This window comes from Schistocerca americana, chromosome 3 (assembly GCF_021461395.2).
Source record: "Schistocerca americana isolate TAMUIC-IGC-003095 chromosome 3, iqSchAmer2.1, whole genome shotgun sequence".
Lineage (NCBI taxonomy): Eukaryota > Metazoa > Arthropoda > Insecta > Orthoptera > Acrididae > Schistocerca > Schistocerca americana.
In genome coordinates this window covers 540,245,346-540,317,434 of record NC_060121.1, presented here as the reverse complement: position 1 = coordinate 540,317,434, position 72,089 = coordinate 540,245,346, and the positions used below count along the sequence as shown (strand labels likewise).

The following is a 72,089-nucleotide window of genomic DNA, read 5'->3' as shown; positions in this document are numbered from 1 at the left end:
CACTGGTAGCATGCCGCGACAGCGTGGACGTGAACCGTATGTGCAGTTGACGGACTTTGAGCGAGGGCGTATAGTGGGCATGCGGGAGGCCGGGTGGACGTACATCCGAATTGCTCAACACGTGGGGCGTGAGGTCTCCACAGTACATCGATGTTGTCGCCAGTGGTCGGCGGAAGGTGCACGTGCCCGTCGACCTGGGACCGGACCGCAGCGACGCACGGATGCACGCCAAGACCGTAGGATCCTACGCAGTGCCGTAGGGGACCGCACCGCCACTTCCCAGCAAATTAGGGACACTGTTGCTCCTGGGGTATCGGCGAGGACCATTCGCAACCGTCTCCATGAAGCTGGGCTACGGTCCCGCACACCGTTAGGCCGTCTTCCACTCACGCCCCAACATCGTGCAGCCCGCCTCCAGTGGTGTCGCGACAGGCGTGAATGGAGGGATGAATGGAGACGTGTCGTCTTCAGCGATGAGAGTCGCTTCTGCCTTGGTGCCAATGATGGTCGTATGCGTGTTTGGCGCCGTGCAGGTGAGCGCCACAATCAGGACTGCATACGACCGAGGCACACAGGGCCAACACCCGGCATCATGGTGTGGGGAGCGATCTCCTACACTGGCCGTACACCACTGGTGATCGTCGAGGGGACACTGAATAGTGCACGGTACATCCAAACCGTCATCGAGCCCATCGTTCTACCATTCCTAGACCGGCAAGGGAACTTGCTGTTCCAACAGGACAATGCACGTCCGCATGTATCCCGTGCCACCCAACGTGCTCTAGAAGGTGTAAGTCAACTACCCTGGCCAGCAAGATCTCCGGATCTGTCCCCCATTGAGCATGTTTGGGACTGGATGAAGCGTCGTCTCACGCGGTCTGCACGTCCAGCACGAACGCTGGTCCAACTGAGGCGCCAGGTGGAAATGGCATGGCAAGCCGTTCCACAGGACTACATCCAGCATCTCTACGATCGTCTCCATGGGAGAATAGCAGCCTGCATTGCTGCGAAAGGTGGATATACACTGTACTAGTGCCGACATTGTGCATGCTGTGTTGCCTGTGTCTATGTGCCTGTGGTTCTGTCAGTGTGATCATGTGATGTATCTGACCCCAGGAATGTGTCAATGAAGTTTCCCCTTCCTGGGACAATGAATTCACGGTGTTCTTATTTCAATTTCCAGGAGTGTATAAAGCATGTCGCAACAACGGTCGCTCTGCTGCCAGTGGTGTTCCTAGAATCGCGGCACAGTCACTGCCCATATCCCATTACAGTTATGTGACGAGGTTGTACGATCCTACATTGCACAGCTATCAATATGCCTGTCCTCTCAGGCGTTAGTTGCTTGCGGTCGCTGAGATCATGTTGTCGCTGAGTATGGCCCTCATTAACTCATCACTTTCAGCCATGAGCGCCGACTAACGCGAGCAGCAATATTACGGAATGATAAACCGCAATCTCGTGGTGGGTAGTGCTTAACGTCCCGTCGACATCGAGGTCATTAGAGACGGAGCGCAAGCTCGGGTTAGGGAAGGATTGGGAAGGAAATCGGCCGTGCCCTTTCAAGGGACCCATCCCGGCATTTGCCTGAAACGATTTAGGGAAATCACGGAAAACCTAAATCAGGATGGTTGGAGACGGGATTGAACCGTCGTCCTCCCGAATGCGAGTCCAGAGTGCTAACAACTGCGCCACCTCGCTCGGTACCGCAATCTCGACAGTCGACGATCCTGCTGCTGTTCAGTTCCGAGACGTGCTGGTCAACGCTTCTCCTTTTTACACAACGTAACGTGATCATCTCACAAACAAACCAACATGCAGATGCTTTTTGTGAATGAGAAATGTGATGTTTAACGAAGTTGTTGTATAATCTCTTCATGGTGTTACACTTTATGATCACGAGTGCATATAGCGATAGAGTGTATGCGCTATTGACATTTTCAGTACGACATCAGAAGGGAGTCGCAATCATAATTGGTTTGAGGTGTTGTCGGTAATCGGCCTCCAAAAATGTTCAGATGTGTGTGAAATCTTATGGGACTTAACTGCTAAGGTCATCAGTCCCTAAGCTAACACACTACTTAACGTAAATTATCCTAAGGACAAACACTCACACCCATGACCGAGGGAGGACTCGAACCTCCGCCGGGACCAGCCACACAGTCCATGACTGCAGCGCCCCAGACCGCTCGGCTAATCCAGCGCGGCAATCGGCCTCCTCTTCTGGTTGCGTGCTGTCTGCTACCAGGAGATACTGGAGTCTCTTTGGCACGGCGTTAGATGCCATTATATACCTTTCTCAGGCATTGCTTAAGTTGCCTGGCGTAGCTTTTATAACAGTTTTCTTTCAACTTTCATTTCCTAATATACATGTTGCAAGCATTTCAATACTGTTTACTTCAGGCTACAACTTCGTAAGAGACTGTGATCCCGATTTTTATGCCCTGAAATGTTACCTTTTTACATAAAAAATATCTGACATGTATGTGAATAAACGCAATATGACCGTGTTTTAAGTTTCATAGTAACGAGAAGTTTCACAAAGCGCAGCGGAGCAATTTAAGGGGGAACTTAACAAGACTTAACCAAGACAAAACTGAGCCAGCCTGGGTGGCCGAGCGGTTCTAGGCGCTACAGTCTGGAACCGCGCACCGTAGCGCCTAGAACCGCACGGCCACTCCGGCCGCCTTTTTGAACAAAACTGAAACTATAACTCGTGTACACAAGTGTATGTATTGCATCATATAGATGCAATTCATGCGATGCCAGTATTTTTGCTCTTCGTATTCTACAACACAGAGTAAACTGGAAAGACTTGACGCAGTGTGGTACTGGAAATTATCTCGATATCTCCATCTTCGTCGGCTTGTGTCTCGAAGTGCAACATGGTCACAAACTTATCTGCGTAACTAAAAAACTTTGTTCAATAAATCACTCATTTTCGCTTAAGGCAGCATATTTTTTTTTCTTTATTGTTATTTCGACACCTTTGCAATAAAGGTAGACCGGTAGCGGCCTATCTATGCCGCTCTTCGGCCATAGATAACACTGACAGTAAAAAGAAAGGCAGAAAAACAAACAAACATGGTGGATAAAAACGGGAGACAGACATATTAAAATACATGAAGCAGTTCACAGGCGCACTGTCTGGATAAAAAACGTTCATCACTGGACACAAACGGAGAAGACAGAATTTACATACGTGAACGGAGGAGCACAAACGGAGAGACACTGAAGCACTGACGCGAAGATACACACGAGCACTGGCCACGATCTCTGGCGCACGAAGATGTACTGTTCACGCACAAAGCTGGGGACCAGCCAAAGGGAAGAGGTGCGGGTAGGAGGGAGAGGGGGAGGGTGTGGATCCCAGTTGGAGAGGAGGATGGAGGGGGAGGGGAGAGGGTAGGAGGGGTGTGGAAGCCCAGGGGGAGAGGAGAGAGGGAGAAAGAGAGGAGAGAGAGAAGGGAGAGAGGGTGCCCAGGAGGAAGAATACAGGAGAAGGGGAGGACTGAAGTTGGTAGGAGGGGTAGATGGAGGGATGAGGGCGCCATCAGGGAGGGGGAGTTGGCGGAGGCCACCTTGGGCAAGGGTATGGAGTGTGGAGAGATGGAGAGCAGGTGGGATACGGTAGTACAGATGCGACAGCGGACGGGGGTGGGAAAGGATTGGAGAGACGAGCGGGTGAGGGGGATCAAGTTTGCGGGAGGTCTAAAGAATCAATATCCGTTCGAGGAAAAGTATGAGGTGTGGGAATGTGGTTAAGTGATACAGGATCCACGTGGGGGAGGGAAGACAGATACAACAGGCGAGGCAGAGCACATGGCGTTCCAGGATTTGAAGGGATTTGTAGAAGGTAGGAGGGGCGGCGATCCAGGTGGGATGGGTGTAGCAGAGGGTAGGGTGGATGAGGGATTTATAGGTGTGGAGGATGGTGGAGGGGGTCCAGACCCCATGTGCAGCCAGAGAGGAGCTTGAGGAGGCAGAGTTGGGAGAGTTCCTTGGCTTGGATAGTCCAGAGATGGGGGGGGGGGTCCAGGAGAGGCGACGGTCAAGGGTGACGCCATGGTACTTGAGGGTGGGGATGAGGGTGATAAGACAGCCGTAGATAGTGAGGTAGAAGGAAGTGGTGATTTTGCCTACAAGATCGCCTGGGTCTTCGAAGGATTGACCTTGAGTAGCCACTGGTTGCACCAAGTGGTGAACTGGTCAAAACGTGATTGGAGAAGGAGCTGGGAGCATTGCAGGGTGGGGGCGAGGGCAAGGAAGGCAGTGCCATCGGCGTATTGGAGAAGGTGTAAGGGAGGTGCAGGCGGCGGCATGTCCGCCATGTAAAGAAGGTAGAGAAGGAGAGAGAGGATGGAACCTTGGGACACACTGATGGAGGGGTAGAAGGAATCCGTGTTATGGATGGTGACATAGGAAGGACGGTGGGAAAGAAAGGAGGCGATCAGACGTACATAGTTAATAGGGAGGGCGAAGGTTCGGAGCTGAAGAGGAGACCAAAATGCCATACATGGTTGTAGGCACGTTCAAGGTCAAGGGAGAGGAAGATGGGAGGGTGACGGGAGTTGAGTTGTTCGGAGAGGAGGTGAGTGAGGTGAAGGAGAAGGTCATCGGTAGAGAAGGACATTCGAAAGCCACATTGGGCAGCGGGAAGAAGGCAGTGCTGGTGGAGATGCTGGTGGATGTGTTGGGTGAGGATGGATTCCAGGGCCTTGCTGAAGACTGAGGAAAGACTGATGGGATAGTAGGAGGAGACAGCCAATGGCGATTTGCTGGGTTTGAGGAACATCAGGATCTGGGAGGTTTTCCACAGGTTGGGGTTGAAGCCGGTGGACAAGACTACATTATACAGTCTGGCCAGGGTGGAGAGGAAGGAGGCAGGAGTTTAATGGAGGTGACGATAGGTAACACGGTCGTGACCAGAAGCAGTGTTGCGTTTCATTCGGAGCGTAGATACGATATCTTGAGTAGTGATCAGGGCATTGAGTTTGGTGTGTGTAATGTTGTCCAAGTACTGGAAGCCAGGGGTGAGTGGAGGGGCAGAGATGTCAGTTCGATCGCGGAGATCAGGGAAGAGGGAGTAATCGAACTCGGGATCATTAGGGAGGGTAAAGATATTGGAGAGGTAAGAAGCAAAATGGTTAGCCTTACTGGGTTATCAGGAAAGGGCTGGTCATCATGAAGGAGAGGGTAGTAGGGGGAGGGGGGGGGGTTTAGATCCGGTATGGCGGCGGAAGGCTGACCAGTAGTACTTAGACGAGTTGACAGGTAGGATAGCATTAAGACAGGTGCATGTCTGTCGCCAGTCCCGGCGTTTCTTGATAGTGAGCAAGTTTCAGGCATGTCGTTGGAGTTGTCAGTGGCGTTGTAGTGTGTCCCAATCACGCATGTGAAGGAAGGCACGGTATAGACGGCGGGATTCACGGAGGAGGACAGCCTGTGTGGGTAAAGTGGGACGGTGCGGGTGGATGGCAACGGTAGGGATGTGGGCCTCCACGGCCTCAGACCAGGTCTGCTGGAGAAAGGAGGCGGCATGGGTAGCGTCATCAGGGTGGTGGTAGGCGACGGGGTGGCTATCGATCTGGGTAGTGAGGGTATCCCGGTAGGCATTCCAGTTGACACAGGAATAATCTTGGACATATTTCGGGGGAGGGTCGATACAAGGTTCGGGACGGGGGTGACGACCGTCTGATACGTTGAGGAAGACAGGGAGATGGCCACTGCCAATAGGGTCGAAGACGTCCATCGCTATGCGGCCAAGGAGGTTAGAGGAGGCCAATATGATGTCGAGAGTGGTATTGGATTCAGGGCGGGTGTGTTGGGGCATGGGAACGAGGTCACCTTGGAGGGTGGAGAGGAACCGATGCCACCACCGTAGCTGGGTGGTGGAATGACTATGGATGTTGAGGCCAGTGGCAATCACGTAGGAGAAGAAGGTATGGTCGATGTGGGAAAGGAAGTTGAAAGGAGTAGGGGCGGAGGGGCGGACATAGATGGTGACGCAGGTGATGGTAAGGCCAGGGAAGAAGAGACTGAGGATCAGGTGTTCCGTGGGAGAGGCAACATATTAGCTCATCATTTTAAATTCAGTTACAATGCATGTAGCACATTCGAAAAAACATAGTTCCCACGTGATGATATGTAGCAGTTGATTGCCAGACTGGTGTGTCTCATGCACTATTCATAGTGTGATTCAACGTCATTCCTATATGAACTTTATTCATGCCACTTAGGAAAACAGTTAACAATTCTAATGAGTAACTTCAGTGATTGTTAGGAATAAGCGGTCCACATCTACAGAGTGAACATTAATCAAAATGACCAACTGCAGGGACAGAGTCCTGATTGGAAAGAGGGGAAAAAAGGTCCTATGAACATGTGTCCAGAAATGTATCGTTGCCACGGTAGATGGCGCCGACAAATAAAAGTTCCTCTGACCACGTGTACCGAGCGAGGTGGCGCAGTGGTTAGACACTGGACTCGCATTCGGGAGGACGACGGTTCAATCCCGCGTCCGGCCATCCTGATTTAGGTTTTCCGTGATTTCCCTAAATCTTTCCAGGCAAATGCCGGGATGGTTCCTCTGAAAGGGCACGGCCGACTTCCTTCCCCATCCTTCCCTAATCCGATGAGACCGATGACCACGCTGTCTGGTCTCCTTCCCCAAAACAACCAACCAACCAACCAATCTGACCACGTGCCGTGTGTTCCTTGTGTGTGGCAGGATGTGTGACTGACGCAGCGTACTGTAAACAGAAGAATGGTTCGGTATTTATCTCAGGAACAATCCGAGATGATGTTTGTGTACGGCCAAGCAGATGGAAACGGTCGAGAGGCAGCACGGCTACACCAAAACAGGTACCCTCACACACACACCAACCACTTCACACAACATTTCAAGCCCTTTTTGGCCGTTTGAGTGACCGTGGGTTCTTTCAGACAGACGAACCTACAGGGAGACGGCGGACTGTGTGAACACTAGATTTTTGGGATCGTGTTCTGCCTCTCGACAGTTTCCATCTGTTTGGCCGTACACAAACACCTCTCAGCTTGTTCCTGACATGAATACCGGACCATTCCCCCGCTTAAAGTACGCTGCGTCAGTCACACAGCCTGAAATACACAAGAAACACACGACACGTGGTCAGAGGAACTTTCATTCGTCAGTGCCTTCTACCGCGGCAACGATGCACTTCCGGACACAAAGTCATAGCAACTGTTTACCTCCATTTCCAGTCATGACCCCGTCCCTGCAGTTTATTGATTTTATCAATGTTCGCCCTGTATATTAACCCCTTCATCTGCCTGGTGGCAGCTTGCACGTAATTTTCTCTGTAATGCAATTGGGTGCATTATGAGCTAATCCGTAGGCACCGGGTTGAAAATGATTTACAAGTTCGTGACGCCCTCGATCGTTATTGCTGGAATTCAGTACGGTGTTGGCCCACCCTTATCCTTCCACTCTCGCAGGCATACTTTCAATCAGGTGTGATCGTGCAATGACTGCCTGGCAACCCAGTCACTTAGATTTACGCACACAAGGGAATAGCGACTACAATCAATCAGTCAATAGAGCCTCCAACCCGGAGAAGCGAGTCAATGAACCGCCTCCCCCCACGTGCAACGTAATGGTCAACATGGGCGAGCAGGAAAGCCGTCTATAAAAAAAATCACACTACAGCAGATGCCTTGGGCTGTAGGAGAGCCGCCTCCAGTCGCAACAGCCATCATCCTTCAATAATTTATTAGTCGTGTATGTCAAGAGGGAACTTTATAATAAAGCCATTTATAATAAACATGACTCAAACAGACAGTCTTTGTCTGAGAAAAACATCGCAGTTTACTCTGCTTGAAGTAACACCTCCTTGGCAGATGTCTCTGTCTTGGAAGAAGTCCACAGGACTAAATTCTAGCAATTACCTGGTAGATATTGTCTCAAGCTACAGATATTTTTGATACCTTTTCGCTCTCACACAACCAAATGGGCTGTTTGTCTGTCACCTCAGGTCAGAGGCTCTTCTCTGGTTGGATGTGACAGGCAAATATTGTAACAGCTTCCTACAGTTATGTCAAGAACTGGTGGCTCAGTGTTGGACTCGAGCTCAGAAACAGTGAGTGACGAGAACTCACGACAGACCTTGTTATGACTCCAGCGGAGCCACATTGAGTGTATTTTTCTTTCAGCAGTTATTCAGTGTTCGTCACATAGAACTCCCAGAGGCAATAGAAGAGTTAATCCCTCTTATATACCATAGAATGCCTGAATGGGCTAGGAGACAATTGCTTATGGTGCCCATTTCCACTATCGAGAACTCTCCCAAAGCTTTGTTTGTTTGCCCTGGGCGAGTTCCAAGCAGGAAGGGAGAGAAGGCATTCGTCGTTAGTTGCGTCGCGTTATCACAGAAACAAGTTCTGGAAACAATCAGCAAAATAATAACCACTCATCTCGACCTAACAATCGACCTATCCAAAACTATTAGCAACCTGAGAGTTATTAACAGGATCGGCAGAGTAACTAGATTATGATAATGCAGGTCAAACTGAGGAGAAGGAAGCAGAGGTGGTCTTGGAATGCTAATAATGACAGCCCACCTCAGCAATCATAAAACTTACCGCATAGGTAGAGCAGAGTGCTACTGGCAGAACACTGCATTGGCGGAATTCTGGTACCGGCTGCTTCGGGATTAGCTTTATGTGGCAATGTGGCATTCTATTCCACAGGATAAGTCACTATTATACTGCAGGGGACACTACAGAATGTTTCTGCGAGTTGGGCAAATTAGGTGGGCTACACTGTAATGAATGACATTGAAGTGGGTGCAGTACATGCCACAGTTTTAGACTATAATCAGCTAGTTGGCCCTTGATTCGACAGGGCACCAGCCCTCCCCCAACGTTTGACACTGAAAGTACAGTGTCAACTGGTTAGATCAGAGGTTTGACACAGCTGTCTGATATGGCTTGGGAGCAAAAGATTGCCACAGCTGTTACCTGAATCCGAATGAGAGGAAGAGACTCGGGAAGACTAGCATGACAACGAAGTAGGGGATTTCGTTCTTGTCCAGAACCACCCACAGTCCGATTAAATTGAGAGAAATGTAGATAAGTTCTGTCCACTGTTAGGTGGTCCATACAAAATGATGAAAGAAGGGAGATTATTCGTACCTACTGGAGGATCCAATGAAAGATTTTCAGGATATAAACAACGTTGAGAATTATTTTTTAAATAGACACAAACAGTCTCGACCGCAACACCTTTCATTTTGATGGTAACTTATTTCGGTCAGTTTTTGAAAATGGTCAAAAACTGACAAAAACCGGTTACCATCAAAATAAAAGGTTCCGCAATCTAGACTGTTCGTCTCCTTTTTTTAAAGTACTTTTTGCCAGACCATTGTTCTCCACGAGAAGTGTTCTCAAACATTACTTAAGAAACTAGTCAGTTGAGCAAAGAGAAACTTGACCATTTAAAGACTCCTATCTTGTCCTTTAATTGTGTTGTGCCACATCTTACTCTGAAGCACTGAACTGCCTCGCGCCAATGCAGCCAAACGGTGGGATAGGGAGAGAGGTGCCGTCAATGCAGTAACGACGCACTATGAAGTAGAAAGACGTTCCCAAAGTGCAAAAGTACTTATTAAGGAAGTTGACAAAGAGGAAGAAGCCAACCTATACCTCTGAAGGGTGAAGTTGGACAATACTATAGCTCTGGGTAGGCTCCTTCAGAAGCTGGGTGGCTAAACAAAAAGAGCAGAACGAATGAAGTCATCGGCACCCATTGGCGACATCCAGCTGCTACGGCCTACTGTCTCTTCTGTGGTGGAGGTGCTGCTGTTTGAGAAGCAATGGCCAGCAGACGCTCATAAATACCGCCCACCCCCTCCCCAAATCAGACCCTCAGTCTCAAATGTTCTCTGACGTTCTCTCCACACAATAGTTTCGAGGTGTATACATGATACCAACCACTACTGTCTCCATCAGATGCTGGCTTCGAGGTAGGAACTACTGCAGAGTCAAATAAAGTATCCAGCTGTCTACTAAGGGCTTCGTCTCCAGTAGCGGCAGGCAACCACCTGTGCTGGGGACCATATGCAGACGACTTAGAGCCTATGCACCGCTGGGTCTCCCTCTTGGTGACTGCCTCCTGCTGGTGCCCACCTCTCTAGTGGGACACTTGTTTGAGCTTGGGTTGCATCATCAGGTCTCTCTGTCGTTGTTGACCGTTTCCTGGAGCTGGCACACGCTTTTGATGTCAATCATGCTGAGGTCTACGGTCTGAATATCACCCTACCCTGTGTTGCATTCTGCAACTCAAGATGGGCCAGTGGCCTGGACAGGGCTGTCTTTCATCAGCCACAGCCCACACAGTCTCTGCCAGCTACGGACGTCCTGTTAACTCCAGCTGGTGATGCTGCTTTTGCACGCCACTGCCCAGGTTTCCCTGCTGATGTTGGCTCACTGAGCTCTGTAGCTCACTGCGTCATTCTGAGGTCAACGGCTTCTGCTCCAATGACAGCCACACCTCCCTACCAAACATGAATAAAAGTCTTGTTCAGACACGAATGTCTTACTAGCCGTCTGCCACTAGCTTTCAGTCGAAAGTGGCGGCGTTACTATCTGAACTTCGCATAAATGGTTCAAATGGCTCTGAGCACTATGGGACTTAACATCTTAGGTCATCAGTCCCTTTGAACTTAGAACGACTTAAACCTAACTAACCTAAGGACATCACACACCTCCATGCCCGAGGCAGGATTCGAACCTGTGACCGTTGCAGTCCCGCGGTTCCGGACTGCAGCGCCTAGAACCGCACGGCCACCGTGAACTTCGCCTAGGTCTTTCCTCCACCACTGTAGATGTCATGCACCCGGCTTTTACTGTTATGCCTTGCAGAAGTTACAGATTAACAATGATTTTTAATTAAGTGTCCCGTTTTCCCAATTGTCGTCACAACGACAGTATTAAAATTAAGTGCTTGTATTCCGAATGTCATTTTCGTTCCATTTTTTCCTGCGATTAACTTCAGTAAAATGTGAAGTTATTAGACCATGCAGATTCCTGGGAGACTGAGTTCTTAATTTCAGCCATAATGCAGACCAACACCATTAGTTCATGGAATATATGCACGGTAACGAATATGAACAACCATCAGCTGTGTAATGGAATGACGACAATGAAAATTTGTGCTGGACCGGGACTCGAACCTGGTGTGCAACATTGTAATGCCTGTGTTGTTCAGAAGTACGATTCAATGTTCCTTCGGGCGTGCATGCAAGTCGGAAGGAATAGGCACTTTGGCGACCACAGCTTTTATAAAGTGCACGAAATGTATTAGCGGTTGCAAATATGGACAACCATCCGCTGTACAGTGGAAATTTGTGCTGCTATCCGAGCACGACTCAGAACAGCGTCCAAACTTCCGTACCTTGTCACCCATGCATCTACAACCTGCACTAGTACATTGATTATGTATACATCCCATACAGGAGAGACACCGGGCAAGCGACTTTCAATTAAAATGTCTACCCTGTGCGGAATGGAAATGGAAATGTCGTGTGATAAGGGCCTCCCGTCGGGTAGACCGCTCACCTGGTGCAAGTCTTGCGATTTGACGCCACTTCGGCGACTTGCGCGTCGATGGGGATGAAATGATGATGATGATGACAACACAACACCCAGTCCCTGAGCGGAGAAAATCTCCGACCCAGCCGGGAATCGAACCCGGGCCCTTAGGCTTGACACTCTGTCGCGCTGACCACTCAGCTACCGGGGGCGGACACCCTGTGCGGAAATATGCATAAGGAATGAATGAGCGCAGGTCGTACACACATCGCGGACGACATATGGAAGTTTGGGTCTGCTCGTGAGTCGTGATCGGACAGCCAAATGGTAAGGCAACCGCTCGCGATAAGTGGGAGATCTGAGTTCGAGTCCCGGTCGGGCACAAATTTTCAGTGTCCTCATTCCACTATACAGCGGATGGTTATCCATATTCGCAACTGCGAAGACATTTCATGTATTTCATAACTTCTGTAGTCGTCACAGTGCCTATTCCTTCCGACATGCATGCATAGTCAAAGGATCATTGCATCGTATTCTGAAAAGCACAGACACTGCAGTATCGCACACCATTAATGGTCCAGCAGATTAGAACTAGGCTTTGATCAATTCCAGCCTTGTAAGGTCTGATGCCCAAAGGAAAAGCATTTGTTTACGGGCATTAAGTCGGCCAAATACCGAGCAACTAGCACGGCCGACCTTTCGGGTGCTGTGCTCGTGCACGAGTGGTTAATTCCGGTGCACACCCCTCTAGAATTGCATGACTGTAGGTTGTGCTTTCCCTTATGAGAATACTGTGCCATTTCGGATTTGATCTACCGAATGAGCACGACTGTTATAGCAACAAATATAGGACTTCTGACACTAGCATCCAGATAAATTATTCGTGAGTGGATAGGCTCCATACTCCCTTTACAGATTCCAGATAACATTAGTAGCCATAGAAAACTTTCATTACCACAATAACACAGTCTGTGTCACTTCCCAATAGCCTAAACCAAACCCACTGCCACGCCACATGTCCTAGTTTCGGACGCCGAGAGAGCGATTTAGTATTTCTTGTCAAAAATAGGGGTCACACTTGTCTCTTGAAGAATAATTTACATTTTATCTTATCTGTTGATGAATAAAATAGTAAATCGCTTCACTATTTCCTGTGTAAGAGTGAGAATGCCCTTGTAAACTTACAGCTAATTTGAAGATAAATGGTGGAACTCCTGCCATACGCACTGTCCAGACAGCTGAGAGTGTACCTATAGTTAGGTGCCTAAGGCAGCTTATTTTCTTTATACGTTATGAGATAGGGAGATATATTGTAGAACTCCACATGTTACGCAAGGTTCCGGAGCTAAGTTCTATTTTTAAGTGTTATTCTTTATAACGTATTTTAAAATTGTCCAGGCGAATATACTTGTAAGCCAATGAATGTGACCGAAAGCCCAAAACACTAGAACCCCAATGAAATTCGATCGAAGTGTGTAGTATTGTTATTGGTTTATTTTCATATGATAAATTGAAAGTAGTTATGCGTATGTAATTGTGGAAGATGTCTTTCCTTGAAGTAAAGTTGCCAAGTCAGCTGGCAAGTCACCATTAGATAAAGGTTTGATGGACAACGCTAAAAATAGACATTTGCACTCTTCTGATGTGACTGATGAATTTCGCCACTGTGGAAATTCGAGCTGGTATAGGTCTGTTGAGCGAAACTTTATCCAAGGCGAGATGAGAGAGAAGAATACTTTGTGTCTGCTCTGCATTGTCTACAGCAACGTAACTGGCAACCTGGGCAGCCTCCCGCCAGTAGAAGTATCGACACGATTGTAGACGGTCAGTGTGGGTCACAGCAGGTGCCTCCCAGCTCCTCATTCCGCTTTTCTTATGTTACATATGCTTGACTACTTTCAATGTATGATATGATATGAAAATACACTCATAACAGTACTAAACACTTCGATCTAATTTCATTGGGGTTCTAGTGTCGTGGGCTTTCGTTCACATTCATTGGCTTACAAATACTTTCGCCTGGACAGTTTTAAAATACGTTATAAAGAATAAAACTTAAAAATAGAACCTACCTCCAGAACCTTGTATAACATGTGGAGTTCTACAATCTCGCTTCCTATCTCATAACGTATACATAAAATAAGCTCCCTTAGGAGTCTGAAAGACAACAGGGGACCCTCTCATGTAAATGTGCTCAGCTGACCTCAGACTGTATGCTCCACGAATTCATTGCCGCCAAGCACATTTCTGACTGTGAGTGTAGCGCAGGTCCAACAGTGCAACAGTAGGCCACAGTACATCCTAATCTTCTATTCCTGCCCGTCCCTCCTCCCACTACTCCAGTGATGTTTCAGAACGGCATTTTTTTTTCTTTTGTTTAGTCAAAAGATGTATTTTGAAGAACTCATCGTCTTCGACTGGTATTCGATACTCGTATCTCACTGTCATCACTTCTCGAATTAAATGAAATGGTGATAGCTTTACTTGGTTATGCTGTGTATTAATTTGTTTTGTATATTTTGTAGAAACAAAAATTTTTTGTCGTTCTCACACCGAGGAAGCCTTGACAGTTATTTACTTTGATGTTGCTGTATTATTTTGGTTCGCGTTTGTTGTTACAGTTTGCGAGCTCGAAGGGAAAGGACCTGAATTGTGTTTTACATGTTTTGTTGATTTCTTGCTGCGTATGCACGTTAGGTGATAGTTTTCATTTCTCTTATTGATTATACGAGTGTACTGCGTTAAATTTTGAGAGAACAGAATGAACTTCTACTAGCAGAAGCGATGACTGAACCATGGTTACCATACCTGCGTCCATGTCTAAGATCTTGAAGGGGGAAATTGTAACGCCATATTGTGGGATCCGTATGTGTGCACTCGCCCTAGCGCTCAGACAAAGAAATAAAATAGCAACAATCAAAAATCATACAATCTGATTACAGATTCAGGTCCCTTTCATAACGAACGGCCCACGGGTGTACTCATTTCTTTGATATCAATTGTATTTCGAGTAATTTTCAGTTGCTGTTTAACCTGATAATAAAAATTAAGGGTAAAAAGATTATTATATCCGGTCATTTTGAGAAAATTTGTTAATTTACTCAAAATGGTAGCAACCGTTAAAAATTATTCAAGTTTTAAACGATTCCTTCTTCTTACATGTGGAGGTGTAGGAACACTGTGAAAAGACCGCTTTTCCAACAGTTGATTTTGAGACAGAATGTGAAATCTTCTGTCGGAAAAAGTTGTGGCCAGTTCCATATGACACAGTGGCTCCTGTTCCTTCTCAAAAGTTAGCAGTGGCATTATTGGAGTCGGGAGCTCACTAGAGGGTTGTGCCTCTGGAGTCATTACTGGTTCGATCGCTGCCTCCCCAATCCCATTCTTTCTCAGCTTCCATGTAGACCAGCAGACGCCGCTTCTTCTCCGTCGTGGATGTGACTAACCATGTGCACTTGCTTCCTAGTATTTAGTAACAGCTTAACTTGAACAGAATTCGACAATATCGCTCGTGTACGCACATCGATTCGTTTTCATGACGACAGCGACCGTCTTGGGCCACGGCCACAGACTGACGAAATCGGCCACGTGGTGAAGCTCCACCGTCACCTCCCCTTATCACCTGAGTCGATATCTTAAGGTTCGCTTCTCTCTCTTAACCTTAATCGAATCCCGTCAAACATTCTCCATGTGGCACGGTAGTGGCGTTTGCAGAGCGCGAGTAATTTTGCATCAATTTGTGTAGCTTCTGTGCACTTTAGCTGAGGTCTATGGTGATGTACACTTATTTACTATTTCTTGACAGTAGTGAAAGCTGCCCCCGGCTGAATATTTTGAACCTATAATCTTCGAGTTTTTATGTTTTGAAGGTGCTATTTTTTCAATTGTTACCTTTTCCCTCAATCTCCCTTCGTCTCCATACAAATCAAGAGCCCCTCCCCCACCTCCCCCCAAGTAGAAACATTTCCAACCACTTACACGGTCGGAGACTGAATAGATAACCATTTTTAGAATACAGGCAGCCTGTTGATCTTCGCCGCCTCCCAAATCTAGGGTAAGCCGCTTCTGGGGTGGAAGAGCTGTTAAAGGGCAGTGGGGAAAATCATCTCATGATGTCTCCCTTGAGGAGACAGGGTACTTTTTCGGCTCTGTTTTTTGTGAAAACCGATAACTATTTTATTCATGCACTATTTCTTTTGTATATATGTTATAGTTTTGCAGTTTATCAGAGTTGGTGCAGATTACTTTCTGGACAATTTGCAAGTATTTTGAACAATTTAGGATGTATTGCCATTTAAAAAAGATAATTAAAAAAGTGATGCACATTCCTAAAATTCTTCTTCAAATTCAGGCACCATTTAATCCATTAATACACATGTGAAGGAAACCAAATATTTACCAGATACGTATCATATGTTGTCTGAGGTACTATACCCATTTAACTCAGCACCTTGAGTATATTAACCAACATAAATATTATTATATCATATATTTTAATTTTTACTATATTTTCCCAGTTAAAATTTTTATTTATCTACAATTTAACTTAACCTGCAATAAAGTTTACGTCTACTAGATAGCTATAGACGATTGTAGGTTAAAAAAAAATAGTGCAATGCCTTATAAACTTATGGAAATAAGTGGACCTAAATTCTGAAAAATACAACTTCAAGGAAATTGCGAATTAAGATTTGAGTCATATTAAAATGTGCCTCAGAACATTACTGAATCATAATCTTCATCCTGCTGCATTTCTTCATGTTCAAGTTTCCTCTTGGCATTCTTTTTAGATGTTATTGCTTCATTGGTGAATGAGGCATTCTTTTTAAATGTTATTGGTTCATTGGTGAATGAACATTAGCTGTATTTATATCCACATACTTCAGAAAAATAACCATTAAATTCTTGATGTTGCTTGAGGTTATTTGGGAGATAAGTACATTTTATATTAAAGAATATATAATTGCTCAAAAGAAATTATATGTACCTAGCAATAGAATTCTACATTTATTCCACAATTATGTGTAAAGCTTTGAGGGTCTTTTATAATCAACTATTGATTGTTGAAGCATCCCCTTTGATAAACGAAGTGGTCAAATGTATACAGTGGGGCAGTGTAGATCACCTGAATGTTACTGAATAACAAACTAGTATGAAGAGTTTAGGGTCCACTAGAAATAACAGCACTGTTAACACAAAAATTTGAATCATCTCTGAGGAACTGATATGTTGGTTCCTCTCAATAGCATGGACTGCTTTGTTTGTAAACTAACTATCCTTCTACTTTCTTCTATCGAATTTCTTGATGTGTGGCATTGCTAGTATTTACTACACACTAACGAACATTTAGACTCACAAAAATCTGTAGCACTTGAGCAACAAACTTTCAGTATGACATAAACAAAACACGTTACCAAAGCAACAATAAACAGGAGAAAAAATGGTCAACTACAGATGCTAGCATGCAGCCGTGTTACCAACGAATACAATATATCCCAAACAGATTCACTGGAAGCAGAACTTTTCCAGTTGTTCTGCGAAATACTAATGGTTTCTTGTAATTTAAATAATGGGGACTTGACAGTGTATACGACCGTGACTCCAAGACATATTATATGGCGGTCATTTTTCATTTAAAACCCAATAACGTGTATGTCAGTGCAAGCAGAAAAGATTACAGTGATAAAAAATTCAATTTTGCCATCATTCAAAAGAATCCTGTGTCCTTGATTCACTAAATGTCAGACGCCTCGCATTGTTGACTACCACCGTATATGGCACACGAAGGAAAGTACTACACAAGTTTACAGTGGTAAAGGAAACATAGGACCACGAATAGAGAGATGATGAATAAAATACGCATTTTGCTGTCATACGTGCAGTCCACGTAGCCTTCAATGACTGCCGTAGCCGAATTTTATTGAATAATTAATTCTAGTCGTATGTAAAGTTTGTTAGCGACACTATAATTAGTGTTCAGACACTTGTGAGCAAACGCAGAAATACGAAACCCCGTTTTCAAATGTTTCTTTTGTAAAGAAAATACAGACGTACTGCCTCTATTTACTCTTCGCAGCACCATAAAGATGAGTGATATAGATATTAGCGTCATCAGCATTGAGAAACCGCTAAAATTACTAACATTAAACAACGTTACAGGACTCAATGGGATCCCTGTAATTCTACATATAATTTGCAAATAAATTAGCTCCCATTTTAACATTATGTACCGTAGATCCCTGGAACAACAAACCGTGTAGGAAAAAAAAATAGATCACATTTCACCGAAAGAAGCGTAACAGACACGATTCACAATGACGTCCATATGTTGTAGAATCCTAGAGCATTTTCTGAGCTCTATTCCAATTAGCATAGATTCCATGCCAGTCAGCATTAATTATGCGAACCCAAATTGCACTTTCCTCGTGCGACATCCTGAAAGCCGTGGACCAGGCAGTCAGGTAGAAGCAGCACATAATGACTTCTGAAAATCATTTAACTAGTATCTCATCTATGACTGTTACCGAAAGTACGATCGCAAGAGGTATCAAGAGAAATTTGTGACTGGATTGCAAATTTTCTGGTAGAGAGGACACAGCATGTCACCTTAGCTGAAGAGTCATCGACTGATGTTGTAGTAACTTAACGTATGCAGCAGGGAAGTGTGTTGGTACCCTTGCTATTCGTGTTATACATTAATTACGTTGTACACAATATTAAACGTGACCGTAGATTTTCCGCAGACAATGCACTTACCTGTACCGAAGTTCTGTCTGATAAAAGCTATAAATTTTCTGTTAGATCTTCATAAGACTTAAAAGTGTTGCAAATACTGGAAACTTACTTTAAACGTTTCGGAATGAAAAACTGTGCAGTTCACTAAACGAAAAGACGTAGTATCAAATAAGTACGATATCAAGTCACGCAAATACCTACGTTAATAATCTGTAGGAATATGAATTCGAGTAATCATATAGGCTCAGTCGTAGTTTCATTGGCAAGATACTGAGAAAATGGAGTCAGTCTTCAAAGAAGACTGCTTACAAATCAGTTGCGCCCCATCCTAGAAGATTGCTCAAGTGTGCAGACAGGACTAACAATGGACATTGTACTTGTACAGAAGGGGAGCAACGCGAATGGTCACAGGTTGAATTCAAGGGAGGGAAACACGGATATGTCGAAGCACTTGAACTGGCACCCATGAAGGTAGACACAAATTATCTCGCGAAAGAATACAAGATTTCAAGAACCAGTGTTAAGAGAAGGACATTCTTCAGCCCACTGCATTTCGCTCCCGCGTGGATCGCAAGGACTACAATAATGACAACACGCACGGCATCGTTTAAGTAGTCATTCTTCCCGCTCTAGATTAGTGATTGGAACCGACAGAAATCGTAACATGAGGTACAAAGCTAAGATCCTTCTAATACACACCTCACAGTGAGTAGGCACGTAGATGTAGACATAGGTGTAGATGTTGTACCAAAGGTGCTAGCTGTTGCGAACGCAAGTAAGTAACTGTGCGTGCACAATTGCTAATACTCGAATCCTGCCTCATCTCTGAATTTTCAACAAAGTCTTACTCAGTCACCAGCCATCACTAAGTTCCCTGCTATTTCGGACGACTTCGTAGTTTTCATCGTATGCTGCATTCCAAATAATGCATGGGTGTCTGATGACAATATATGCACAAAAACATATCTTTCATGGTACACATACCAGTCACATTAATGTGACCACCGGCTACGTTCGACTTCAGTAAGCGATAACCACTCAAAGACAGGAGGTGGCAGCAGCAGCAGTGGAAGGCATATAAAGCATGTCGGGTTGGCGCGAAGAACAGTTCAATCGTTTTCATAATGCAGAAACAGAGCGATTTATCCGACTTCAAAAGGGCATTATCATTGGCTATCGGGCCAAGGCTGAAAGCTAAGTTTGTGTACTATTCATGTGCGTGTCAAAATGCCACTATCCAAAACCAGCGCCTAGGTAACTGTGGTACACCGCAGTCCATAGATGACAGAGGTGAGCTATGGTTACGGAGACATGTATGGGCGAAGAGAAGTGCAACTGAGCTATCAACAGTATCCTCTCAACGACCGTTCAGCGAACTTGGCCGCGTGTAGGCAGGTGCATGGTTCATGCATCCATGCTGACTGCTGTTCAACGGTGACGAAGGCTGGAATTTGCACGCTAGTACCGTAATAGACGTCCATTGTATGGCGACAGGTAACCTTTACAAATGACTCACGTTTTAAGCCACATTGGACAGACGGGTCACAGCTCGAAGTGTGTGTGCGTGATTCGAAGAGCGCTAGGATGACCTTACCGTACTCCCCTGGCCACAAATTTCCCCGGGTTTAAACCCAACCCGGAATCTGTGGGACCACCTCGATTGGGATGTACGCGCCATGGAGTCGGTGTGGCTCCACATCCCGACTGGTCTCTGTCAGAACATCATTGACTCTCTTCCTGCACGTCTCGCAGTGGTTCGCACTGCAAAAGGTGAGCTTTTGACAAGTGGCCACGTAAATATGACTACATAGTGTCTAACAATTATAATTAAATTTTACCACTTTGTAACTGTTATTGAAGTCATATGGGGTGTTCAAAAAGTCTCTCCGCAGTGCCGTATGAATGCTAGCCGCACGTGCCGTATGCCGCAGTGCATATACCGAAATGAAACTCAGCGAAATACAAGTTATTCATTTATTGAATATTCATTTTTACTTACGAATTTTCACATTAAATGTTGAAAGTGTCCCACCTGTTGTTGAATACACAATTCAGTTCGTTTAATCATGTTTCCAAACACACGCTGTAATATTTCTTCTGTAACAGAAGCAGTGAAAGTGGATATTGCAGTTTTCTATTCATCGATGGATTTTGGACGGTTTTAGTTGCTATCGTTGTACCCCGGAAGAAAAAGTCAGGTGGCGTTAGGTCAGACGATCGTGGAGACCAAAGTCCCTGTGCAATTATGCGACCACCAAAAACAACAGGAAGAAGTGACATTGAAACGCGAGCTTTATGCACGGTTGCACCATTTTCTTGAAAACAACCGTTCAGTATTTCGCTTAACACAAGTTCTCCTATGAATGGGTACAGAGTATCACTGCAGTATCGTTGTGTGTTTATTGTTTCACTGAAAAATATTGGACACACAATCCGACGTCTAGATATCGCAATCCAAACTCCTATTTTCACAGAAGGAAGTGGTTCCTCAAGAATACGCAATAGATTTGCAGTACTCCACATACGAGAATTTTGTGAGTTTATGTACCCGGATAAATGAAACCACGCCTCTTCAGTGAAAAACGTTTCATTAAGAATATCCCTTCCATTTTGTTAAAGGAAATTTTTGAGCCATTGACAATAGTGCAGTCTCTTTCCATGATCACTATTTTTCAGTTATTGCACGGCTGTCACTTTGTATGGGAAAAGTTCTAATTTTTTCCTTACAGCTGTGTTGGCCGTATCGACACTAACATCGATTTCCTGGGCGAGGTTTCTTTCTGACTTGTTCGGGCTCATGGACATTTTATCGGAAATATCGAGTAGTCTATCCTCCGACAAAACGCTAGGACGACCACTTCTCGGTTCATCTGTCACTGAACTCGTACTTTGAAATTTGTTAATCAAACCTCGCACAGTATCGTGATGTGGGCGTGTTGTCTCCGGTAAAACTGAAATAAACGTTTGACGAACTGAAACTGTGTATTTACGGCCAGCTTTGAACATTTGTTCAACTAAAAACACACGTTCTTCAATGGTTGCATTTTAACAGTGACAAAAACGAAACAAACGAACAAAGGAAGTAAAACGTTCACGTCGGCACGTAACGACACACACCAACGACCTACTGACACTAGCTGAGATAAACAGTGGAACGCTGGGAGAGTCTACTTGAAGGGAAGTAACCCAGGCAGGCGAACAATCGTATGGCACGTGCGGCTGACAATCATACGGCACTGCAGAGAGACTTTTTGAACATCCTGTATAAAGGCACAATTAATTTTTATTTCATTTAATTCAGGCAATGTTTACGCCGTACAGACGAACCAAAGCAAATGCAGTTTGCTATAAACTTTATCCTGATGTTGCTCTGGAAACGTATTCATTCGTCTAATTGGGTGCCATAATGTGGCCCATCGATAATCCTCGTCCACTACACCCCAATACCATCCGACATAGCGTAGAGAGAGAAGGAAACTGATTTGTACCATTTCATCACCTAATAAAGGAGGGACAGAAGAAAGTTTATGGACTACACTGTGATGTCCACGGAAAATTTCGCGTTAGTAAGCCACAACACAAAACATGCATTGCTGAAACGTTGCATCACGCTGGCAGTAGCTGAATTCTGAATAAAAAGACTTAACAATTGAATGAGATTCATTTGTTCTCCATTCAGGGTTCCTTGTAAAATATTCAATACATATCTGTTCTGACTGTTGATAGCTTCATCTAAGATAAGTACACAGCTTCATCAGATATTAGTCGTTTCAGGGTGGCTTTGTTGATATAGAGACAGAAGTACAACTTTCTTAAAGTAATTGCATCGGGAAAAGACTTTCCACAAGACTTTGTTGTTTCACTGGTTTTTTGCGCTTGATTTATTCCCAGTTTTTATTAGCGTTTCATCAGTTTTCTCTTACATACCTTGTTTTGTTTTGTTTTAGATGACGATGTGACACTAGCATCATGCATTGCCAATTTATTTTTTTCTTTACCGTGCGCTAAGTTTCAAAATGGTTCTGCACTAATTGTGGTACTTTTTCTACGCCTTTTGGACCAACAACCCCTCCTGCTGTGTAAACAAGAAATTGCATGATTTAAGAAATACCTTGTAGCGAACAAAGATGGATTAACTGCCAGTTACTGCACTTCACAATTAATTTCAAAAAGTGATAACAAGTAAAATATTGGAGAAACTGTAATAATGCGCCCTATGAAAGAATTATCTCCACAGTAATGCATCAGGATATACGTGAAATTTTCAGAACGTTGCCTCTAAGCGATTGCCCAGTAAAATGACAGGCAAGAAAGGACACGTAATGACGGAAAAGAAACCTTGTATTTTTAAGTTCTCTTCATTTTCCATGCAACTGTACTAGACTACAATTGCATATAATAAATCTTTATTGTGGCATATGTACGTCATTGTATCAATACTGAACACTGTGAAATCATACTTTACAAAAAATAATACTTCCCTGAATAATATTCTCGAATGCGCTACTCAAAGACCACCATCAATAGTAGGTCGCTACCATGGATTTATTGTTTATCTGAAGAAAGAATTATTAAATGTTTCATGTATTCATAGGGTGGTGCACAGACAGCATCTTACACGAAAACATCCAAGTACAGGTCTTCATTCATTATTAACTATAGTAATCCGATTCATAAAAATAACGAAACCAATTCAAAAAACGATATCGATAGCTTTGTCAGGACAGTGATTAATATATCACTGTGTTACTTTTGTCCACAGATGTTCGATGGCTGTCAAATGGCACCTCTTTGACTTTTTTCTAGCATTATATGATAGTGTCATAATATTTTTCATTGTAGTAGTGAAAACAGTCTGTATCAACAGTTAAAAACAGTAAAGAAAGACGCTTTTTATTTGGTAGATATTTTCAAGACATTTAATTATATTAGTTTGCATCTTCAGGAAGCTAATAAAACACAGAGGTTGCCAAAGTACTGTTTCATTATTTATTTACAAACTTGAACTACTTCGCTATAAGTTACTGAAGAGAGAATTTTATCACTTCTCTGAATTTTCATCTATAAAAGATGACTTAGCTCTAGAGGATATGGATAGATTTAGTAGTCAACGCAACAAACTTAAATTGGACGTGGAAAAATGATTTGAAACTTTTTTAAATTGAAATGAAATATCTGGATGAAAAACCCTTTTGCTGAAAGTGTTGAAGAGGCTGATACAGTTTACCAAGAAGAACTGTTATAAATTAAATAAGCTGAAGAAAGTAAGCATAAATTCAATAGTAGTGGATATGAAAACCTATGGCAAAATTAAAAAAAAATATCTCTCTTATATCCAAATACATGGAAAAAGACTCTCAGCTTATTGGTATCTTTCCCTGCATATCTTGTGGAATCAGGCGCAAGTGCTGTTAATGATATTATGACGAGTGAAAGAAACCGCCTTTGAGCTTCTCCGAAAGAGGAGCCCTTCGTTTCTTCATTACAAAAACTGAACCAGATATCTAGTATTTAGTTTCTCAGAATCAGCCTCAGAGAGGTCATTAGCAATTTAATTTCCTAAATTTAATTTCATCAGGCTTCATGCGTCAATGTATACAAAGTGAAAATAAAAAGATTGCTTTAACTACGGTACTCGTAAGTTGATTTATTCAGTTTTATTCTGCCAAATTTAGCGAAAGATCCAGATAAAGTATTTGGTACGTAATTATTACTATGTGTTTTAAATTGCTGTAACTCTACTTTATAAACTTTATAAAGATACGTTCCTACTTTATCAATCACCATTATCGTGGGACCAGTGGGCGGTTAGAAAGTTTTACTGCTAACGGAGACACGAAAGTGGGCGGTAGGTATAAAATGATTGACTACCCCTTGTCTGCACAAGTAACTAGAAATGTCGTGTTAAGCAATATCAATTTCTCGTGACCTCTTAACCACTGAAAATATGGCAGTTCCAAAATGGTTGTGCAATTATATAAAAGCCGTTACCTGACATTGAGATTTTGTTTCTACGTACGGTCGGAAACTGTGGTTCAACATGATCACGAATGTAAACACCAATTACATATCTGATACGATATTTATCTTCCCCAACTTCAATGCATGAACTAAAAGCTCGCTTCTTTATTGTAACTATATAATTTAAGTAGCGGAGTGTTACATGTCACGGTCACCTCTTAGCTTTGCTTCTTAACTTTTGTCATGTACAGCTACAAAGATATAACACCGTAAACAGTTTACAGCATCGCGAAGCCGAAATAACAACTACTAACTGAATTTTGCGAAACGCTGTTCACTCTTTTGATCACGACGTTCATATCAAATAAGGTAGAAAAAATCTTAAAATAAACTCAATATTATCTTTACTTTCCTGGCATGTAGTGTTCAATACTGTTTATTTTTGTAGTCACGATATTCATAAAAGGACAGCGAATTAACTCCTATAAGAAATTCAGTTTCATCTTGGTTTTCCAATACCTAGTTTTAGCTAACAGAAGCATTTTCCAACTACTATGGTTTATTTGAATCAGCGTTAGTATCATATGTTAAAGGAACAAATCTTTTAACACATGCAAGAAAACAATACTTTTTAAATTTGCTGACACTTCAATGAATATTCTGTATTGTATATGACAAATTTCAGTATCATAGATCTGCGAATGATCACGTAAAATGCACAAATGTTACAGAACATTACACATTTCTGTGGTGATTACATATTAGCTGGAATAATTTTCATTACTGAAAGAATTCGTGTAATAACAGTATTTTCTTCTTGTTTCACTAATTTTTCTCATTAAATTCGCTTACTACTAGACCAAACATTCTTAGGTGCTGCAACTAAAATTCTTTTGGTATTTGAATGCTTTGAAATGATTTAATCATTTATAGCGCCAAGAATTTATTAAATAAAGAATCATAGCTCTAATGTTATTGCACCTTTTAACATGAGCACCTTTTTCAGCGTTACCTCCTATTTTTGAGAACCATCGCCTACTTAGTGTCCGAGATTGTTTCCAGGTGAATACCTTTCTTGATTGTATCCCCAGAGTAAGACACGTCATATCTCAAGGCACTTTGAACAACTTCTCATGCCGTTGAGCCTAAGCATATTTTCAACCCTTTGGTCTCAAATGTTCATACATCTTTACAGGGGTTCTTCAGCCTCATACGACGCCTTGTTTGCTACTCGTACGCCTAATTAGTCGTCTCCTGTCTTCTTATCGCCCTTTTCCCCTTCTATATCATGTTCATTCCTGGCAAGAGGAGAAAGGTATTTGGTTACACTCTTATCTTCCTAGTGATTTATTTCCGTTGGAAAATTTCTTGTTTACACATCAGGAGGGGTTGTTGGTCCAAAAGGCGTAGAAAAGGTACCACAATTAGTGCAGAACCATTTTGAAACTTAGCGCACGGTAAAGGAAAAAATAAATTGGCAATGCATGATGCTAGTGTCACATCGTCATCTAAAACAAAACAAAACAAGGTATGTAAGAGAAAACTGATGAAACGCTAATAAAAACTGGGAATAAATCAAGCGCAAAAAACCAGTGAAACAACAAAGTCTTGTGGAAAGTCTTTTCCCGATGCAATTACTTTAAGAAAGTTGTACTTCTGTCTCTATATCAACAAAGCCACCCTGAAACGACTAATATCTGATGAAGCTGTGTACTTATCTTAGATGAAGCTATCAACAGTCAGAACAGATACGTATTGAATATTTTACAAGGAACCCTGAATGGAGAACAAATGAATCTCATTCAATTGTTAAGTCTTTTTATTCAGAATTCAGCTACTGCCAGCGTGATGCAACGTTTCAGCAATGCATGTTTTGTGTTGTGGCTTAGTGGGAAATATGATAGAGTATCTTTAGCACTCACTGTTCAAGCTCGCATTTTTCACCATTTTACGTTCTGAGGTCTATGTTTTGTAGCTCAAAAAAAGTTACCTGCATTTGCATGTTACTTCTCGAGTTTTTGAGGCCATAAAATATAACGATTTTGTATCTTGCATTAAGAAAAAAGCTTGTGCCAGAAGAGGAACTTGCATAGAAATTACAGGAATTCCCTTACCACCTTCACTAATTGTGAGTAGATGGAATCCTTGCTTGAAAACAGCAATGTTAATCTGCAATGTGTTTCAGGCTGTATGTAGTTATTGTGCTTAGCCAGATGATTCTTCTGCTGTAAGAAAGGCTAAAGAACAACCTGGTAAACAAGAACTGGTAGATGAACTTTTAGTCGCACACAGACAGTCCTTCATGACGACAGACATACCAATATCTTGAGGGACAGCAGTTTGAAAATTAAGCAAAATGAACCATTTATATTCAGTGATATGTTTCATTAGTTTTTTAATGATTGACAATGAGTGTATTTTTCTGGAAGTTCCTTGATTTAGTGAGTTACACACGTATTCCGTAATTCATTTTCGAATTTGGAATTGGTACCTTCTTAGCACGTTTGTCAACTTAAAGGATGCAGTTTTTTTTGCACATTTTTCTTCACATTTGTGCCCCTAAATATCCTAGGTATAAAGTGCTCTGTACTGAACTTGTTCGTGCTGTATCATGGAAGGATTGTCGTCTGAAGAGAAGTCCACATCCAACTGAAAATCGAAACAAAATCTCAAAATAAATCAACTGCTTCTGATGATGTGATATTATTTTAATTACGTTTATAATTCACATTTTAACAGTCTTCAATTCGTCTTTAATTAACTGTGAAATGAATAGGTCCGGTTCGTTCGTTGGAAATGGAGGTACTGGAAGGCGTCGACCATCTGCACCACTAGCAGACGAGACCCAGCAGACGTTGCTCATCTGTGAATAAAAAGATGAATATAAGAGACGATTATTTTACGCATTCCAAAGAGGAATGTCAGGATATGTAATGATTTGAGAGTAAATGAACAATAAAAATATGCTATACGCCGCCGTCTATAAAAAACTTATAAGAAAGCAAACGCTGTGAGTATGTGATGGCCCATTTGAAAAAAACCAACACTTGTTCCTCTGAGCGAGGCGTCTTCAGGCGTTCGTCTTCATCAGATGTTAAGTGATTCCTTTCCCTACTGGCCACAAGTAATCTCAAGGGTTTAAAGGAAAGCAGAGACTCAGGTGCGGGTACTACAAAACAGTTAGACGAACTGCTAAATGTACAGCTTGGGTAGCATTTGTTTTGCACTTTCCTAATATTTTCCTTTCCCTGTCTGTTTTCTTAGGAGAGAATGATAACGCACGTTAGTGCGACAGCGCTTGATCCGGAGGCTGTCACTTTGAATTCTGGTCACAGGAATCATTTTCATCGCCAGCATTTGGCTAGCAAGGAGAGGATATGAATGGTAAACGATTTCTGATCTCAGACCCTGCTTCCTGAGTACAAAGCCCTGAGCACTTGGGACACAGTTGATGATGACGCATCTGTAGACTTGGGGTGTTTATTTCACCCTCTGCCGCGTCTCATAAGACCACGAAGGGAACTAAAATGATACTTCACTCTCTGTCCATTTATTACACTCGCCAGCAGTAAATTTGCCAAAGGACGCTCGTCATGCAAACTGCCGAAACGGACACAATACTGAAGGTTTGCTCCGTACCGTTATTCATTTCTCCGTAAACGGTCGCAGTGACTTTTTGCACGAAAGAGTTAAGGTAATCTTCAACAGAAAGTGAAAGGTGAAAACTAGGAGACGCGACAAAATATCAGAAATGTGCTACAATGTTTAGACATGCCCGTGATCACATCGTGGGTGAATTTTTCCGTTTTGTTGATGCATCAGTGCGGACTGCCTAACGTATCTATAATGAATGGTGTACCACTCGCAAATATGTCACACGCTTTATGATCAGTGTTCGTAAAAAAGATCCTAACCAACATAGACCAGATACGTCACGCCTTTTCAATGACAGATCTGATAGGAATTGCTGCTGTCAGTGAAAGCAGGCCAGTCTGAAGAAGTTCCGGAACAAGCGTTGTGAAGGGAACCACATGCAGTGGACGTTAGTGTCAGGTACCTCGCCAAAGGCTACTGCTCACAGTGGAATATAAATTTGTGCGTCTTCAAAGGCCTAAAAACAACGCAGAAAGTCTTCTGTAGCTGACTGTAGTCGTGTGGTTTGATCCGACGAGTCGAGATTTTGCCTCTTTACAAATGACGCGACGCCTCGACGAATGAGCCGGCGGCGCAATGTGACGTTTAATTTGCAGTGTGCGGAGGATGCACTTCAGACAGTGGTGGTTCTGTGGTGTTTCAGGGGGTTTTTCGTATCTTGACTTAACCTCTCTTATTAAGATGACCGCGCCACTGAACCAGGATATTCTAAGGGTGAAAACATGGTCCATGAAGGCTGTATTCTTTTTATTATCTGTGCAGTTGGCCAATTTCAAGCGTCACATTTCATTTCACATTATAAATAGAATGTGAAATGAATGTGGAGCTTGAAATGTATGCTTGAAAATGACGCAAGCCCGCATTCTAATCAGAATGCGAAATGAAGTTTGAAGCTTAAAATATGTCCTTGAAAATGGCCTATAATTGAAATTGGCCGGTTGCTGGATAATAAAAAGCCTGCTCGGACGATGTTTTCATTCTCAAAACGCTTTGAAGCTGTGAACTCCCACATAAAACAAACTTTGAACCAGGATACTTATTTCAACATGTCTCTTCTACATCTTTATGACGAGTGTGCTGTGAACTCTCTCGTCTTCCAAGATGGCAATATAGCCGTATTAGCGAGGCTGCTCGATTAAGTTCCGGATTTAGCGAAATTTCAGGCGCTCTGTCGCAACTTGAGTGACCCCTTCAAAAAAATGTCGTGTGGCTAGGGCCTCCCGTCGGGTAGACCGTTCGCCGGGTAGCAAGTCTTTCGATTTGACGCCACTTCGGCGACTTGCGCCTCGATGGGTATGAAATGATGATGATTAGGACAACACAACACCCAGTCCCTGAGCGGAGAGAATCTCCGACCCAGCCGGGAATCGAACCCGGGCCCTTAGGATTGACATCCTATCGCGCTGAGCACTCAGCTACCGAAGGCGGACAATCGCCCCTAAATCACCCGGTCTTAACATCGTAGAAAATATTCATCATTTGGTTTTGCTAGTCTTACACTTGTCTGCAGATAAAATTTCTACGTATGAAGTCTGTCTCTGGTGCGGACAACTGCTTTTTATATAGACCCGAACATGTCTCAGCACCTTTGTGCCACCGTCAGTGGGTTTTCTTTATTCAAATCTGTAAACTGAGCAAACGTTAAAGTGATCATTAATCTGCGAAAATTAGGCCTAAAAACATTGTTTGTTTGTTGTTGTCATTACCTCAGTTTTACGCTATATGGTTATGCAGGACCCTCCGTTAATTTTCGAGAAGTGGTAGCCTGTCATCTGCAACAAATTGCGTTAATGTGAAATTTCTAGTTCAGTTATCACATCATTTTTTATCCAGACGTACTTTTGTTGTGCGAACATATTTCCCGTCTATATTTTCGATTACTCACTCTAAGCTTTTGTAAATGTTTTTATCTTCGTTCCCATGAACTATTGAGAATCACACAGAAACACTACACATATTTTGCAGAGCTTCGTTCGTAAATAACACTTTTCAACTTTGACAAAACATGTCAGTATTGCTGTTGTGTGTTCATGTTCCAGTTGACGATCACTGTCCTCGGGTGACTCATTCGCCAAATTTGAATTTTGTCCACTGTCTCCCCAACTCTCTGTTGGCCAGCCTCGGTAGCTACGTGGTAAGCGCGTCGGATTGCCGAGTGAAGCGGCCTGGGTTCGATTTCAGGCCGTGTTGTAGATTACATTCGCTCGGTGACTGGGTATTGTGTTGTCCTTACGTTCCTAATGTCCTTAATAACATTCCACTGCTAAGCTGGCTGAATGGACATCTCCCGTAAGCCAATAAAAAAAGCTCTCTGTCTCTGTCTCTCTCTCTCTGCTGTTTGTGTTCCTTTAATGTGTTAAATAGTGTGCCATCGCACAGTGAAGTGTTACCGCTAAAAATATGTTTCTTCCTGTATGCTGAACTTTTCTTCTATTATAAGTTTCTGGTAAGACTATGGCCGGATATTAGGAGCTTTAAATCCGGTTTTACTTTAGCTGAACGGTGATTGTGGACTTTTCGGTAGTCAGCTCTGAGGTGCTCCGAAAGTTCGTGCATATTTGCGCTGTGTATAGGCCTACTGACTGAGTTGCATGCTAAGGGATAGTCAAAACAAAAAGAGACAGATGGAAAAAAGTAAATAAACTGTTTATTATTTCAAAAGTAATCGCCATAGCCGTTAATTCATTTACCCCATCGTGAGACAAGACGGTCAGTGTCTTCAGGAAAAATGTTTGCGGTTACCAACGGAACCGTGATTGTACCCAGGTGCGCACCTCTTTACCCGACTATTGAAGTGAAATGTGGCAATCAATATCCATACAATTCTGCAGCTCTATGGGAACTAATAATCAATGGTGGCTTCAGCTGTATATGTCATACCTGAAGAAACTCCCCGCCCCCCTCCTCTACATCTACACCTACATCTACATGATTACTGTGCAATTCACATTTAAGTGCTTGGCAGGGGGTTCATCGAACCACAATCATAATATCTCTCTACCATTCCACTCCCGAACAGCGTGCGGGAAAAACGAACACCTGAACCTTTCTGTTCGAGCTCTGATTTCTCTTATTTTATTTTGATGATCATTCCTACCTATGTAGGTTGGGCTCAACAAAATATTTTCGCATTCGGAAGAGATAGTTGGTGACTGAAATTTCGTAAATAGATCTCGCCGCGACGAAAAACGTCTTTGCTTTAATGACTTCCATCCCAACTCGCGTATCATATCTGCCACACTCTCTCCCCTATTTCACGATAATACAAAACGAGCTGTCCTTTTTTGCACCCTTTCGATGTACTCCGTCAATTCCACCTGGTAAGGATCCCACGCCGCGCAGCAATATTCTAACAGAGGACGAACGAGTGTAGTGTAAGCTGTCTCTTTAGTGGACTTGTTGCATCTTTTAAGTGTCCTGCCAATGAAACGCTACCTTTGGCTCGCCTTCCCCACAATATCATCTATGTGGTCTTTCGAACTGAAGTTGTTCGTAATTTTAACACCCAGGTACTTAGTTGAATTGACAGCCTTGAGAATTGTACTATTTATCGAGTAATCGAATTCCAACGCATTTCTTTTGGAACTCATGTGGATCACCTCACACTTTCGTTATTTAGCGTCAACTGCCACCTGCCATACCATACAGCAATCTTTTCTAAATCGCTTTGCAACTGATACTGGTCTTCGGATGACCTTACTAGACGGTAAATTACAGCATCATCTGCGAACAACCTAAGAGAACTGCTCAGATTGTCACCCAGGTCATTTATATAGATCAGGAACAGCAGACGTCCCAATCCGAATTTAGGTCATTATCAAGGGAAAGACCAGTGTCACATGGTATTAGCGTGAAGTCTCCTGGAGATGCCTATTTTTTTCATTGTGTGCTTATAAATGAGTGTGGAGACAGCAAGAGCGGCAGTGATCACCTTGGACTGGTACGGTAGTTCAGACTCACCCAACTCGCATATTTGTACCATCAGAGCAGAACCTCCAGCAGTCAGTGGTGCGTCCGGTGGTGAGCGCCAGACCTGCCGCACGAGCAGCCGGCGCGGTGCGGGTAGTCACAGACCTGCAAGGCGGCGTTGAACTCGAGGCCGGCAGGGCAGCGCGCCGCCACCGGCACGCCGTGGTCGCACTGGCAGAAGAGGCTGCAGTCCGTCCGGTGCGGCAGCAGCTTCGCCGCGCCGCGTGGGCACTCGCCGACCGCGTCACAAGGCTGCCTGGTGCTGAGGTGCGTCGGGTCTGAGGTGCGGTGCCCTCTCTCAGCGGAATGACCGGCAGTGGGGTGCGCCCAGTCTCGGAAGTGGTGTTCGCTCACAACGGGTCGTTCAGCGGTGGGGTGTGCCCAGTCCCGGCCATTGTGTTCATTGACGGTGGAATGATGAGAAGTGGGGTGTGCCCTGTCTGGGACGTGGTGTTCATTGACAGTGGAATGACCAGCAGCGGGCCGCATCCAGTGAGACGCTTCGTGCCCTCTCACAATGGGATACTCAACGTTGGCCCGAAGCCAGTCTTGCACACGGTGCCCACTCTCAGTCGAATGGTGAGAAAGCGGTTCACACAGACTTAGAACTTCATTGAACTCTTCCCCGGGAGGACAGCTCTCCGTTACGGCGACCCCTCCGTCGCAGCGGCAGTACAGATGGGGATTGGTTCGATGTGGCAGGCGATCCAGCCCACTGGAACACGACCCCCTCGCGTCGCAAGGCACGCTACCGAGGGGCCAGTGAGTGCCTGTACTGCAGCCCGCTCTGTGCTTCAAGTCGCACACTTTCAAGTGAGGGTTGAACTCCAACCCTTGAGGACACTTCTGCGTGATTGGGACGCCGTTGACACAGCGGCAGAAAAGGCTACAGTTTGTCAAATGAGGCAAGTGTGCGTCCTCTGGTTTAGTTATATAGTGAGGACATTCTCCCTTGGCATCGCAGCGAACTGGAGGGGCGACTGTAGTTGGGTCGGTACTGTCTGCTGGGCACTCGCGCGAACACCCGGCTTTGTCCGGCCAGTCGCATACAGACAGGGCTGCATTGAATTCTAAGCCTGGTGGGCACTTGGAAGTAATGGGAACGCCGTTAACACACGTACAAAAGAGGCTGCAGTTTCTCTTATGAGGGAGGAGCGTTAGTTTCTGCTCAGAGTTGTGTTTCGGACAGACTCCCTTGGCGTCACAGACGTTTGTCCGTTCATGTTGTGCAGCAGTAGCACTCGTCGGTGCAAGAGAGTGGTCGCCTCTGTGAGGCCAGTCACAAATTTGCAGTTTAGGATCAAACAGTTGCCCGTGTGGACATCTCTCTGTTACGGGGACTCCGCGATCGCAGCGGCAAAATAGACTGCTGTTCCATCGGTGTGGCAAAAATTTGGGTTCTGAGATGTGGGGGTAAACAGGACATTGGCCAAAAGCATCACACGGCGTGGGAGGCGTGTGTTGTGTTACTGCTGTGTTAGTGGGAGTGAAAGCGGTCAGGACCTTGGCCTGTGACGGCCACACACACCCTTTCAGATTAGGGTGGAATACCATCCCATTGGGACAGCTGTCAGTATATGCAACTCCATTTTCGCACCTGCAGTACAGCGTGCAATTTGTACGGTGTGGCAAGTACTCTGTGTGTACTCCTGAATAGATTGGGTTACAGGTACCTACTGAATCACATCCACCTGCTGAATGGGGCTCAGTCGAAAAGACCCAAGAAATTTGAGTTGTTGGATGCTGCTTAGCAGAACAGCCTGATTTCGTGGGCCAATCACAGACCTGCAGATGAGGATTGAACTCCAGCCCAGTGGGGCAACTTTGTGTAATAAGCCGGCCTCGTTCACAAACGCAAAACAAATTACAGTTTGTGCGGTGAGGTAGCAGCACAGTCTTTGGACTGTGAGTTTCAGCAGAACAAGACCCAACAGCATCACAGGATAACATTGGCAAAACGTTTTTGTTTACTGGTGTGTGAGCCCACGCTGAACCAGTCTGTTTGCTCAGGCATCCAGCGCGGTGTGGATAGTCGCATACTTCCAAAACAGGATTGAACTCAAGACCTGCAGGGCACTCCATCTGTAAGGGGATCCCCTTATCACAAGCACAAAACAAGCTACAGTTCGTTCGGTGTGGCAGATGTCTAGCTGGAACATGATGATGCGATTTAGGGCACTCTCCAATTGCATCACAGATGAGGCGTTTAGAAGGAGATTCTTTAGGCATCCATGAATTGTCACCCTGTTCCACAGAAATCGCAGAAAAGAGAGAATTAACACACTGCTTCGTCGCTGCATCAAAGTATTTATCATGAGGGCACTCCCGTACCACAGGATGCTCATTGAGGCAATCACAGTACAAAGAACAGTTTTTTGGGTGGGGTAATAAAGTAGCAGCATAGTTAAAACGACAAACTGAATAACAACTATAGTCTGTGCTGGGACCTACTGTATTCCGTAACAGATCCCCAGGAGTTGACAGACTGTGCACTTGTGTAACTGGCCACCTTTGCTCCGTAACTGGTCTTGTAGTTTCCCAGACAGGCAATGGGGACTTCGTCGATGAACGATGGGTAATGTGCACTGCAGGCTGTAGACTAGATACGGTATTTTGGTAGTCTGTGGTCGTACTAGATTCATGGTTCGCTTTGATATGTTCTGTCGTCTTCTTCCATGGCAAAGATAACTTTGTCGTTATTGTTGAGTGGTGACTTACATGTGTTGAAGGTCGCATTCTTGATGTTAAGCTGTCGAACACTGTAGTTTCAATAGATCGCTGATACTCCGTAAAAGGTTTAGGTGAATGCATAACTTGAGTTGTACGCCATGGGGTATTTGTTGTACTTCCATCAACTGTGGCTTCACCAGATCCCTCTTGCTCTGAAGAAGGATCTGATGCTTTCAGCCCAGATGAAGTATATTTGCCTGTCACTACTGGCTGATCTGTTACACCTGTTGTTGGTCGTGGTCTGTATGTGCTACTTTCATTTGCTACAGATTTCACAGATTCATGCTCTGTGGAAGGCTCTGTTGTCTTTGATGTTGATTTTGCTGTTTCTGCTGACGAGTGTGTATCGTCTGATTTTGACCAATCAGGTGTGCTACCTTCATCAGCTGTAGTTTGAGCAGACCCCTCATTCTCTGCGGAAGGTTCTGTTGTTTTCTGCCAAGCTCCTTCGTATCCTGTGGAAGGGTTTGCAGTTTTCTGCCGTGCTGAAGTTGATTTGATCGTTACCTTGGGCCAATGAGTTCCATCTGATGGCAACGATTTAGCTGTTGTACTTTCGTTTTCTGTAGTTCGCGCTGATTCTTCATTTCCTTTGGTAGGATCAGCTGTTTGCTGCCACACTGATGTTGATTTTGATGTTACTTCTGTCAAATGGGTATTATCTGCTGTCGGCCAAGGCCTTGGTGTTGTGCTATCATCAGCTGTAGGATCCGTCAATTCGTCATGTTCTGTGGTAGTCTTCGTTGTATGCTCCCACACTGGTACGTCTGTAGGCGAATGGGTACTTTTTGAGGTTGACTGTGGCCTATGTGTCTTACTTTCCTCAGTCGCTGTTTGTGTAGGTTCTTTGTGTACAGTGGAAGGCTCTGTCATTTGCTGCCACACCGAAGTTGACGATGATGCTACTTCTGGCCACTTGGTACTATGGATTGTTGTCCATGGCTTAGTGCTTTCGTCAGATCCGTCTTGTCCTGTGGAAGCCTCTGGTGTTTGCTGCCACACCGATGTTGATGATGATGCTACTTCTGGCCAATGGGTACTATGGGTTGTTGGCCATGGCTTAGTGCTTTCGTCAGATCCGTCTTGTCCTGTGGAAGCCTCTGGTGTCTGCTGCCACACCGATGTTGACGATGATGTTACTTCTGGCCAATGGGTACTATGGGTTGTTGCCCATGGCTTAGTGCTTTCGTCAGATCCGTCTTGTCCTGTGGAAGCATCTGGTGTTTGCTGCCACACTGATGTTGACGATAATGCTACTTCTGCCCAATGGGTATTGTTTGTTGTTGGCCATGGCTTAGTGCTCTTGTCAGGTACAGTTTCAGCACAACCATCTTCTTCAGTGGAAGCCTCTGTTGTTTGCTGCCACACTGATGTTGCCACTGATGTCACTTCTGACCAGTGGGTACTGTGTGTTGATGTCCATGGCTTATTGCTTTCATCAGGAACAGTTTCTGCAGAGCCGTCTTGTATTGTGGAAGATTCTGTTGTTTGCTGCCACACAGATGTTGATGCTGATGTTACTTCTGGCCAATGGGTACTGAATGTTGTTGGCCATGGCTTAGTGCTTTCGTCTGGTATAGTTTCTGTAGATCTGTCTTGTCCTGTAGGAGCCACTGTTGTGTGCTGTGACACTGACGTTGATCCTGTCATTACTGTTGACAAGTGGGTACCATATGTTGTTGATGATGCCCTGTATGTTGTACTTTCATCAGCTGTAGTTTCTGTAGATCCATCATGTCCTATGGGGGCTTCTGTAGAGTGCTGACACACTGTTGATTCTGGCGTTACTGTTGGTGGATGGGTACCATCTGTTGTTGACATTGGCCTGCTTCCGTCAGATGTAGTCTCTGTTGATCCGTCAAGTTCTGTGGAAGCCTCTGTTGAGTGCTGCCACACTGATGTTGGTTCTGTCGTTACTGTTGACGTATGTTTACTGCCTGTTGTTGACCAAGGGCTGTGTGATGTGCTTTTATCAGTTACAGTTTCCTTAGATCCTTCATCTCCTGTGGTAGACTCTGCAGTTTGTTGCCATACTGTTGTTGATTTTGATGTTATTTCTGCCCAATGGGTAACGTCAGTTGCCGGCCAAGAGCTAGATCTGTTATCCTCAGAAGTAGTATCTGTAGATCCGTCATGTCCTGTGGAAGCTTCTGATGATGGTAGTGTCACTGATGTTGATTTTGTTTCTGGCCAATGGGTACTGTCTGTTGTTGTCATTGTCTTATGTGTCGTACTTTCGTCAGATGTAGTTTCCTTAGATTCTTCATGTATAGTGGTAGCCTCTGGTGTTTCCTGTGTCGATACTGATACTGATTTTGATGTGGACCATGGTTCATATGAAGTGCTTTTGTCGGTTAATTGTAGTGACACTGATGTCGATTTTGTTTCTGGCCGGTGGGTACTGTCTGTTGTTGTCATTGTCTTATGTGTTGTACTTGCGTCGGCTGCAGTTTCCGTAGATTCTTCATGTATAGTGGTAGCCTCCGGTGTTTGCTGTGTTGATACTGATACCGATTTTGATGTGGACCATGGTTCATATGAAGTGCTTTTGTCGGTTGATGGTAGTGACACTGATGTCGATTTTGTTTCTGGCCAGTGGGTACTGTCTGTTGTTGTCATAGTCTTACGTGTTGTACTTGCGTCAGCTGCAGTTTGCGTAGATTCTTCATGTATAGTGGTAGCTTCCGGTGTTTGCTGTGTTGATACTGATACTGATTTTGATGTGGACCATGGTTCATACGAAGTGCTTTTGTCGGTTGTTGTTGAACTTGTTTCACCATATGTTGTCTTGCACCATGCTGGCGGCGATTCTGTTGTTGTTGTTGTTGTTCGTTGTGTAGTACTGCTAGATCCCACATGATCTGTAGAAGAGGCGGTTGTTTTCCACCATTCAGATGATAATTCTGAGGTAGTTGTTGGCTGGTGGGTGGTGCGTCTTGTTGACCAATTCGCTGATGTACTACTGGAACCTGTAGTACTTACAGGTTTACTGTGTTCTGTGGGAGTTACACTTGTTTTCCACCAGACAGATTGCCATTCTGGTATTATTGTTGGCCACCTACTGACATGTGCAGCAGGCCACAGGGGTGGGTTACTAATATGATGTCCAGATACGATGTGCTTTGGGTCTGGTGTACGCCCATTAGCGCTAGTGGCGTGCAGTGTGAGGTGGTCGATGCACTCCTTAAATGTAAAGTTTTTGGTCGGTGTGACTGCGCTAGATGGCCATTGTTTTGCTAAATATCCAGTCAGTGGAGTTGGCCACTTTGGAATTGTTACCGCCGATTCAGCTCGACCCTTGCTGTGAGGACAGGCAACATTCCATGGCCAATCGCACGTCAGAGTGCGAGAGTTGAAGAGCAGGCCGTGAGGACAGTGATATAGTACAGGTTCCCAGTAGTTGCACTTATAAAACACTGTACAATTGGCATGGTCTGGCAGTATTATAGTTCTTGAATTGGCAGTTCCTCTGGGGCATTCTCCCTTTGGCCAACACTGGGATGTGCTGACCAACATCAGCGCCAGAAGGACGTCCGTGATCCGAAAATCTGGAACAATAATATAATATTTATTTTTATTTTTTATTATGCTATTAATGCGAAGGTCATTCAATAATTAAAGAGACAAATTGGTCGTGAAGAAAAAGCGTTTATTTTTACAAAATAATACTTTTTCTACTTTTCAACATAATCCTCTTGACCATTTCTGCACTTGTTCCAACGGGCTATAAGCTTTTTTTATTCTGGCTGCAAAGAACTCTTTATCTTGATGTTTGAACGAATTTCCCACAAACTGTTTCACGTCCTCGTTGTCCTGGCACCTCTTCCCACTTAATGCCTCCCTCAATGCACCAAACAAATGGAAATCACTAGGCACTAAATCAGGACTGTAACGGGGATGAGGCAATACTTATCCAGCCTGTTTTGTAGATGGTTTCACAGGTTAGTTGAGCAATATGAGGACGCACGTTGTCTTGCTGGAGAAACACACCTGAGATCCATGACGTCTCTCTCTCTTGGCTGGCTTCACCTGGTTTAAAAGCAAATCCGAGTAGTATTGGCTGATCGTTGTACGCTGCTCTTCGAGATAATCACAAAAAACTGGACCTTCAGCATCCCAAAACACCGTCAACAAGACTTTTCCTGCTGAAGCTTGGGTTTTGAATTTTTTTCTTGACAGGTGAGTTGATGTGCTTCCACTCCGTGTTTTGGCTCATAATAGTGAAACCAATTTTCATCACAAGCAAAAATTTTGTTGGGGTAGTGCTCACCTTCTCTTTCATAAAGTTCATTTAGCTCTGTGCGCACTCTGAACCTTGCTTCCTTGTGTAACCGCGTCAACTCCTTTGGGACCCATCTTGCGCATGTTCTGGGGTACTTCAGCTTGTTACAGATAATGTTATCAACTGTACCAATACCAACTTGAACCTAATCAACTATCACTTCCACAGTCACACGGCGGTCGGCACGAATAATGTCACCAATTTGGCTTTCAAGTGAGGGAGTTGAAACCGCAACTGGTCGACCAGAACGGTGTTCGTCAGTCACTGAGTCGCGATCATTTTTGAAATGCTCTACCCGCTTGTAAAGATTTGCACGATTCACACAACCTTTACCATAAACTTTAGACATTCTACAGTATATATTCACTGCTTTCTCGTCTTCAGCAAGTAAAAAACGAATAACAGAACGTTGTTCAACTGATGAGGACGTTTCAAGGGGACTCACCATCTTGACAATTATTTTTGATCTCATAAACAAAACAATGTTGTTACATCAGCTGATCAGGGCTCAGCCCTGTGATGCCAACTTAAAGCCATGAAAGTACCAACCTTGCCCTACTAACAGTTTTTTCCCCAGACCAATTTATCTCTTTAATTATTGAATGACCCTCGTATCAATCTAATGCTAATAGAATAGTGCTGCATCAGAATTTGTAATCGCCAGAAGGCTTGTAGAAAATTTTTGAAGGTATAAATTCGTCATTTCAGTCTCTCGGGAAATATTTGAATATCAACAAGTCGTGAGATATTGTCAGTGGCCAAATGCAGTTGTCAAAGTTTAAGAAGAAAAGATGACTTCCTTATTTCACATTGTAGTGTGACATCAAAAGAGTAAAACATTCGAGAAACTCATTTGAACAAAATTTAGGGACACTTTTGATCCTTTGTTTAAAGTGAAATATGCTAGTTTTCTTAGCTAGTAACAGTAACAAATGCTAAAATCCGCATAACAATCTTTTATATGTTTCTGAAAAGAGAGAAAAGCAGAAACTGGAATAGTTACTCGTTAGGTACGGAACTATTTTGCAGTGATTTTCATGGAGATGTAACTAGTGTCAACTTACAGTTATTAATTTTTATCAAGATAGCGGTAGCTGTCAGACACATTCCACTAAGTGAAGAAAGATGTTACGAACAGAAGGATAGCTCTACTGGAACGTAGTTGATGTTAGGATCAGCCTGGTGTGCTATCTAACCGATTTATATACTTACATCAAAACTCGCTCGTAAAAGAGAATTAGTATTTTTGGTAGCGTCCGTTTGCGTTGAGTGTAGAAAATAGTGTTAACGATGACCGCATGCTAGTTTCTTTCTGGAGCTGAGTCTGCAAACAGCAGGGTCACTCAGTCCACTTTTGAAAGTTTCCTGGAGCACTCAGCACGTGCCGTCGGCGTAAGAGTTGTCAGTGACCACCAGAATGGGCGTTGTGCTAGGCGCCTTGATGGTGGACGTATCGCAGTCAGGGCTCATGAACTCAGAGGAGTGGTAAGAGCCTCTAGTACATATCGCGTTCGCGGGGTGTAAACTATCTTCCTAGTTCAGCAATCGAAAGATAGACCGCCGGTTCGCAATCTGCAGCTCCACTCCGAACCACTATCACGTACAGGCTAGGAAACTTGCAGTCACATTCCACTGTCACTCCTCACTGCTCGCAGTTGTTTCTTGTCCTGGACGCAGCCTTAAAGAGCCTTGCTAAATGCCATAACTTTTTCTAGGTTAAAAACTCAATGATCAATGCTAATGTACTCATTTTCCTTGATCACAGTGCAAAATACGCTGCCTCACAAAAAAGAGAAACAGTCAGAAAGGGAGGAGAGAACGCAATGAAAATTCTCGTGTTGAGAAGGCGTGTGATGTTATTTCAGTGATCACACAATCGAGTCAAATTTAAAAAAAGCTTGGCAATATGAGTCCACTTGTCGTCTTGTGGAATCGAGTGTACTGCCGGTGGTCTGCGTCTTCGCAACACAATATTTCGAAGCCGTAACTCGGGATCTTCATCAGGTGTTTACTGCGCAGGAAACATCTGATAAAGACGCCGAGTTACGACGTCGAAATATTTTGTTGGGAGTACATCCGATTCAACGACATGACACCGAATCGCCGAAAAAGTCTAAGAAATTCCATGAGCCAACGTATCAGTACGATGTTGCACCCCCTCTGGTCTGGATGCATGCACTGATTCCGTTGGGAAGGGTGCCAAAGTCGTTGGAACCTCTCTTAAATCAATACGACGCAACACTATTGTATGTTCTTGACTCCGGCACAAGGATGGAGTTGACGTCCAATCTGGTCCCACACACTTTCTATCGACGATAGACCTGGGCATCTTTCTCGCCACTGCCATAACACAACACCATGCAGACAGATCATAAAAATGTACCCTGCGCGGACAAGCATTCATCTTCATCTACATCTACACGGATACTCCGCAAATCACATTTAAGTACTTGGCAGAGGGTTCATCTAAGCACCTTCACAACACACGAACATCGAGGTCCCTGCGCTTCAGAGACTAGAGGCCCCGGCCGTCAGGGTCATCTTCAACGGAGTCAACATCGCGCTGATATCGCTGTACAACCCTTGTAAAAACATAGTAACACTCCATATCAGCACAGTTTTCATAGCACCGTGGGTAATCGTCGCTGGAGGTCTAAACGCTAAACACCCCGACTGCAATTCACGAATACGTACCTCCAACGGCAAGAAACTATACGAACATGCACTAGGCCAAAACTACATTTTACTTGGGCCGAACGTTCCCACGTACGTGCCAGCACACGCCCGAGTCAGGTCAGACGTGTTAGACATAGCCCTCATCAACAGCATCAAATGCACACTCAACCTTATGGTTGAAAACTGTCTGGACTCAGACCACATGCCTGTAATATCACACACGGAAGAGACACTGCGGGACACAGAACCACGCAGAATACTGAACTACTCGTACAAGCGCGCCAATTGGACCCTGTTCAAGGAAACGCTTGACAATCATATTACGGACACTCACGAACAAATTGACGAGGCGGTGAAGGCTCCTACTGTTACAACACTCGACGACCCTGCCCCAGGAAGTCCTGGGCCGTACCTCAATGAGGAACCGCCTCAGGAGATACTGGCAGCGTACGAGGCGCCCGTTGTATAAACTGCACGTCATAGACTCCAGGGTATAATACGGGAGAAAATACAAACAGTTCGAAACGAGCAACGGGGGAAGAAATTCTCAATATTAGATATCACACATCCTGGCGTGTGGAAACTAGCCAGATATTTCACCAGAGAGAAACATTACATTCCCACTCTACGAGAACCAGACGGCCCAGCTTATTCCGCTAAGGAGAAGACAGAGCTTGTGGCCACAACACTTGCAGCCCTTTCATGCCGAATCTGGCTCCTTCAGATTCGGTAATCACACTTGAAACTCACCAGAAGGTTACACGACTTGTAGCCCTGCCCACGCGCGAGGAAATCAGACGTACTAGTACAAACGAAATTACTTGGGCTATCAAGCATACCAATGCTAGGAAAGTCCCGGGACCCGGTGGCAGTCAAAACCGTGTCCTCCAGGAGTTCACGGATGGAGCCGTAGAATACCTCGCACACATAACAAATGCCATCTTAAAACACCAACCCTTCCCTGACTTTTGGAAGGCAGCCAAGGTCCTGATGTCCAGGAAGCCAGGATAAGACAACTCCCTCCCACAAAATTACCGAGCTATTCGTCCGCTGTGCTCGCTGAGGAAGATTGTTGAGAAGGTAAAACTAAAACGCATCACTGGGCACTGCATCGACAATGCCACTCTAAGACCGGCTTTAGGAATCACCACTCAACAACACAAGAACTACTCCGCGTAGTCGAACGTATCACACACGCCTACAACACAAATAAAGCACAGGAGCCGTGTTCCTGAACATGGCAAAAGTTTTGTGCCGTGTCTGGCACAATGGCCATATACGTAAACTAAGCGATGCTGGTGTCCCAGACGGAATCGTACGTCTCCTACACTCATATCTCGCGAACAGATGTTTTAACACTGACGTGCAGGGTAAACAATCGACACAACGCAGTATCCAAGCTGGAGTACCCCAGGGAAGAAACTGGTGGCCCACCTTTTTTAACCTCTACGTTAATGACTTTCCAGAAACACAAAAGACGACGTTAGCCATCTACGGGGATGACACAGCCATCTTTGCGCAAGATTGGAAGCCGTCGAACATGAATTCACGAATACAGACGGCACTCAGAACTGCCGAGCCTTGTTTGGAACGATGGCTTATTAAAGTAAACATCGACAAGCGCGAAGCATTTCTGTTCACACGCACACCGAAACTACTGCGCAAACATCAACACTGTAGACAGGTAACACTACAAACACGCCCAAAACGTTTCCGAGAGAAAGTCAGATATCTCGGTGTCTGGCTGGATCGGAAATTTACATGAGGGCACCACAGTGAAAACGTTGCCAACAGAGCGCAAGCGAGGCTCGAACAACTCTACCCAATGCTCAAAAGGGAAAGTACACTGAATAGGAGGGTGTCAAGGTCCATATACTTGACACTGATTATACCTTTGATGACGTATGCAGCTCCCGTCTGGGGATACGCAGCTCCTACACGCCTGCAGATCATACAGAACAAAGTGCTACGCATTATTAGCAACACTCCACGCTACAAACGCACCGTGGATCTTCACAATGAATACCCTCTTGAAACCCTCAGGAAGTATTCAAAAAACATGCCACACGACTATAAAAGAACTCGAGGCACTCGAACAATCCTTTCATCCTTACTCTGGGAAACGATGATCACAACCATAGGTGGAAGCATAAGCGGCCAAAGACACTTCTAGCTAGGGCATAACCACCTATGGCAAGCTAACATACACCCACAAGCGGAAAAAGTCGGCCAACAGGCTACAGCAGGGAGACCGACAAGCGCACACACTGACGCACAAACAAATCGCCAACATCACCCTACACCGTGAATCTGATAGAGGTATGCTGAGCTGACCGAGAAATCAACACCGGCGCCCAGCGGCAGCCGCCGAATAACAGCACCACACAATCTCAAAGGTATCGACCAGCATGATACCCACTAATTAGAAAGCCTACCCTTGCATGACCTGTCGCAGGCAGCAAGAAAACCGCTACTGCTCTTACAACCCGACCCAGCGATCGCAGAGGTTTTTTTTTACGCAGTATCCAAGCTGGAGTACCCCAGGGAAGAAACTTGGGGCCCACCTTTTTTAACCTCTACGTTAATGACTTTCCAAAAACACAAAAGACGACGTTAGCCATCTACGGCGATGACACAGCCATCTTTGCGCAAGATTGGAAGCCGTCGAACATGAATTCACGAATACAGACGGCACTCAGAACTGCCGAGCCTTGTTTGGAACGATGGCTTATTAAAGTAAACATCGACAAGCGCGAAGCATTTCTGTTCACACGCAGACCGAAACTACTGCGCAAACATCAACACTGTAGACAGGTAACACTACAAACACGCCCAAAACGTTTCCGAGAGAAAGTCAGATTTCTCGGTGTCTGGCTGGATCGGAAATTTACACACAACAGTGAAAACGTTGCCAACAGAGCGCAAGCGAGGCTCGAACAACTCTACCCAATGTTCAACAGTGGAAGTACACTGAATAGGAGGGTGTCGAGGTCCATATACTTGACACTGATTATACCTTTGATGACGCACGCAGCTCCCGTCTGGAGATACGCAGCTCCTACACGCCTGCGCCGTCTACAGATCATACAGAACAAAATGCTATGCATCATTAGCAACGCTCGACGCTACACACGCACATTGGATCTTCACAATGAAAACCACCTTGAAACCCTCAAGGAAGTTTTTTTAAAAAAACACGCCACACCAATATACAGGAACTCGAGACACTCGAACAATCGTTTCATCCTTACTCTGGGAAACCATGATCACAACCATAGGTGGAAGCGTAAGCGGCCAAAGACTCTATGGCAAGCTAACATACACCCACAAGCGACAACATCGGTAAGCCCCTGCATATCAGCAACGTTGACTGGATATGCCAGCTGTTATTAAAGGCGACCAACAGGCTACAGCAAGGAAACCGACAAGCTCGCACATTAACGCACAAACAAACCGCTAACACTACCCTATACTGTGAATCCCATATATGACCTATCGGACGCAAAACGACGATGAGCCTATTTGTTACAGATATTCTGTCGCTGACCGAGAAACCAACATCGGCACCCAGTAGCAGCCGCCGAGTAACACCACCGCACAACATCAAAGGTATCGACCTGCATGATACCCACTTCTAACAAAGCCTACCCTCGCATGACCTGTCGGAGGCAGCAAAAAAACCGCTACTGCTTTTACAGCCCTACCCAACTATCGCAGAGATTTTTTCCTTGGCTCTTTTCTTGGCACTTTTTTCCCCTCTGCCCTTCAAACAGATATCCTCTGTTCAACTTTCGATCCAATCTGTCTCCAGATTAGCGCGTATCAATGGTTAACCTTAACCAGACGTACGCAAACATCGCAGTACCCACATGCTGCGAGACTTCTGTTTAGTGAAAACAAAAACCTTATGCAGAGATGGCAGTAGACCTTTTGTGTTGGCCATCATGCCGGTGTGGGCGTGGATGGTCACCACCTCATTAAAAAAAATCTTCACAATTCTATATTATTTCAATCTAGTATAGCGCGCAGAAAAACGAACGCCTATATTTTTGCGTGCCAGCTCTGATTTCCCTTATTTTATTATAGCGATCGTTTCTCCCTGTGTAGGTCGGCGTCAACAAAATATTTTCGCATTCGTAGGAGAAAATTGGTGACTGAAATTTCGTGAGAAGATTCCACCACAAAGAAAAACGGCTTTCTTTTAATGATGTCCACCCCAAATCCTGTGACACTCTCTCCCTTATTTCGCGATAATGCAAAACGTGCTGCCCTTCTTTGAATTTTTTCGATTCACTCCGTCAATCCTATCTGGTAAGGATCCCACACCGCCCAGCAGTATTCAAAAAGAGGAGGGACAAGCGTAGTGTAGGCACTTAGTAGATCCGTTACGTTTTCTAAGTGTCCTGCCAATAGAAAGCGGTCTTCGGTTAGCCATCCCCACAACATTTTCTATGTGTTCCTTCCAATTTAAGCTGTTCGTAATTGTAACACCTAGGTGTTTAGTTGAATTTACGGCCTTTAGAATTGACTGATTTATCGTGTAACAGAAGTTTAACGGACTCCTTCTAGCACTCACGTGGGTCACCACGCACTTTTCTTTATTTAGGGTCAACTGCCATTCAGATATCTTTTCTAAATCGTTTTGCAATTTGTTTTGATCTTCTGACGACTTTATTAGTCGATAAACGACAGCATGATCTGCAAACAACCTATGACGGCTGCTCACATTGTCTCCCAAATCGTTTGTATAGATAAGGAATAGCAAAGGGCCTATAACACTACATTGGGGAACGCCTAAAATCACTTCTGTTTTACTCTACGACTTTCCGTCAATTACTACGAACTGTGGCCTCTCTGACAGAAAATCACGATTCGAGTCAAATAACTGAGACGATATTCCATAAACACGTAATTTCACTACGAGCCACTTGGGTGGCGTTCCGGAAATGCAGAAATACGTCCTTTTGAACAATACCACCACGATACTATCGTATAAGAGGTAACACGTGAGGATACGCCATGGCCGTGACGTATCATTCGGCCGCCGGAGAGCCCTCGGTGACTGACAGCTGTGACGTGAAGTCATACTCGATGGTTCCCCAAAACGTGACGCCAGGAGTAACACCGCTATACCTCCCCAAAACAACAGAAGTGTGTGACGTCTCCCATGATCAACACCATGCTTTCCGACGATGGGCATTCGTGGTACTGGAGAACCGCGATTCATCGCTGAACACAATGCGACGCATTCATTCTGGTAACGCCACCACTCCAAACGCAGACGTTTGTCTTCTGTTGCTAACGGCAGCCAACGCATGGGACAGCAGTTCCCTACTCCGGCTGCTAGTTTCAGACAAATGGTGCAGGATGACGCAGAATGTTGAATGGTGGACACCATTACTTGTTCTCGTATGGCAGGCGCAGATGCGAAGATCTTACGATGTGCATAATACGGCGACGCTCCCTTATGGTGGTCATACAAGGTCGACTGGAACCTTAACGACGGGCATACCTTCCCTCCCGCTCCCATGCAGTCCAACAGCAGGCAACTGTCAGACAGAATGCCCTCAAAATGTAGACACTGTACGATTTTACCAGCAGACCAAATGGTGACCCAGAATGAGGCCCTTGTCAAACTCTTCCAGGTACTGACAACGCTGTCTCATACGAGTACGCGTCATCTGTGCGTGCTTCACAGTGGTCACCCAACATCTGACGCTGCTCATGAACCTTACATGCTCTAACTGGCGTCATACCAACAGTACTGCACTCTGGTGACTGTTTTACCTACCACCGAGGATTCTGACTCATTTACAAACCCGCCAATGACATGTGTGTGCAAAGTTACAATGACATCCGACTATATCTTTTGGGTGCTTCACTTAATTTGTAGGGCAATGTATTTGTTTGCCAGTTGAGGTTCAGTGAATGTAAATATTTGATGCACAGTTTATTTCAACTATCGGGTCAAAATTGCGTTCATCTAGAAATTGTGATCGTGGTTTTGTCATTCCTGTTCACCCACATCCCAATGATTAAACTATATTAATCGTTATGAGAATTAACTGTTTCATTTACGTTCATAATTAGAATCTGTTTCGTTGGGATTCGTTTGATAGAGGATCGGTGGTCAGGGCTGATGCACCCCTACAACATGTCCAGGCGACACACTTGAAACTTCTCGAACACAGGATCGCTGAAGTGCCCGTCAGCTTAGTGCAGCAGCAACTTGGAACAGATACATCGCATATAACAACTTGCACAACTTGCATAAAGCACTGATCACCCGATATGGAGAGCGGACGCTTTGAAAAATTATCCTTCATCCACTTCCTTTTATACATTAAAAGAAATCAGCGCCTGCACTAGTGAAACTATAGTACAACGTACGGCCGAAAGTTCTAAAATCAGTCTTACTAGCACGTCTTACCACGTTTATGGCAGGTTTACGGAATAAATTACTGCTTGAACACTTCATACGCGAAGCTCTAATTTTCGTATTAAATTGCTTCGTCTATATGTTTCAGCACATAGTAAAAGAATCGTATCGTGTTCTATAAGGGACATGCTTCCTAGGTATTGAAAATCCCACTCGTGAAGCACCAAGTATTTCTTGCAGTGTTTAAATTTAAGTTTTTTTACTAAACGATCACGTGTCGACAGAGAAAACACTTTATTGGTTAAAAACAGTCTTGGTTGCAATTTTAATTTTTTATTTTTCAACTACGCGTTTCGCCTTATTTAGGCATCTTCAGGTTGATCTTAATTTGGTACTTCTTCGAACAATCCTTTAGACAGTGTAGCCAAAGGGCATCGTCGAATACATCAGGCCAACATTGCCTTCGTTAAACTCAGTGAAAACTTTTCTAGATGGATGCGAGTGACCCCAAGACCTGCATAACGCTCCTGTGAACGGAAACGCGTTATGCAGGTCTTGGAGTCACTCGTGTCCATCTAGAAAAGTTTTCACTGAGTTTAACAAAGGCGATGTTGGCCTGATGTATTCGACGATGCCCTTTGGCTACACTGTCTAAAGGATCGTTCTAAGAAATACCAAATTAAGATCAACCTGAAGATGCTTAAATAAGGCGAAGCGTGAAGTTGAAAAATATTAACTAATATTCCTAAGCACTGGTTTGCTGTATGCCACATATGGATTGAAAGAATTTCTATTGAAAACACTTTGTAAGTAGCAAATATTGTATTATTTTTTATTCTGTCTCAGTTTTCATTTAAAGTTCGTAAGAATCCTGTAAAGGTTAGCAAATGCCGTTGGTCTGTGCTCAGGCGATGCTGAAGCTCTTTTTTTTCACATTTGGATTATAATTTAAACTCTGCGCTATGTGCAATGATGTTGATGGATTAAGAACGTACAAGGCTAAACTAAACTGTGTGGTATATTAATTACTGATACATTACACATCCCTGTAATACAACTTTTACTTCATGTTGGACGAAAATAAAATCGATACGCCCGATATTGTAGTGCTTGTGTTACTCCGAATTACGACGCAATATTCCTTTGGACATGCATGCGCGTACAAATGAACAGACACTGCGGCGACTACAGCCGTTAGGAAATACAGGGTTTTCGCCGTTGGGAATATGGACAACCATCATCTGTATAATGGAATGACAACAATAAACATTTGTGGTGTACCGAGACTTGAGCCAGCATTTTCCGCTTGTCGCGAGCGGTCGCCTTATCATTAAGCTATGCGAGCACCGTCTCACGACCAGACCCAAACTTCCAAATGTCGTCAACGATGTGTCTATAACATGTACTCGCATATTCATTATGTGTAATCCCGTACAGACAAAACACGATACTTGAAAGTCGCTTGTGCGGTGTCGGCAGGTAAATACGAAACTGCAGTTCTTGTGTTATTCCGAATTACGATGCAATGTTCCTTTGGACATGCATGCGTTGTTGTCATTCCATTGCACAGCTGATGGTTGTTCATACTCGGAATTGCGAACAGATTTAATGTATTTAGAACGGTTGTAGTCGCCGCAGTGGCTGTTCCCTTGGACGTACTTGTATGTCCAAAGGAACATTGCGTCTCAATTTGGAATAACACAGACACAGGCACCGCATCCAAACCACTAGTGACAGAGGATGACACGGCGATCAGTCGGTACCGATGGGCCCACCAGGGCCTGTGGATGGAGTTAACGTTTACATAATACACCAGCTGTAGAGAGCTACGTTCGTTACCAATTTACTGGCAACTGAAACACATTTTTCCAATAAAAATACTATGTTTACGATAGTCCGCTTTTCAAAATTATTCCAGTTTAAAACAGCTAGAAGCCAGAAAATATAAATCCCAGGAGAGACATCCTCATGCTGCAGTAGAAGTGGCGTTTATATCAATTGAACTTCATTCTTGTTGTACTGTAAGATGTTATGAAATAAAGTAAGTCAAATCCAGCGGTACGCCTCTGAATTGCTTCGATGTTTTCCTTTAATCCGACCTGGTTGGATCCCAAACACTCGGGCAGTATTCAAGAATGGGTCACATAAGTGTTGTATTACCCGGTGTCATTTATAGATGAGTTATTACACTTTCCTAGTATTCTCCCAATAAAGTGAAGTTGACCATTCGCCTTCCCTAATACCGGTCTTCCGTTTCATAGGGCCTTGCAATGTTAGGCCGAGATATTTAATCGACGTGACTGTGTCAAACAGGAACACTCTATTCGCACATTGCAGGATTGTTTTCCTATTCATTAACATCAAATTACATTTTTCTACAATTAGAGGAAGCTGCCATTCATCGCATCAAATAGAAATTCTGTATCCTCCAACAGCTACTGGATGACGACACTTTCCCTTGCACTGCAGCGTCATCAGCAAAGAATTGGAGATCGCTACTCACCGTATCCATCACATCGTTTATGTGTACATTGTTGTCAAAAACAGTGTGAGACCCTTGTAAGGATGTTCCAGGGGGGGCTGTGCTGAGAAATGATTGTTAAGAAAAATATTCGATACGTTTCGTCGTTTCCAAGCTATTTAGCATTGAAGCTAGCCAATCAAGTCGCCGGACGCGGAGTGAAGCTCTTGCACGCGCTAACCTACTGTGATGCACAAAAATCTGTGGGTCTGTACTCAAATGCTCGTCCACAGTTAAGCTGTGCCTTTTTCGGAAGTGATGCATTTAAGTTATAAAACCGAAAGAAGAACACGTTTGGCGACGCTGCCTCTGCCAAGCGGCTTGAATTTGCTCTTGCAGCGATCTAATTGGCTATGCTACTTGAATCAGAAACGATGCAATGCATCGAATTTAACAGTTATTTCTCAGTACCCCACCTGACAACATATTCCGTATACGCGGACCTTCCTTAACAGTTCGCAAAAGGGTAATGTATCAAACGCTATCCGGGAATTTGGTGGTATGAAAGCTGCCTGTTGCCCTTCACCCATGTTTTGTAGGATATCGGGCGGGAAAAGGATAAGCTGAGTTTCGCACAAGCGCTGATTTCTAAATCTGTGCTGATTTGTAACACTGTTCATTGACCTAAGAGGGAACTGTGTCAAAAGGTAACATTTTGTTATTTAAAGTATCACAGTTTCCCAGTGGCGGGCCGAGAAATAATCCCTTACCATCGTACTTACACGAAAGAAGTGAAAAGAACGCCGTCTGATGATGAATGAACAGCCCGAAAGCAGCAATGATTTTTTTCACAAAACCGTGGGAGGTGGCGCAGTGGTCAGCACACTGGACTCGTATTCGGCAGGACGACGCTTCAAACCCGCGTCCGGCCATCCTGATTTAGGTTTTCCGTGATTTCCCTAAATCGCTTCAGGCAAATGCCGGAATGATTCCTCCGAAAGGGCGCGACCGACTTCCTTCCCCATTCTTCCCTAATCCGATGCGACCGATGACCTCTGTGTTTGGTCCCTTCCCCCCGAATCAACCAATTAGTCAACAACATTTTTTTCGCAATCTACCGTAAAAGTGACAGCACATTTACTAGATTTACTTATACAAGTTAGGCGCCGTAGTGGCAGACGGGAGAATCGCGGCGGGTACTCACGAGCCATGCCGTGTTCTCGCAGCTCAGCGGTCGCGGTGGCGCAGACACCGTGGACACAGCGGCCGGGGCGCGGCCGCGTCTTATAGCGGGCCTATCTGGGCGGCGCGGGGTGTCCGGCACGGACTTATCACCCCCAAGATCCCCATCGCTCCGGGAAGGCAGCGGAAGCGGCGCTTATCTGCGCGTGCGGAACACGTCGCCGCCCCGGACCCAGATAGCGGGCGCGCACCTCTCTCTGGCCGACGATATACACGTCGAGCCTGTGATTACTGTTGTTGTGCGTAGGGAGAGGCTCTATCTAATTCCGATTACCACTACGGCGAAATAACTTCAGCAGCAAACGTCTCCCACCTCCCACGAAAGACATTTTCCGGAGCAGAGCAATTAGTAAAGCCCTGCAGTGCTGTTAATTTTCTGGAGTATTTGGATATACAGGGTGATTCTTTACAGACGAATGGAAAAACAGGTAGAAGCCGACCTCGGGGAAGATCGGTTTGGATTCCGTAGAAATATTGGAACACGTGAGGCAATACTGACCCTACGACTTATCTTAGAAGCTAGATTAAGGAAACGCAAACCTACGTTTCTAGCATTTGTAGACTTAGAGAAAGCTTTTGACAATGTTGATTGGAATACTCTCATTCAAATTCTGAAGGCGGCAGGGATAAAATACAGGGAGAGAAAGGCTATTTACAATTTGTACAGAAACCAGACGGCGGTTATAAGAGTCGAGGGACATGAAAGGGAAGCAGTGGTTGGGAAGGGAGTGAGACAGGGTTGTAGCCTCTCCACGATGTTATTCAATCTGTATATTGAGCAAGCAGTGAAGGAAACAAAAGAAAAATTCGGACTAGGTATTAAGATCCATGGAGAAGCAATAAAAACTTTCAGATTCGCCGATGACATTGTAATTCTGTCAGAGACAGCAAAGGACTTAGAAGAGCAGTTGAACGGAGTGTCTTGAAAGGAGGATATAAGATGAACATCAACAAAAGCAAAACGAGGATGATGGAGTGTAGTCGAATTAAGTCGGGTGATGTTGAAGGAATTAGTTTAGGAAATGAGACACTTAAAGTAGTATATAAGTTTTGCTGTTTGGGGAGCAAAATAACTGATGATGGTCGAAGTAGAGAGGATATAAAACGTAGACTGGCAATGGCAAGGAAAGCGTTTCTGAAGAAGAGAAATTTGTTAACATCGAGTATAGATTTAAGTGTCAGAAAGTCGTTTCTGAAAGTATTTACATGGAGCGTAGCCATGCATGGAAGTGAAACATGGACGATAACTAGTTTAGACAAGAAGAGAATAGAAGCTTTCGAAATGTGGTGCTACAGAAGAATGCTGAAGATTAGATGGGTAGATCATATAACTAATGAGGAGGTATTGAGTAGGATTGGGGAGAAGAGAAGGTTGTGGCACAACTTGACTAGAAGAAGAGATCGGTTGGTAGGATATGTTCTGAGGCATCAAGGGATCACCAATTTAATATTGGAGGGCAGTGTCGAGTGTAAAAATCGTAGAGGGAGACCAAGAGATGAATACACTAAACAGATTCAGAAGGATGTAGTTTGCAGTAGGTACTGCGAGATGAAGAATCTTGCACAGGATAGAGTAGGATGGAGAGCTGCATCAAACCAGTCTCTGGACTGAAGACAACAACAACAACAGGGTGATTCAAAAAGAAGGGACAGGTTTCAGTTGTTTATTACAGACAAACTATAAAAGACAGAAGCACATTGTGCATGTCACCGGATAGAGGAGGGTTCGAAGCTTTGACACAGCTGCGCTGCTGTTTGTTTGTAGCAATATGGCGACTGCACCACAAGAGGAATCATTACGTGTGTTGGAATCATCGCGAATTCAATCCAGTCTTCAAGTGCAACGGGAATTCCGCCATCGGTTCAGCAAGAACCTGCCTCTGCACCAACAGATTTATCACTGGCACACAAAATTCTTGGAAATAGGTTGCATATGCATAGTTAGAGGTCTTGTCGCCTACGCACGTCTGATGAAAATGTCGAGCGTATCCAAGACGCATTCACACGGAGTCCTCGGAAGTCCGCAAGACAGGCAGACAAGAAACTTCATCAAAGAAAGGTGCTGCGTGTTCTGAAGCAACGCCTGCGTATGAAGCCTTACAAGTTGCAGTTACTGCAATAGAAGGTATGATTTTTGCACTTCAGTTCTCCTGGATATGGCACAGGACACTTTCCCGAACACTTTAAGATCGACGTTTCGTCTTCCGCCATAGGTAGAGGTGATAGAGGTGGACCAATTCCGTAGCCTGAACGCTCTCCGGACCTAAACCAACTAGACTTTTATTTGTGGGGACATTCGAAAGCTTTTGTGTACAGAACTCCGGTACAAGATGTGCACAGTCTTCGAGTCCGAATTGTGGAAGGCTGTGAAACAATACGCAGTTCTCCAGGGATACATCAGGAATTCAAAGCTACGGCGGGTTGACGTATGTGTCGTTGCTAACGGAGGGCTTTTTTTAACATTTCATTTAGGTATGTGTTTCATATTGTGCTGATACATAGTTCTCCTGTGTGTTTCACATGATTAATAGGACTATAAAGAGACGTAGAAAATGAGCTGTAACTTGGAAGTAGAGCGTTTCCGGACCCATGTCCACATAACATATTTCCTGCCTCTACGTGTGAGGAATGTTTCATCATCGTCCTCATCTGATTCCTCCTCCTCATCTGATTCCCCGTAATCCTCTACAGCAGGTACCAAGAACGTAACAGCTTCCGACGGTAAAGTTTTCACTCTTCTCGGAGGTATAATACTAAAATAAAATGTAATTTAATAGAATTAAACTTATCAAGGGAAAGCTTTGGATATGAAATAATATAACTATTTTATAAAGAGTACTTTTTTATTTTTAATATGTTTAAAATACATTTTATATTTAATGATTATATTTTCGTCTTTTAATAGCGTATTAGCAATGTTATATAAATAACAGTTGTGTGATTATGTATGCATATGTGTTTTATTCGTATTTTAGGGTAAAATTACCACCTCTATTTTCTCAGTGTAAATAACGGCAGTTTGCAACCGTCGTTTAAAAATGGCTCAAAGCCGAAGTTGCTGCTAGTAGGTGGTTTCTAAGTTTGATTCGCGATGATGTACATACTTAAAGTCGAAATGAAAAAGAAGGTACAATGTCGGGGAATCTAAAACTTATCTCTTTTCTCGATCGCTTTTTACAATTTTTTGGTGCCTTCCGATAAAATATTAATAACAAAACCAGTTGATAATTAATGAGTAAATAACGAATTAATTGTTCGTAATTAAGTGCATATCTTCTGGATTAGCCCCCATTTGGAAAAAATCGGTCTGATTTCGGTAAACGAAGATAGTTCATCCGAACGAAATTCTACCTTCGGAAGAAACAACTGGCAGCTTCTAAGACCAGGATTCTATAGTCCCAAAATTACTCTAGCCAACCTTAAACGAAACTTCTTAACTCGGAATATTTTTTAAATTTATGACCACTTTTTCGGGAGTCTGACCCCATGTGCGCCGAGCGGATTCGATCCGCGTCCGGTGCACTTCCCCGAATCCCGGAACCTGCGTGCTAAGGAAGTGCGGCTATCAGGGTGGGTCACAAATGTCGATCATCGATATACAGTAAAGGAATACATTAGTGACAAAGACAGCCAAACATTCCCTCGAAGGTCTGGTTTCATACAATAAAGGCTAACACAAATATTGTAAGTCCCATAATTCGCATGAACTTTAAATATGGATCATTCCCCAGACATCTCCACCGAATACACGTTCGAGATAATCCTTATTGTGAATGGATACAGTAACAGCGGGCGATATCAGTCGAGCAGTCGAGCGATAGAAGTGGTCTGCTATCCAGTTAATCCGTCAGTTTCGTTCACGGATTCAGAGCGTCCACATCGAGAGCTTCTTTTCGAGTGAATGTAGCTTGATCAGACAGTTTTCATATCACTGTCGATGAGCGTGTTTGTGTAAGTGAACTATCGAAGTGGCGGAGAATCTTCGACAAGTTCGCCAGAGGAACGTGAAGTTCAAAATGTTGAAGATTTTATACATATCGGTGAAAACATAAGCGACGGAAGCAAACAAGAACTCGCCATACAAGTTTTCTCGAATTTATTTCGAGTCATTGGCTTTGCACTACCAGCAGTGTGCGTATTAATTTCTGAAATATTTCGTTTACTCGACAGCGAAGTGTATCAACTGTTTTGTATCATGCACCGAAAAATTACTTTTGTAGAAGTCGAAGAAGTTTTCTATGAAAATGAAACCGACGCCCTTCCAGATTTTGTCGAAAGTACGACGAGAAGATGAAGATTCAGTTTAAGAATCAGAATCAAAGAGATGTAAGTCGTGAGAGCAAGTATCATTGAATGTCAGAATAGCTCCAGTTACATTAGCGAAACGACATCCTAACTGAAGTTTGTTGGAGCAACTTCAAGGTTTTGGGAGAGGTTGGAGGCAGACATCAATGACGGAGGATCCAGAATAGAGAATGCTACCTATAAATGAACATTCGACAGTGAAGATGTCACTGCTTTATCATGGTCCCGTTTTGATTGTTGATATTTTAATATGTGGTTCTCTTGGGCTATGTCGTCGTCGTGTGTGCAGATCTCGACGTAAATCGTGCGTTGTGTTGCCGGAGTATGCTGGCCCTTATTTTGTTTTATTTGAATAATACGACGCCGATGCTTCAATCCAGTTATTGTACTCTGGTCACTTACATAAGCAAGATTAAGAACCAACATCTCGCTTCAAGACGACGCAACTCGTTTAAATTTAATTGAATTACTTTATAGTCGCTGCATGCGATACTAATGAACTGTTTATTACACACATTACAGAACGAGCTGCGTCGACGTATTTATCTGGCTTGCACTATTGATTCTGATTTGTTATTATAGGTTTGCAATGTTTAATGCCCTTCATTCTTTTATTCTTTAGATAGACCCTAAATTTTCATTAACAAGTTACCAAAATGTTCCAGCTAGCTCAAACTTTAAGTTCGACCAGAGATTCTAAAAGTCTGCAGTAAAAAAATGTTATACTAACACTTGAATGTCGACGGCGACACTGTCAACTTTTGCAGATATTCACACTAAAATGTAATTAATTTCACCTTTTACTTTTCACTCATTAATTACACTTAATGTCAAATATCACAAATCTTCAGCTCTAATCAGTAAAGAATCTATCTTTCTCTCTCTTTAAATAAATTCAAGTCTCTGAAACTATATCTTTGGCTAAAGAAAATTACGCTGACCTGGCGCAGGTAATACTGTTACAAAATGATCGGTACACTTTTTAAAGTAACTTGATATATTTTCAGTACCTCACTCCACACAATACGGAATATATGCTGTCGCAACAACGGTAATACCAGCAACCACAGGACAGGAATCGGAACAGGAATCGGAATAGTAATTGGAATACTAATAAGCTAACAATGATAGCTACAGGGTGTTTCAAAAATGACCGGTATATTTGAAACGGCAATAAAAACTAAACGAGAAATACACCGTTTGTTGCAATATGCTTGGGACAACAGTACATTTTCAGGCGGACAAACTTTCGAAATTACAGTAGTTACAATTTTCAACAACAGATGGCGTTGCAAGTGATGTGAAAGATATAGAAGACAACGCAGTCTGTGGGTGCGCCATTCTGTACGTCGTCTTTCTGCTGTAAGCGTTTGCTGTTCACAACGTGCAAGTGTGCTGTAGGCAACATGGTTTATTCCTTAGAACAGAGGATTTTTCTGGTGTTGGAATTCCACCGCCTAGAACACAGTGTTGTTGCAACAAGACGAAGTTTTCAACGGAGGTTTAATGTAACCAAAGGACCGAAAAGCGATACAATAAAGGATCTGTTTGAAAAATTTCAACGGACTGGGAACGTGACGGATGAACGTGCTGGAAAGGTAGGGCGACCGCGTACGGCAACCACAGAGGGCAACGTGCAGCTAGTGCAGCAGGTGATCCAACAGCGGCCTCGGGTTTCCGTTCGCCGTGTTGCAGCTGCGGTCCAAATGACGCCAACGTCCACGTATCGTCTCATGCGCCAGAGTTTACACCTCTATCCATACAAAATTCAAACGCGGCAACCCCTCAGCGCCGCTACCATTGCTGCACGAGAGACATTCGCTAACGATATAGTGCACAGGACTGATGACGGCGATATGCATGTGGGCAGCATTTGGTTTACTGACGAAGCTTATTTTTACCTGGACGGCTTCGTCAATAAACAGAACTGGCGCATATGGGGAACCGAAAAGCCCCATGTTGCAGTCCCATCGTCCCTGCATCCTCAAAAAGTACTGATCTGGGCCGCCATTTCTTCCAAAGGAATCATTGGCCCATTTTTCAGATCCGAAACGATTACTGCATCACGCTATCTGGACATTCTTCGTGAATTTGTGGCGGTACAAACTGCCTTAGACGACACTGCGAACACCTCGTGGTTTATGCAAGATGGTGCCCGGCCACATCGCACGGCCGACGTCTTTAATTCCCTGAATGAATATTTCGATGATTGTGTGATTGCTTTGGGCTATCCGAAACATACAGGAGGCGGCGTGGATTGGCCTCCCTATTCGCCAGACATGAACCCCTGTAACTTCTTTCTGTGGGGACACTTGAAAGACCAGGTGTACCGCCAGAATCCAGAAACAATTGAACAGCTGAAGCAGTACATCTCATCTGCATGTGAAGCCATTCCGCCAGACACGTTGTCAAAGGTTTCGGGTAATTTCATTCAGAGACTACGCCATATTATTGCTACGCATGGTGGATATGTGGAAAATATCGTACTATAGAGTTTCCCAGACCGCAGCGCCATCTGTTGTTGAAAATTGTAACTACTGTAATTTTGAAAGTTTGTCTGCCTGAAAATGTACTGTTGTCCCAAGCATATTGCAACAAACGGTGTATTTCTATCGCTGCTCGTTTAGTTTTTATTGCCGTTTCAAATATACCGGTCATTTTTGAAACACCCTGTACTTGCATATGTAAGCAAAAACAATCTGCGGTATTGGCTCAAATGGCTCTGAGCACTATGGGACTTAACATCTGAGGTCATCAGTCCCCTAGAACTTAGAACTACTTAAACCTAACTATCCTAAGGACATCTTTACACAAAACAATTAATTAATTTTTTTTTCAGATACTACTTCATATCTAAGAATTCATCTAATAAGTAGAAGGAGTTGTCATTCAGAAATTCTTTTAATTTTCTTTTAAATGTTGGTTGGCTATCTGTCAGACTTTTAATACTATTTGACAAATGACCCAAGATTTTTCTAGCAGCGTAGTTCACCCCTTTCTGTGCCAAAGTGAGATTTAATCCAGAATAGTGAATATCATCCTTTCTTCTAGTGTTGTAGCTATGCACTTTGCTGCTATTTTTGAATTGGGGTGGGTTATTAATGACAAATTTCATAAGTGAATATATGTATTGCGAAGGTACTGTGAATATCCCGAGTTCCTTAAATAAATGTCTGCAAGGTGATCTTGGGTGGGCTCCAGCTATTATTCTTTATTGCTTAGGTGGTGATACGCCCACTAAAAATTAAGTGCGTGAACACCTTTATAGTAATTATTGGCACAGAAGTTTGTGTGTGCTTTTATAACAGACTTTCGTTACAATGAGTAAGATATAACGTACAGAGCAATGACAAAAATATCAAGTGAATAAGTCATGCTAATTGCCAGTAAATTAGCCTATTACACAAATGTTCTCGCATTTACTTTTGACAAAAATTGTTTATATAACCGAAGATACATGTTTTACGATGCCTTATGTTTACTAAAGTCTAATGATTTTTGATACTTGTGATGCTTGAATATGGTCTAAGGCCTAGATCTAGATTATAGAATAAAACATGATCCACGGTCAAATCGCGGTTACACCTTGTAAGTAGGCTGTTTAGGTTTTTGTGTAGGTAACGCCACGTAGCGCTCTGTATGAAAATCACTGGCTGTGCTGTGTGCAGTCTGTGGTTGGTTTGCATTGTTGGAATATTCGCTATTGTAGTGTTGGGCAGTTGGATGTGAACAGCGCGTAGCGTTGCGCAGTTGGAGGTGAGCCGCCAGCAGTGGTGGGTGTGGGGAGAGTGATGGCAGAATTTTGAGAGCGGCCGATCTGGACGTGTGTGCAGGAAGAGTAAATTTGTAATACTGTATATCATGAACTGATATATATATGATGACTTTTGAATATTATTAAGGTAAATACATTGTTTGTTCTCTATCAAAATCTTTAATTAGCTAACTATGCCTATCAGTAGTTAGTGCCTTCAGTAGTTAGAATCTTTTATTCAGCTGGCAGTATTGGCGCACGCTGTATTGCAGTAGTTAGAGTAACGAAGATTTTTGTGAGGTAAGTGATTCATGAAAGGTATAGGTTATTGTTAGTCAGGGCCATTCTTTTGTATGGATTATTGAAAGTGAGATTGCGTTTCGCTAAAAGAATATTGTGTGTCAGTTCAGTGATGATCAGAATAAGCAAAGAGAGAAATGTCTGAGTACGTTCAGTTTTGCTCAGCTGTTTGAAAATCAAATGACGTAAGAGGTTTATCAGCACCGTAATTCATACATTTTTCTAAGGGGACGTTTCATAACCTAATAAAAAATTTTATGTGACTGCGGCTCCACACCAAAGTAGAAACGGTAGGTTTTTGTTGTACTGTACTTGGAAATAAACCAGCGGAGACCGTGAGACCGGTAAATAAAGTAATAAATCTTACGTCAGTGTAACCACATAACTGTCTAACTCAATGAAAAAAATGCTGCCTGCCAGATACAAAATTCGCCCCACATGCTTAAGTAGCGTACGTCAGCCGGAGCCGCACCAAGCTGAATACTTAACTTGTGTTGGTATGATCAGGTGCCATAGATCGATAGGCACAACCTCTGCACACATGGAGAGGAACGTTATCTGCTGTCGTCACATGTTCAACATTTGTCGTCCACTGTTGCTGTAATTCCGGACGGTTATGGTCCCTGTGTCTTGAATTAATTTAGTTGTCTCACTGTCATCTACTTCTCTTCGAAGGTTTTTAAACGTTAATAAGAGTCACCCTGTATACGAAACTTCAATAAAATGCGTTACAGCCACAGATAAGCCAACGGCCTTGCCGTAGTGGTAACACTGGTTCCCGTCAGATCACCGAAGTTTCGCGCTGACGGGCTTGGCTAACACTTGGATGGGTCATCGTCCGGGTCTGCCGATTGCTGTTGGCAAGCGGGATGCATACTGCGCTCGTGGGGCCAGCTGGGGAGCTACCTGAGTGAAAAGTAGCGGCACCGATCACCAAAACTGATAACAGCCAGGAGAGCGGTGTGCTGACACATGCCCCTCCACATCCGCACCTGGTGACGCCTAAGAGCTGAGGATGACACGGCGCCCGGTCTGTACCGGTGGGCCTTCACGGCCTGTTAGGACAGTATGTTTCTTTTTGTTTTATAGTCACACATAAGAGCAACTACGACCGAATTAATTTATAAAAGAAAAACTGATCTTTATTACACTGACTTAAGTGAACTGGAGTGCGTGAAGAAAAGTATACGACGTGCGATAATAAAGTAATGAGACTGATGTGAAAAAAAAATGTTGCTTACTGTTTTAGTCAAGTTTAGTGTTGTATCCTTCAAAGTAGTTTCCTTCTGATTGCACATACTTTTTCCAGCGCTTCTGCCATTGATGGTAACATTTCTGGAACTCACATTCTGTAATATCCTCCAAGACCCTCATCACAGTTTTTTGGACATCTTGTGTTGTTTGAAAATGGTGTCCCCTGACCGCCGTTTTGACTCTTGGAAATAGGAAAAAGTCGCACGGAGCGATATCTGGTGAATAAAGTGGCTGTGGTAGTACTGAAATTTGTTTTGAGTTTAAAAATTGCTGTACTGACAGAGCAGTATGGGATGGCGCATTATCGTGGTGCATAATCCATTTATCAGCATTGTTGGCACGGACACGAAGAACTCTTTTACGAAGTCTTTCTAAAATTTCTTTATAGTAATATTGGTTAACTGTTTGTCCAGGAAGCACCCATTCTTTATGAACAATTCCCTTGGAATCAAAGAAGCACACAAGCATGCATTTCACTCTGACATGCGAGCTTTTTTTTTGGTCTGGGTGATCCCTATGAGCACCATTGCGAACACTGGCGTTTTGTCTCTTGATCATACTGAAAAAACCAACCTTCATCACCAGTGATAACACGGCTCAACAATTCTTGATTGATTTCTGTTTGCTCTAACAGATCGGCTGCCACATTTTTCCGTTTTTCTCGCTGTTGTGGTGTGAGATTTTTGAGGACAAAATTTTGCACAAATCTTTCTCATACCAATATCTTCAGTTATTATTAGACGAACCGTTTCTCGATCGATGTTCAGTTCCTCTGCAATCATTTTCACGGCCAATCTTCGATCAGATCGTACGAGTTCACGCACCTGGGCCAAGTTGACATCCGTCCGTGAGGTTGATGGTCGTCCACTGCAGTCTTTATCTTCAACATTCGTTCTGCCTTCACTAAACATTTTATGCCAACGAAAAAGTTGAGCTCTTGACATAACGTCCTCTCCAAAAGCCTTCTGAAGCTTACCATAAGGTGTCGCGTTTCCACCCAATTTAACGCAAAAAGCAATGGCATACCGTTGCGCAATATTATGCGGCTCCATTTCCGTGACGAGAGACACAAACACGTGTTAACTTATTACAGCCCAACTCAAGACTGAGCAGTTGCATCGATGTGCTGTTTGGACTAGAAGCAGCTTATAGACCAAGGTCAAAAATATTGTGCTAAGCAAGCCTGCAGGGTTGCCACATCTTGCAAAGAAAATCAGTCTCATTACTTTATTGTCGTACCTCGTATATAAGGGGGAGCGGGTTTGTATCCTTGGCTGAGGACCTCCCTTGCAGGAATTGTGTTTTTGAGCTACAGAAATACGCGAACATCGAGTAAGTGGCCTCCACCACTTTATTCAAAAATGGCTCAAATGGCTCTGAGCACTATGGGACTTAACATCTGAGGTCATCAGTCCCCTAGAACTTAGAACTACTTAAACCTAACTAACCTAAGGACATCACACACATCCATGGCAGAGGCAGGATTCGAACCTGCGACCGTAGCAGTCGCGCAGTTTCAGACTGAAGTGCCTAGAAACGCTCGGCCACACTGGCTGACCCACTTTATTCCCATAAAAAAATTGTAATAACGTGCACATTACAATGACCCCTTATAACTCGGTTTGTTGTCCTAGCACCGGATAATACGGACTTAACGATACTCCGTTGTGTGCCAAGAAAGACACTTATTCTGCGCCGGAACCAGGCTAGTTAGCACAGATCTGCTGCGAGCTGCGGCCAGCGACTCCAATTGTGACTGTGTGGCTGGAGACGCTCTGCGGCAGGCGTATACCGACACAAGTAGTGGTCAGCATGAGGAGGTAGCGCCGGCTCGCGCTCATCACTCACGAGGCGACTGCATGAAAGCCTCTAGCCTCGTATATCACCATCCCTTCCTTCACCTCTTTGGTTTGGCTATAATGACTGAATCCTTATGCTGCGGTTATTTTCAGATGTTGCCCTTACAGCCCTAGCCTATACTTGCATCTTCACCTTACAATACGACGCTTTGTAAATAGAATTTGCAGTGCTCAGTGTCCACAGCGATCTCCACTCTATTTTAAATGTGCTAAGTTTACATACAGGTTGTAACGGATATAAGAGCAGATACGAGGGCGTTCAATACGTAACGAAACACTTTTTTGTCTGTTAATTTCGGTTGAAAAACGCGAAGTTTGTTGTGACATCGTGAAATATTCCCGCTTCAGCCCCTATGAGTTTCATGAAGTTCCAATAGGTGTCAGCACTACACGTAGCTGTACGTTCCAAGTAGAGAACATTGAGTTTCTTTTAGCGGAAAACCAGAGCATCACAGATATTCGTAGGCCCTTGCAGAACATCTACGGAGACCCGTCAGTGAACAAAAGCATGCTGAGTCGTTGGGCGAAGCGTCTGTCAACATCGCAAGGTCTCGCAAACTTGTCCTATCTCCCACGTGCTGGGCGCCCGCAAGCAATTGACACCTGCAATTTTGGAACGTGTGGACATTCTCACTCAGCGTGTTAGTCGTCATAAAAAATGCAAACGAACTTCTCATTCTCCATAACAACGCAAGGCCTGACACAAGTCCGCACACCCGATAGGAGCTCACAAAACTTCATAGGATTGTGCTTGTTCATCCAACCTGCAGTCCAGGTCTCGCAACTTCCAACTTCCATCTGTTTGGCCCAATAAACGAAGCAGTCCACGGGAAGCAATATTTGGGTGATGGAGACGTTATTGACGCAATAAGACGTTGGCTCTGATGTCAATCAGAAGAGCGGTACCATGTGGGCATACAGGCCCTCCCATAAGGTGGCGTAACGCCGTCTCATTGAACGTAGGTTATGTTGAAAAATACTGTTTTGTTGCCAAAATAACGGGGAATAATGTGATTGTTGGAATGCTCAATAAAACCGCCCTGCTTTCTGGAAGAAAATGTGTTACATTACTTCCCAGACACTCCTCGTATTTTTATTGCTGACTGAGGACAATGCATTGAACAATATTACATCATTATTTACTTCATTTGCAGGCTAATAATTATTGCTGTTAGAAGCAGTATGTTTTAGGTTGGTTAGTATATCAAGTACATATTGTAAGTACAAGTCATTAATGCTTATTTGCCCCTGGGCAGCGGGTCAGGTATTGAAGTATGGACGCATGGATGCCAAATGGTTAGTCTATACTGCTGGCGTAGTTCGCTTAGTGGTGTAGTTACGACAATGCAGAAAACATCAGATGGTAAACTTGTGATAAACAACCAACACACTGATGTGTGTACATATTAATGTACCACATATACACCGAAGTGACAAAAGTCATGGGACGCCTCATTATACAGTGGCGGATCGCCTTTTGCCTGGCATAGTGCAGCAACTAAACGTAGCATGAACTCAACAAGTCGTTGGAAGTCCCCTGCAGAAATATTGAGTCATGCTGCCTCCATAGCCGCCCATAATTGCGAAAGTGTTGCCACTGCATATACGTTCCATAGATGTTCGATGGGATTCATGTCAGGCGACCTGAGTGTCAAAATCATTCGCCCAAATTGTCCAATATCTTCTTCAATCCAATCGCGCGAGCAGTTATGCTTGCGTGACATGGCGCATTGGCATCCATAAAAGTCCTATAATTGTTTGCTAACATGGACTCCATTACTGGCTGCAAATGGTGTCCAAGTAGCCGAACACAGCCATTTCCAGAAAATCATCAGCCCAGTTGGACCAGAGGACCCAATCCATTCCACGTAAACAGAGTCAACACCATCATGGAGCTACTAACAGTTTGCACAGTGCCTTGTTGACAACTTGGATTCATGGCTTCGTGGAATCTGTGCCACACCTGAACCCTACCATCAGCTCTTACCAACTGAAATCGGGACTCATCTGCCTGGGTCATGTTTTCCAGTCGTTTATAGTCCAACCGATAAGGTGACGAGCTCAGAAGATGCGCTGCAGACAATGTCGTGCTGTTAGCAAAGGCTCTCTCGTCGTCCGTCTTGTGCCATAGCCCATTAACGCCACATTTCGCCGCACTGTCCTAACGGATAGATTCTTCATACGTCCCACATTGATTTGTGCGATTATTTCACGCAGTGTTTCTTGTCTGTTAGCACTGACAACTCTACGCAAACGCCGCTGCTCTCGGTCGTTAAGTGAAGGCCATCGGCCACTGCGCTGTCCGTCGTGAGAAGTAATGCCTGAAATATGGTATTCTCGGCACATTCTTGACACTCTGTTCATGGGCCGGCCGGAGTGGCCGAGACGTTCTAGGCGCTACAGTCTGGAACCGCGTGGCCGTTACAGCCGCAGGTTCGAATCCTGCCTCGGTCATGGATGTTTGTGATGTCCTTAGGTTAGTTAGGTTTAAGTAGTTCTAAATTCTAGGGGACTGATGACCTCAGAAATTAAGTCCCATAGTGCTCAGAGCCATTGTAACCATTTGGACTCCGTACATGGACATATTAAATTTCCCAACATTCCAAAATGGAATATCCCTTGCGTCTAGCTCCAACTATTATTCCGCCTTCGAAGTCTGTTACTTCATGTCGTGCATCCATAAACACGTTGGAAAACCTTTCATGTGAATCACCTCAGTACAAATTACTACTCCGCCAATGTACTACCTATTCATACCTTGTGTATGCGATGCTACCACCATCTGTACATGGACATATCGCTATTCCATTACTTTTGTCGCCTCAGAGTAAAACAATTTGCACTTATACCCGTTGTAAGTGGGCTGCTTCTGTGTTGGCAGCGCTGTGTAGCGCTTTGCATTAGATCTCTGACTGCGCTTTCTTCGTAAGAGACTCTGTGGCTGGTCGGACTCGTCGTTGGAAGTTAGTCGCCAGTAGTGATGGAAGTACTGTTGGGCAGTTGGAGGTGAACAGCCAGCAGTGATGGATGTTAAATTTGAAAAGTTAGCATTGGTAGAGGGTAGAGGTCTGAAGTGTTAGCGTAGGCTAACGATCTGTAGATGTTCGACTTGGAGATTGAATATCATTCATGATTATATACCTTTGTACTATATGTCAATGACATTTGCATTCGTGTCTGAACTGTATGTCATATTATTAAGGTAAAAAAAGATACATCATTTGGTTTGCAACAAAATCTTTCCTTTGCTAACCACATACCTATTAGTGGTTAGTGGCTTTAGTAGTTAGAATCTTTTATTTAGCTGGCCGTATTGACGCTCTCTGTATTGCAGTAGTTCGTGTAATGAATATTTTTGTGACTTAAGTGCTTAATGAAACGTATAGGCTAGGATTTCGTTTTAATCAGGTCCATCCTTTTGAATTATTTAGTTGAAGTCAGGTTATCCTTTTTTTGAGCAGTCAGATTGCGTTGCGCTACGATATTGTGGGTCTTAGTCATTCAGCAATTTAAGCGCAGACGCACTCATTTAAATAAAGAAGTTTCACCGTTAGACCCTGTACATACAGGGCGTCTCTCCCAAGAGCTGTCAGGCGCATTTTCTCCAAACTAGTCTAGAGAGTTATTCGTTTTATTGATATGGCAGAATTTTGGGAAGATGTGGTTCATCTGTAAAGGAGACCGCTCATAAAACACTAATACGACCTATTCTTGAGTACTGCTCGAGCGCTTGGGATCCCTATCAGGTCGGATTGAGGGAGGACATAGAAGCAATTCAGAGGCAGGCTGCTAGATTTGTTACTGGTAGGTTTGATCATCACGCGAGTGTTACAGAAATGCTTCAGGAACTCAGGTGGGAGTCTCTGGAGGAAAGGAGGCGTTCTTTTCGTGAATCGCTACTGAGGAAATTTAGAGAACCGGCATTTGAGGCCGACTGCAGCACAATTTTACTGCCGCCAGCTTACATTTCGCGGAAAGATCAGAAAGATAAGATAAGAGAGATTAGGGCTCGTACAGAGGCATATAGGCAGCCATTCTTCCCTCGTTCTGTTTGGGAGTGGAACAGGGAGAGAAGATGCTAGTTGTGGTACGAGGTACCCTCCACCACGCACCGTATCGTGGATTGCGGGGTTTGTAGATGTAGATGTATTAACAGGAACCGTAAAAGACGAAGAATAACCGGTACTCCGGCTGCGACGGCACCGCCCTGGCCCGCGCTGGCTGCTACCGCAATGCAGAAGCGCTACTCTGCAGATGTTCCTTTCAAAGGCTAGTGTGGTGTCACCGCCAGACACCACACTTGCTAGGTGGTAGCTTTAAATCGGCCGCGGTCTATTAGTACATGCGGGACCCGCGTGTCGCCACTGTGTGATAGCAGACCGAGCGCCACCACAAGGCAGGTCTCGAGATACGGACTAGCACTCGCCCCAGTTGTACGGACGACGTAGCTAGCGATGCACACTGTCGAAGCCTCGCTCATTTGCAGAGCAGATAGTTGGAATAGCCTTCAGCTAAGTCAGTGGCTACGACCTAGCAAGGCGCCGTTAGTAACATTGCATGTATCTACAGAGTCTCACTTGTATCGTCAAGAGCGATGTACCACAAGTATGGATTAAAGTTAAGTATTCCAGAAGCTACATACTTTTCTTTGTAGCATTCATTACGTATCCTGTTTCAGACCTCACGCCCATCTGCGTGAGCTTGGCACGTGACTTTCGGCTACTTCCGTGGCGTGGCTGTCTTGCTACGCCACAACAGTTGGCGACGAGGATGGGATACGATTTTCTTCTTTATCCTTACTTGATTTACTTGTGTCATGGCTTCACCACACTCTCCAGATGTACTGTCCGACTTTTATCGCTTGCAGAATCAGCAGACGCAGGCGTTATTGGATGCCCTTGGACAGCTCGTCCAGGGTCAACGTGCACTGCAAAACGATGCGGCCGCCGCCGCTTCACCGCTACCGCAGCCACAACATGCAGTTGCGCCCCCATTTCGTCCCTATGAACCAGCTAAGCAAACATGGACGGAGTGGTCATGCCAATTTGGATTTCATCTCGCCGCCTACAGAATTCAAGGTAACGAGCGGCAGCCTCACTTATTGTCGTGTGTAGGGGTGCAAACGTGCCGTGTGATAGTGAAATTATTTCCCCGACGCGACGTAGCAACTCTGTCCTACGAAGAAATTTTGTCGGCATTGGACGCCTATTTCAAAGACACAGTCAATGTCGTTGCAAAAAGGTATATGTTCTTTCATACAAAACGTACGGCCGGTCAGACTAATAGGGAGTGGGTTACAATATTGCAAGGCCTTACTCGGGATTGTGCTTTTGAGTGTGAATGTGGACTCCCTTATTCAGATACTATGGTACGTGATGCAATAGCGCGGAATGTTTCTGATGTTCGCATACGGGAACAGATTTTGAAACTCGTCAATCCCTCCCTTCAACAAGTGATAGTTATATTGGATAGACAAGATACGCTTGACTTTGCTCAGGAATCATTTGCAACTTCGCCAGCCGTGTGTAACATTAACCGGCCCGCCGGGCGCACTGCGCGGACTGGTAAACTGCACTCGCGCACGTCCACGCAGCTGCCGCCACGCTCTAAACCAGGTGTGCCGCGCCAGCATACAAATGCAGTGAAATCATGCCCGCGGTGTGCAACTAGACATTCGCGTAACAATTGCCCGTCACGCCAAGCTATTTGTTTTTACTGTAATAAGAAAGGACATGTTCAAAGTGTTTGCCAGAAAAAGCTCAGATCAGACACTCTTAATCATTCCAGGCCCTTTGCTTCGCGCCGGAATCGAACCAAGGACACTCAGGCTCGTGGACCTTCGCCCGTGGACATTCATGTAGTTAATTCCACTCCGTCCAGTGCCACTTTTCCTAACAGTGACTGTGTTCGTCCCACAACAAGTGTGCGTCGACGTCGCCGGAAATCACGTCAATTAGCAAGTGATGCTGTACCTGTATCAGTTCAGATTGCACAAGACAGGCGCTCTTGTCGTCAGCAGGACAATAAACTTTTTGTAGATTTGGACTTTAATGGCAAGGTCATACCATTCCAGCTCGATACCGGAGCTGCAGTTTCATTGCTCAATCACGACACGTACGAACAACTGGGCAAACCTCCGCTGCGTGCCGCAAATGTTCAGCTCACTAGTTATTCAGGACAGCATATCCCTGTGTTAGGACAGTGCACTCTTCCTTCAACATACAAGGGACAAACAAAACTTGTGTCATTTTACGTTCTTTGTTCTTCTACTGCAGTGAACTTGTTTGGTTTAGATTTATTTCAGTTGTTTAACATGTCTATAGTAAATCAGGTCCTATCAGTGAATCAGACTGTGCCTTCAGACAGTGTTTCTCGTCTGTGTGAAGAATTTGCAGACATTTTTGCACCGGGCCTTGGTTGCGCTAAGAACTATGAAGCACATTTGGAACTGAAAGTCAACGCGCAACCGAAATTTTTCCGAGCGCGCAATGTTCCTCACGCATCGCGTGATGAGGTCGCGAGAACATTACACGATTTAGAATCACAAGGTGTAATTGAACGTGTGCCGGCTTTTCTCTGGGCCTCACCCATAGTAATTTTGCCAAAACCTTCCGGAAAATTGAGACTTTGTGTGGACTTCAAGGCCACTGTAAATTCACAACTAGTGATTGCAACTTTTCCATTACCCCGCCCGGAAGATCTTTTTGCTAAACTGTGCCCGGGTAAATACTTTTCGAAGTTGGACCTCGCAGATGCGTACTTGCAAATACCAGTGGACGACGAATCCCAGCGCGTCTTGGTGGTTAACACGCATCTTGGATTGTACCGATTCAAAAGACTGCCATTCGGGTGTGCCTCCGCCCCTGCATTGTTTCAGCAATATTTACAAAATGTTTGTGCGTCGGTTCCTACTGCAGCGAACTATCTGCACGATATTGTGATCTCCGGAAAGACAGCAGATGAACATTTAGCGAATCTTCGAACATTATTTCAGGTTTTGCGACAAAATGGTCTTCGCTTGCGGAAGGACAAATGTGTGTTTTTTGCTCGTGACTTGCCATATCTGGGACATGTAATCAATGCCCAAGGCATACATCCCACTCCAGAGCACCTCCGTGCCATACAAGACTTGCCTTCACCGCAGAATTTGAAGCAGCTACAGAGTGTGTTGGGTAAAATTAACTATTATCATCGCTTTCTGCGCAATGCCTCTTCCATTTCAGTTCCGCTTCATCGCTTACGCCGTAAAGGTGTTCCGTTCGTCTGGACGACGGAATGCGAACGCGCCTTTCGCCAGTTGAAATCGGCGTTGCTTTCTAATACTTGCCTTACGCCATTCGATCCCCAGAAACCCCTTTTGTTGATGGTAGATGCATCGGATTTCAGGATCGGTGCTGTGCTTGCGCACAAAGATGGATCGCATGATCGCCCTATTGCCTTTGCGTCCAAGTTGCTCTCGTCTGCGCAAAGAAATTATTCACAGATAGAGAAAGAAGCTTTGGCTCTCGTGTTTGGTGTTACTAAGTTCCATGATTTCTTGTATGGTCGTCACTTTACCATCATCACAGACCACAAACCTTTGACGTCACTTTTTCATCCGAACAAGCCTGTACCTCCACGTACAGCGCAGAAATTCATTCGCTGGTCTATTTTCCTCTCGCAGTACCGCTACGATATCTTGTATCGGTCCACTGCTAAGCACGGAAACGCTGATGCGTTGTCCCGTTTGCCTGTTGCTGAGGATAGAGCATTCGATTCTTCCGAACTTGCTTGCATGTTCATTGATTCGGAAACTGATGAAGTGGTCGAATCGTTTTCGATTGATTTTCGTCGTGTAGCTACAGCCACGGCTGCTGACCTGGTCCTTGCTACCGTTTTGCTTTTTGTTGCTACGCAATGGCCTTTGTTAAGTCTCGGATCGAGGATCCGTTGGTTCGCCGATTTTTTGCTCACAAGGAGAGACTTTTTGTTCGACGTGGTGTTTTGTTGTTGCGTTCTGATAATGATCAGTCCAGAGTCGTGGTCCCACGTTCGTTACAGTCCTCTGTTTTACGGCTTCTTCACCAAGGACATCGGGGTATAGTGCGAACGAAACAACTTGCTCGTCACCACTGTACTTGGTTCGGAATCGATGCTGCGATTACGAATATGTGCTCTTCTTGCATGGCGTGTGCCGAACAACAATCCGCACCACCGCGGAAAGTCTTTGCATGGCCAAAAGCCACTTCCCCTTGGCAACGCTTGCACATCGATTTTGCTGGTCCATTCTGGAATGCTCGATGGTTGGTTCTGGTCGATGCCTTCAGTAATTTTCCTTTTGTTGTCCGGATGTCTTCCACGACGTCCTCCGCCACCATCCAAGCGTTGTCTGCTATCTTTTGCATTGAAGGTCTTCCGCAGACTATTGTTTCCGACAATGGCCCACAATTCATGTCCGCAGAATTTCAGTCATTCTGCCAGGCCAATGGTATTCAACATCTGACATCCGCGCCGTTTTCGCCTCAGTCAAACGGTGCCGCTGAACGATTGGTCCGGACTTTCAAGTCACAGATGTTGAAGTTAAAAGAGTCGCATTCTCGGGAGGACGCATTGTTGCTCTTTTTGTCTTCATATCGCTCTCAGCCCCGAGATGGTCGCTCGCCGGCTGAGTTGCTCCATGGTCGTCCTCATCGAACCTTGATGTCTTTGCTGCATCCGCCGCATCAGGTTCCTGTGCAGCGGCAGCCACCTACTTTTGCTCCAGGCGACGATGTATTCTATCGCAACTATCGAGGTTCACGGCGTTGGCTCGCAGGGCGCTTTCTTCGCTGCCTCGGCCGCCCGATGTATTTGGTTTTGGGGGCCTCTGGTGAGGTGCGTCGGCATCTCAATCAGCTGCGCCTCTGTCGTCACCGTGGTTCTGCCGCTCCCCGTCTGCTTTCAGCGACGGTGACGTCCGGTCAGCGCCCTGGGGACGCATC

The 72,089-nt window shown here is 44.4% G+C and overlaps 1 protein-coding gene across 1 annotated transcript; it reads right to left on the bottom strand.

Moving 5' to 3' along the window:
* Nucleotides 1-31,920: 31,920 nt before the first annotated feature.
* LOC124606209 (serine-rich adhesin for platelets-like) lies at nucleotides 31,921-55,145 on the bottom strand. Its single transcript, XM_047138182.1, has 4 exons — nucleotides 55,141-55,145; nucleotides 54,277-54,410; nucleotides 34,606-38,165; nucleotides 31,921-32,973 (listed from the first exon to the last, which is right to left on the bottom strand). Exons 1-4 carry the CDS (start codon nucleotides 55,143-55,145, stop codon nucleotides 31,921-31,923), a joined length of 4,752 nt encoding a protein of 1,583 aa, XP_046994138.1.
* Between the last annotated feature and the right edge of the window lie 16,944 nt (nucleotides 55,146-72,089).

Bases quoted from the DNA above. Each gene is read 5' to 3' on its own strand.
- LOC124606209 (XM_047138182.1), bottom strand. The intron at 38,166-54,276 runs GTAGAGGCAGGA...TTATTGTTCCAG, and splicing joins TGATGAAACATTCCTCACAC to ATTTTCGGATCACGGACGTC. The intron at 32,974-34,605 runs GTAAGTCACCAC...ATTACTTCCAAG, and splicing joins GAATGCGACCTTCAACACAT to TGCCCACCAGGCTTAGAATT.